Source organism: Lactuca virosa, chromosome 4 (assembly GCF_052849685.1).
Source record: "Lactuca virosa cultivar CGN04683 chromosome 4, Lactuca_virosa_CGN04683_v6, whole genome shotgun sequence".
NCBI classification, from domain to species: domain Eukaryota; kingdom Viridiplantae; phylum Streptophyta; class Magnoliopsida; order Asterales; family Asteraceae; genus Lactuca; species Lactuca virosa.
The window spans coordinates 177,013,214-177,085,302 of NC_136429.1; the positions used below are offsets into that span (position 1 = coordinate 177,013,214).

The following is a 72,089-nucleotide window of genomic DNA, read 5'->3' on the forward strand; positions in this document are numbered from 1 at the left end:
AACATGACCAACCGAGATTCAACAATCATCTAATGTATATCAGTTCAAATGTGGATGCCTATATGTTATCTTATATGCGGTATGCCATTAACAAATCTCAGACACAATTATTAGCCATATGAAAAAACAGAAAGAAAGCAGACTTGAGCTAAGACACATGTACGCTATAACGTGGTTCACATCACACTCTTCATTAATTTGACCATCATGTTCATGGAATAAGCGAAAATTAATGCTTCAAAAGAGACTATCATTGATTGTTTTCCTCTTATATTTACTACAGTATCATTTTTTCAATTCTAGTTTTTTCTAAAACATTGTATTATTTGAAAATGCTTTTAAAAATCTTTTTACTATTGGACGGTTTCCCTATTCAGGGATCCCTTGTCCCTAGTTAATTTGGATTTGGGTACCTGGGTGTCTATCGGATACGGTTATATATTTTTGCCACCATTCGAGATAGAAACAAAGATTAATTTTTGATCTCAGATACTTTGATGTAATAGGTACTAATTTATGTCCTATATACATAAAAAACTATCTACAACTAGGCATCTAGGAGTAGTTAAACCAGTCACCGATAATCATCAGAGACTTATTATTGACCATCTGAAACTCATTATATCGGTCTACCCACAAGCTCTCCCACATCCATAATTTTTAAATCTCCAAAATTTGGATACATGTTACCATTTGCATATAAGGTAAGAGATAGCTGAAATAAAATGCTTCACCACCATTGTCTCCTTAATTTTTTCACCTAGAAGTCAATACCGGTCACAATGGTTTTTAATTAGTATCACGAAAAAAGCATCCACTGATTCACCGTCTTTCATTCGAATCACCTTGAGGTCACTTCTCAATGTTTGTACTATGGGAAAATTAATCAAAAGGGTAATCAACTGTTGATTTTGTTCATATTTGGCCATTTTCATTTTTTTGTATGCAATGTACCATCAAACATGTTGTTTGTCTTCACCATAACCCTTTTAACCGGCTATCACATGTGATAGTCGATCAAAGGGGATATGCCGAATAGAAACAATAAGTTCGATGGTATATTGCGTAAAAAAATGGAAAATGACCAAATCTGAACAAAATCAACAGTTGACTACCCTCCTGAGTGTTCAACACTATTTGTTCTTGGTTTCGATATTGTCACTAGGTTGCTCATAATTGATCATTACTCTTGAGGGATAACTTGTTCACCCTTGGTATTGTTTATAATTGTGGAATCTTTATAATCAGAAATGATGGTCTAGCTTTTTTTTGTTAATAAGCATAATATTACGAATAAGTTATTTTTACAAAGAAGTGATAAGATGCAACTGAAGCCTAAACGTATGTTGATATAATAAGCATAACATTATGAGCAACTTACTTTTAAGCCATTTCTAGAAGAAGTAGAAGAACGTCAAAGTCACCAGGAGCAGTTAAATATAAATATTTGAAGTAAACTATATACATGTTTGATTTGGTATATTACAATTTCATATTTAACACAAGGGTAAATTGGTCATTCATAAACATTTAACAAGTCAAAAATTAGATTTAATGGCGGAAAGACCAACTATGTAACATTTAGAAACCATATAGAGCACCGGTGTAACTTAATGAAAGGTTATCGTGAACTTGATATTTTTTTAAAACCACAGAGACCATTTATGAAATTTTTTCTAACTATTAAAAAAAATATATACATGAGGAAATAATAAAAGGGAAAATGACTTATGAGGGTAACCAACTATTATTTTTGTTCACATTTGGTGCCTTTTTTGTATTCAATATACCATCCAACTTGTTGTTTGTGTTCACCCTAACCCTTTTGACCGACTATCACCTATGATAGCTTATCAAAAAGTTTATGATGAACACAAACAATAAGTTAGATGATATATTATGTACAAAAAAAGGACACAGACCAAATGTAAAAAAAATAATAAACAAAAAAAATAAACAAAACAGTAGTTGGTTACAACCCTGAGTCATTTTCCCTTGTATTATAGCCTCATTTACCTGATCGGCTCTCATGTGCATCATCTTAAGCATTTCTCATACTTATTTATCAATGTCCTTCTTGGCTAACATTATAGCACGTCCTCGAGAATCGCTTGATAAATAGCCGAAAGAGCCATCTAATCCTTCTGTTCTTCCACTTTTGTGCTTTAAATGGCATTCCACACACCTTATGCTTGAAAATCCACTCTCATTTTTATAGTTCACAACGACTCCTAAGCATCGGATAATATAACGTAACACTACCTTTCTACTCGGATATTTGAACACCGTCTCCTTCAATGGCAGCCATTATTTGCATACAAATTACCAATATTTGATATCACTTGTTGGAAATTAATACGATCAAATGTATGCTGATTATTGAAGGTAAATTAAGTGTTTAATTAAGTTATGAGCTTTATTGTTATGGAACACGGAGAAATAAATTAGAAAAGGGAATGCTACAAGTTTTCTAGTCTTCACTAGGAATGAAAAAAAAAAGGTTACAGTTGAGATTACATAAAATTCTTGGAAACTACTTCTATCTATAGCCTAAAAGTTATAATATTAAATTGTTAAGACACGTTACACTACCATTATTTAATTGCAAGATAAATCAAGATATATCTCCTTATATCCTTGAAACATAACTAATATCTAAGAAAATATAAAACAGTTCTTTATTCAAAAAGAAAATTATCCTTCCATAAAGCTATCACTCCAATTAGAAAGAAAGACTACCATTCCTTTCAATTCTTCCTAAAAGAGAAATTATTCCCTTCCATAAAGGTATCCTTTCTTGCCTTTCATAAAACTATCATGACAGATTTATATTTCACATATACCATGTCAACCACTTTATCTAAGAAGATGTGATCGACCTAGTTAATTTGGTTTTCCTCTTCATCAAAATTCAAGTGTACGTTTCATGCTCCAACTTCAATTGTGCAATTTCTCACATCATGGAGAGCTTGATGTTTAGAAGCCACAAACTTAGTGTTATGAGTATTTTGTGGGAACACCGGACGTATGTCAACATTCAACAAAGTTTTCAGCTTTACAACATCAATGATTTTCTGATCTCTAAATTCTGGGAGTTTTTGATCTGCGACTTTGTCTTCACAATTACACATTTTTTCACTGATAATCGGGCTTTTGTTTTTGTATACATAGTATAATATCATTTGAATTATACCAAACGTGAATCCAAGTACATTTGGAATCTGTAAAAGATGGTATTAAGACACTCGTTGGATAAAAGATAGCTAACTTTGTTAAAGATAGGGACATAGAAGAGGCCATGGAATTGTTTGTAGAGTTGTATAGTAATACCGCAATATTAAAGTCACCGAGAAGAAGGCCATAAAAGAACCACATAACAGCGCTAAGGGTGAGGGCTACTGATAATAGAATTGGCATATACTCTATGCTTTTTGTTTTAATCACTTGTCGCTGAAAAATAATATTGATATCATACATATTAAGAAATTTCACCATGTGAAATGTAAAAAGAAAAGATTCATCTATGACAAGGTTAATAAAATTTTATATGTATGTGTATAGACGTACCAGAACTCCCAAAGGTGCTACAAAAACACATAAAGAAAACACAAGGCAAATCCATCCAACTATCACGCCACGAGTAACTCCACTAGCAAGGAACTGGGTGAGAACAACAACCAATCCGAAACCAACAACTATTAGCAATAAGATTAGCTTCAGACTCTCCATCTGCATAACCAAGTTTTAGTTTGTTAATTTAAACTTCCTTGATGATCATAACTGCAATCATTATGTTTCATGGTGAAGTAAAGATTAGCAAATACCCGAGCCTTCTTTGGTGCATAGAAGAGAAAGAAACAAATGTACAAGGTCTCGATGATGCAACCAACCGAGTTAATGGTGATGAGAAGCATGACATTGGACTTGAGTAATGCATAGTATATCCAAAGCATCGCACTGAATAAGCCCACAACATATGGCGCCGACTGAAACCCTTCGGTTGATTTCTTTTTGTAAACTTTATAAAATGTTGGTCTGCATTTTTGTTGAAATTTATTTCATGAACAGTTGGTTGTATAGAAGGAAGGGGAGGAGAGGTGAAAAACATATTAGAGAAAACGTCGGAGACTTACATTGGTGCAAGAAATACCATAAATGAGACGATATTACCTGCAAATATAAGAAAGCAAATTGTTAGCAGCAGAATCGTCAACGAAAATATAGATGCGAAGGGAGGAGAGGGAAACACAGAGTGAAGAGAGCAATTGAAAGGGCTATATACCAAGAAGTCCAAATGCAAGAGTGAGGTGAGCCATGTTCCCTGTCATCTTCCTTAACTAATAACTAGTACAAGTATATGTGGACTAATTAAATGATTTGTCTTGCTGCCCAAAAAAAATACAAGTATCTGTCCTCTTCCTCCTCAAAAACCAGGTGTAGTTTAAGGAAATGCTACCTTTCTCACTATATCTCTCTTGTTAGTGGTGCTTAAGAGATGGTAGACTGATCCCTTTATATAGACAGCAAAGGCTGAGCATGGTGGGACCACGAGTTCTTTAAGATAGCATGCAACATTCCTTATTTCTTTAAATACCAGAGTTTCGAACAAATTAAATTTGAATGCCAAGTAAATTCGAAATTTAAACTTGTTGCTTGTATAATGTAAATCTCGCCACTCTGGCAAATGTCGTTGGCGGTTTGCCCCACTAGTCGGAGCCAAGTTTGTTGTTTTGACTCCCAATATTAAACTTCCACAATTTTGGTTCTGTTCTGTTTTAAATTATTAAATTTTAATTGTAAAATCATGTATTTTTCATAATTTCCCTCAATCATATGATTACTTAGCTTATTAATTTCAATAATTTTTCAATCTATTTAACTGTGGGCGATTTGACAATAGCTGCTAGATATTTGGAGGATTACTTCAATTGGTCAAAGTTCACCTTATTATAATTTATATATATTTGGTGCTTTACTACTCCCGTTGTCGTCAAGCATAGAGTTAAACAAAGCAACATTTGTTCATAATGGCTGCTCATTATGGGGATTGGTTTCCCTTAACTACTGTGGACGTCCAGGTGGCCATTTTTTGATGCATATGTCACCCACCCATCTATTTGCGCTGATTGAACAGAGAAACCATTATCTGCTTTCGTAAGCTTATCTTACTTTAAAGGATGGGTGTACTACGTACAAATTGATTAGATATGATTCTTAATTGCTCAAGCTTTTGTTTGAGTGCTTGCATAATTGAAATTATCATTTTCTGATAGAAAAAGTGCCTGCATTTCTAGTTGCATTTTAAATGGCTAAAAAAATTTACCTGCTTTTTTATTAAAAATATTTTTTAATTTTTATAAGACCACAACTTCACTGTCAAGGGAGAGGATGTCAATAGGCAGTTCGATCCAACCAACAAGAGCTTGTATGCGTACAAGTTGCTTCTTTAGCGCTGTGATGTTATCATGAAAGTTAGCTTTAACCATGTATATCATCATTGTACGGTAAAACCTCTATAAATTAATAATGTTGGGACTGAGATATTTTATTAATTTAGCAAGATATTATTATATCGCTAAATTAAAAAATTATTAATTTAAAGAGTTGGCTTATATTTGTGAGCAACTCTCAAATTAATGCATCGACCTTCAAAATTTCTATGTAAATTCTGGAGAAGACATTTGTGAGCTTGAGAACTTGATGACGGGAATACATTATCGACACAAAATGGATGTGAATGAGTTTATGGATTATCCAGATGAAAATAATGAATGTTAGGAGGTTCAAAGTATTGAAGAAATTATCGCGGATACCGTTCAAAATTCGGTTGATGATGATTTAGTACCTTTGGAACCGGTCACTCGGAAAGAAGCATTGCAAGCAGCAACAACTCTTCACAACTTTTTGTTGCAATACAAGAATATAGTGCCTCAACTCTTAAATGCAATTGGGTTGGTATTATGATTGATTCAATCAGGGTTTTGGCAAAATTTCAAGTTAATTTTGGAACCCTTTCTGAAATTTAATGTTTTATCAATCTTTTATGCATTGGTGGGACCTGTTTAGCTTTATCAAGGTGTTGGATCTTGTTGTGGTTGTTAGTAGAATGTGTACCAGTTGAGGTTCGTTATTCTGTTCGTGTTGTTGGTACGTCACCTTTTGGGTAAGGTTACGATTAAGAAGGAACATTGTCGGCCTGACGAGCATTTGGTTTTCTCCTAGAGAGTGTGAAATATTGTGTTTTTAAGTTGGAACGAGTGTTCAATTGTCTATCTTGTTTCTGGTTGTGTGCGGCCATGGATCTTGTATTTCATTTGTCTACTTCGTTTAATAATGTATCAATTGCAATGGATTGTGGGGAAGTTGTGTGTTACAAAATCGTATGGATCTTGAATTTCAGTGAAGTGTTGACTGGGATGTTGACTGGGTTGCTACCGGTCAGTGGGATGATGGTAGTGTACCTTTAGAGCCATGGATTCTGGTCGGGAGTTCTCATGTATGTGGTTGGGAGATGGAAAGATTGGTGAGGAATCGTGAGCTCCTCATCCTAATAGTTGGTTGACGTCAGGGCGTGTCGTGAGCCATCGTGGATTTCTCCAACGGGAGTGGTTTGGAAGTTGTATAATGGAGACCAATATATTGTTCTATTTGGCGTATGTCATGGATGGATGTTTGAGGAGTATAGTGTTGTCACTAGGGGCCCAGTGACCGGCAAGTTGAATCGGGTAGTGATAAGATGTTAACTTGATGGAAAGGTCAAGGTTGTATATTAGCAGTTATTATTGGGATTATTCTTAGTGGACTCGTGTTCATTTTTTGATGAGGTTTCCTATGATTTCTTTCCCTATATTACCTATGACAGGGTGGTGCGTATACTAGACTAGTTGAGTCTTAGCAGCTGGTGGCTGTTATGAGTATTTTTAGAGTTGTTGGTAACTTCAGGACTGCTGATAGTCCCAAGGTCGATGATGACCCATAATAGTTAAATTGACATAGTGGTAGTAGTGCACTGGTTAGAGTAATAGGAGTTCGATGTTGCGGGTGGTTATAAGACTCTTGGGTGTTCTGACATATGAATGTGTACATATGTTGTTTTAGGAACTTGAGTGTCACACGAGTTTTGGTGTTGCGCATGGTTGCGTTTGTAGGAGCAGTTGGTTAGTTACAACTTGTCAAGAATATAGGTGTGTATTTGAGGATCTCATTCATGATATATAAAACTTTAGGATGGGTTGATCTACACCGCAATTATTTTGGCTTTGATAAAGTACTTTTAGAACCTAGGGGAAGTGTAGGCTATTTAGCCTTTGTTGTTTAATATTCCGCACTGGAATTTGTATGCAAGGTCATCATCATCGACAGTTGATTATGGATTATGTACCCAGTTTTTAGTGAGACAGCGCGAGGCCGGGGAAAACCTTCGGCGGATTGACTTTGCGAACATTGGGTTAGCATAGTCGATGTGTGGAGTGGACTTGATTTCATGGAAATCAGGTATGATCTGGAAGTCTTCAGTTTGTGATTAAAGGTAAGTGCCTCATGAGGTTGATTAGTTGCAGTGTGATTGTGATCGTTTCTTCTTCGAGCCGCACACTTCTTGCTGAGGATTAATTCAATTTCCATTCCAATGAGGATATGTTTGTTTGGGGTATGGTTTCATTGTTTGGGGTATGGTTTCAGTGCTACAATGGTCGGGACATCAACTATTCGGGAGTTGCACTTGGGAATGGCTTATGCACCTGGTTCTGAAATCTATGTAATGATTGTTGTAGGTTTTGGTATGTTGGGTTGTGTCGGCTCGCGCATAAGGGAATGGGCTTGGAAAACCAACAAAGGAATCGAGGATGTTCTTAAGAGAAAATTCGCAAGGGTAGACCTCAAGGACGGAATCTAATTTATGTGGGGGAGAATAGTAACACCTGTTCCCAGAGTGGATCTGGTGAGGGCTTGGTGGGATCAGAGATCATATTTTTGGGAAAATCTATGTATCACTACGTGGTGAATGCAACATCTAGATGTGGCATATATTATACAAGAATTCATGTTTGGATGGTCACCACGAAGTGGCAAGGGGAAGGTCATGAAGTGGCAAGGGGAAGTCACGAAGTGACCACTGAGGCAGCGCAAGCCTATAACTTTTAGTTTTTTCTCCATATTTAAGCACCTAATCTCAAGGGTTAGGGCATCCTTTCCAGCCTCCAACCCTTTCAAACGTTACCCTAGCCTACTTGGAGTGATTCTTGTTGTATTAATAGTAATTCTCGAGGTTTGAAGCTTTGGATTTCATTTTGGTAGAAAGAGAGGTGTGCTTGTTAGTTTGAAGAGTGCATCACTCCAGATCTTGCACCTCATGCATCTTGTGGAGCTTCCGAATGTATAAAGCTTCCACCTTTTTGGTTCTCTCTTCATAGATCTAAGATTTATTGCATTTTTCAGCTCGTATTCAAGTTTGGGTTGGTTTAATGAGATAAAGTTTGCAAATTTATATCTCACCTTGGTCCCTTGGTCACTATATCTTTTGGATCTGAAGTTTGATTCTGTATTGAGTTCTATGCATGAGATTTTGGTCTTATTTCGCCATTTTGACATATTTTGAGTTCTAGACTTGCATTGGGCATGCATGTTCATAAATCTACAACTTTTATGTTGTAATAGAAGTAAGAAAGCCTTCTAGAAGTTATGGATTTGTGGGTTTGGTGATTGAGAGCTTAATGGTTGAGTTCACACCTTAAGTTGTCATTAAGGATGGGTAAAGTTGGAAATTTTATCCATCAAGACCTTGGGAAAGACTAGATCTAAGCTTTTGAGCTCTTGAGGTTGATGGAAAACAACTTAATCCATTAAGCTGTTGAGACCCGGTTCCCACGACATGGCATTTTGGCCGCCACGGCGTGGCGACTGGGGGATACTCGTCTATTTTTTCACCTTTATTCCATGATGTAGCAAATGGGAGGCCATGAGTAGGGATTTCATCTCTTTAACCGGTATTAGGAGGTTCGTGTAGCTGATTCTGTGGAGCTATGAGCAGGGATTTCATCTATTCATTCACGTGAGTCTCCTCACTATACTTGCCTATGTGGTAGTATTTACATGCTGACCAACTAGGTCTCTATATGTTGTTTGTTGCTATATATGTTACGGAGTTGCTAATAACTGTAGGGCGTGCTGTTAGCCCATTAGGACTGCTGATAGTCCACAGGGTTGCTGATAACCCACCGGGCGTGCTGTTAGCCCACTAGGACTGCTGATAGTCCTCATGGTTAGGGGTGGTCAAAAATATCCGCATCCGAACATCCGATCCGAAAAATCCGAAAATCCGATCTGAAAATACCCGAAAAATCGGATATCCGAAAATTCGGATACCCGAAATTCGGATATCCGGTTTTTCGGATTCGGATTCGGATATTAAAATGTGAAAATTTCGGATATTTCGGATATCCGAAATCCGAAATATATAATATAAAAAATTATTAAAAATAATTTTAATGCATTGAGTTTTTTCATTTGAAATTCAAAAAAACAAATTATTAACATTTTTACTTGGTACGCATAGTGAGGATGGTATAAATGTTACCTTTTTTATGTTGATTTTAGTAATTTGAGTTTGATTTCTCAAAATCTTCAGGTATCATGAGGTAACTTGCATTTAACCGGACCAAATGAAGTCTTATTATACCTAACAAATGCACGGAAACGTTCTTTTTCTTGGAGGGTTTATTTTCTTTATTTAAAACTAATGAAATTTGGATATCCGGTTTAATATCCGAATCCGTATCCGAAATTTCGGATACGAATTCGGATATCAAAAATCAACTATCCGAATTTTCGGATATCCGAATTTTCGGATATCCGGTTTTGAACACCCCTACTCATGGTTGCTGATAACCCATAGGGCATGCTGTTAGCCCATTGGAGATGCTATTAATCCAGCCGACGTGTTGTTAGCCCTTTGGGATTGCTGATAGTCCCCATGGTTTTCTAATAACCCATAACTGTCTATTTATATTGTGTTGTATGAGATATTTTGGGGAAGTGACTAAGCTTTGTGCTTACAGTTGTGGATTAAATATTTTCCAGGTACTTATCGGATTGAGAAGGCGGGATTCTATACAAACATCAACAGTTTTAGGATTTGATATTTTGCGTTGTCTTTTATTCACTCTAATTTCTGAATAATGGTTTGTGAACAAATGATTTGATGTGAATGTAATTTTCTTAAAAATGGTTGTTTGTTCTATTTTAAAATTGAAAAGATTATTCTGGAAATTGGGACGTTAGACAATAGGATCCAACTGAAGATCACATAATCAAATCACTCTTCAGCTTCAACAATCTGAAACATCTCTAGTTCTCGCATCATAATATGCATAAAAATCTTCAAAAGAATAACTTGCTCCTAAAATATGAAATTTCCTGAAGTAGAGTATGAATAATAAATAATATGGATCCGGGAAACATCCGGTGACGCCATAAAAATATCAAAGTACATCAAATGGATGTAAAGAGCGCTTTCCTCAATCGTAAACTGAAAGAAGAGGTATACTTATAGCAACCTCCGGGTTTTGAGAATCTTGATCTTCCATATTACTGCTATAAATTGGAGAAAGCTATTTATGACTTGAAGCAAGCACCTAAGGCTTTATATGAAACTCTTTGTACGTTTCTTATTGAGTCTGGATACAGGGGTGAGGTCATCGATCCTACCCTCTTTCGATGTTCAAGTGAAAAGCATCTAATTCTTGTAAAAATCTATGTGGATTACATCATTTTCGGCTTAACTGATTAAGTGACGATAGATGATTTTGCAAAACTCATGACAAGCAAATTCCAAATGAACATGAATAGAGAGATTAATTTCTTTCTTGTTCTTCAAATCAAGCAAGTCTTACAAGGAATCTTCATTCATCAAGAAAAGTATACCACTGAATTGTTAAAGAAATATTCAATGGATAATTGTTCTTCGACAAAGGTCCATGTGCCATTTAGTTACAAAAACACCGTAGATCCCACCGGAGAGTCAGTTGGTCAAAAGGTATACCGAGAAATGATTGGTTCTCTATTGTACTTGACCGCAAGTAGGCCGAATATTGTCTTCGTAACGGGTTTATGTGCCAAATACCAAGTTGATCCCAAAGTATCTCATCTGACCGCAATCAAGCAGATTTTTAGATACCTTAAAGGGAGCAAAGCCTTGAGTCTTTGGTTCCCTTTATGAAACGACTTCAGTCTGCAAGCCTTTATATACTTAGACCATGTGGGATACAGAATGGACCGCAAAAGCACTTCAGGAGGATGCCAATTCCTCAGTGGGAGATTAGTGAGTTGGTCATCAAGAAACAAAATTGTGTATCACTCTCCACTGCTGAGGCATAATACATTGCGACAACCACTTGCTGTTGACATGTCCTACCACTATAAGAAAAAGACCCTTTTACGACGCGCAAACCATGACACTCATTGATTTATGTTACGCAAAAGAAAGTGACATTAAAAAAGTGTCATCTCTTCAAAAAATTTAAGGATTTAGGTCACGTATTATTGCGTGCCCTTAAATTAGTGTCTCATGTAAAAAAATTAAAAACACGGATCGCACTTTATCTAAAATGTGCGTGTGATTTTTACTCAAAACGCCCGTTCTTAAAAGGGGGAAATGAAATCCTCTTAAAATTCTAAAATTTTTAAATACCCCGCTTCAAGATCTCCCTTCATTCTCTTCTTCCCTTCTTTCTGCAAACCCTAATCACGATACCATCTCTGCTATACACCTCGACAACTCATATAATTGTTCTATATATTTTTTTTAAATTCGCGTTCATTCCTGAAGATCACGAAATGGCGACCAGAAACTAGGGCTTTTACTTCCCACTTACATATAATCGTGATTTTCATCAAGAGTTTCAAAAACACTTCCCTCACGTACGCTTTTCTTCTTCAATCTCACATCCATCTAGGGTTTTGGCATACAAGAACTCTATTCGACTCATCATACACCAGCTATTAAGGGAAGACGTCAAAGCATTCATAGGTCGGATGTTAGTGAGTACAACATAATACGGGATGCTATCCCGTACTCTATTTTGGTAAACAACCGTACTGTATTTATGTTTTTCTAGTAGTGAACTCTTTTGTTGATTTTTTCTGTAAAGATTTGGGGCTTTTGTGTTTCCAATTTAGGGTTCTAAATCATAGTTAGACGTCACTCAGTCGTGGCCTCTCATGACTTCTGATAGTCTGGCAGACTCTCAGTCGTTGCTCACCACCACTTCCATATATGTTGTTGCTCACCACCACCTCCTTGAACGGTCATCTCTGAAAAACCCTCAGAATTTCTAGGTAACATTCTTATACTCCATATTTCATCATCTTCTTGCGATTTTCCCAATTGAAACCATGATTGTTCCTTTGTTTTTCTTAATTGTCAAGTCACCAAAATAATCCCCTATCTCCGTCTCTCATCACCTGCTCCTGTTCTCTCGGCTGGAGAGAATCCATTGCTGCTGATTACATTTTGTAGTTTAAAGTTCAAGCTTCATACTTCATTTCTTTTTGTTGGTAGGGTTCATAACTTCTCTATTTTGTTGCTTATTTTGTTAGGGTTCATAATTCCATAGTCCAAGCTTCATTACATTGCATCTGAATACACTTTGTGTTGTTATCATTCAATCTTCATAATTTTATGTTGGAATCGTTGATTGAAATTGAAGAAAATGATTCAATTTTGGGTGAGGTTCAATCTTTATCCTAAAAACTTATGAGACTTTTTTTGCAGACAAAAATGCCCATGTGTGCCCAATATTAGAGCCAAGCTGTTAGTCCTTCAAAAGGGTGTGTTTCATACTGTCATTAGTCATACATTTAAAAGGTTGTTAATTAGGTAAGCATGTTAAGTTTAGTTTTTCCATAATTAATAAGTTATATTGCAAATTGTATTTATAACCCTTAGGGCTAAGTAGCAACTATGTTATTACCATAATTGGGTACACCTCTATGTACAGGTGATTAGTAATGAATAGATGGTATGCTTGATTTGATTAATGATTTTGAATTAAATTAGGCATTGCTGGGAGTGAAGACCGTCTCTCTAAAGCAGATGGATTTTGTATGTTGTTTCTCATTGCCTGTTTGTTGTAAAATATCATTTGGTTCCTATCAAATTCGTATACTGTTGAATTTAATGAAAATAAAGACAAAGTACAAAATAAGCATGCCATCGAGAGGCCACCATCTCTCCAAAATTATTTAGTTAACCTTAATTTGTGAGTCTAGCATGTTGTTGGAAAAATTAACTTTTTTTTAACATTTTCTTTTGTGTTGATGTATAGATGGGTTCTTTTGGAAGTTCTTGATAAACTTGCACCAGGGTCTGTTACATGGAGGCTAGCAAACAAACCTCCAATTAAAATGCTGTTTAGAAAGGTTGAAAATTGCAATCAAGTTGTAAGCATTGGAAAGCAATTAAATTTTTCTCTTGTGAATGTTGCTGGGAATGACATTGTTGCAGGAAACAAAAAGCTTATAATAGGTTTGTGTTTTTTTTATTCTTGCGTTATGTTTAAATACTTGTGTATAATGAAGAAAAGAAGGAAATTAGTGATTAGGTTTGGATATTATTGCATGCACCGAGCTTTCTTATGGCAGTTGATGAGATTTAGCATGCTTCAACTCTTGAAAAACTTAAGAACTTATGGACAAGGAAAGGAAATAATGGATGCTGATATTTTACAATGGGCAAATAAGAAAGTGAAAGATACAGGGAAATCAGGACACATGGATAGCTTCAAGGTAAGCCAAAGATACCCATGAATAGTTACTAGTGTTTTGATATGCATTAATCAAAGAGGGAATGGAATGGAATGAAGCATTATAAATTTCTTTTACTTATATTATCTTTAATAACCTATTTTTTTTAGAAAAAAAAAATCAAAAGTTTTTTAGTTTCTAAAAATAACTGAAGGTAATTTCAACCGTAATGATCCATTTCATCACCATGCACATTCTATTATATTGTTAACTCCATTCTTTTTTTTTTCTAATTCCATTTCATCATATTAATTAACTATAAACTTTGCAATTATTCAGGATAAACGCCTATCAGATGGTATTTTCTTTCTTGAGCTTCTTAGTGCAGTGGAAAAGAGGGTGGTAAACTGGGGTCTTGTTACCAAGGGCGAGACCGGTAATTTTTAAACTTTCACAACTTCATTCCATTGATGCAATAATTTGAGAAAATAAACATTTTTTTTGTTTGGATTTATTACAGAGGAGGATAAGAAGTTAAACGCAACGTATATAATTAGTGTTGCAAGAAAACTGGGGTGTTCTATCTTCTTATTGCCTGAAGATATTCTTGAGGTAACATCATTTTAATACTGCTATTGAGTCCTTTTGTATTACAACTTTACTAGTTGTGTCATCATCATCATCATCATCATCATCAAATACTAATTTAAATTGTTGACAGGTTAACCCAAAGATGATTTTGATCCTAACAGCAAGCATTATATACTGGAGCTTATTACAGAAGGCTAAAGTTAATGAAGAAGATAGACCACCAGATGAACCCACTGTTGCAACAGAAGAAGTAGAGGGAAATCCAGCCATGGATGAAGCTGCTACTGATGATGGTGGTACTGGTACCACAGAGTGTTAACCCAAAGATGATTTCCATAAAACTGAACCATTTAGTGTTTAGTAATTCCAACCTCTTAATGGTTAATAAAAGGTAGGGTTCCCTTCATGATATTCCGACTACCCGTATTTTACAAGCAAAGGGACAATAATTTCTATCCTTGATGGGCTTGGTCTGTTTCTAGTTGGATTCTCCGTGTTCCCTACTCTGATGTTGAAGTCGTTGTATGGTCTATTATTGTGTATTACAGTGTTGGCTTTTCCGCTAGCGTAGGAAGGTATGCCCTATTTATTTCCTCTTATAACTCCTGACATGCTCTTATGACTTAATTACTTGACTTTTTCTCAGGTTTTTCCGTTACGTGTTTGTTCTGTTTTCAGTGCACCAGATGGCTTTAAGTCTCTTTCGTACATTGGCTGCAGTTGCAAGAAATGTGATCATTGCCAATACTTTCGGTTCAGCTGCCCTGCTTGTGGTATTCTTGCTGGGTGGATTTATCATGCCCATAGGTAATTAAATTGCTAAAGTGTTTTTTAGTTTAATTTTCAAAGAAATTCAATTATCTTCTTTTAGATATGATTTCAAAGAAATTCAACTCAGGGACAATGTTTCTTTTGTAGGATTTGCATTTACTCCTGTTGATCTGCTAATATACTGTATACTCATTGAAGAATGCTTGAAAATTTGATTTCAATTTGTTTAAAGAACAATCTTCTTAAATAAAGGGGAATTCATGAATGAACTCGCATCTACAAACTGAATTCAACATCCTCCATAGTTTGAGTGGAAGCTTAATGGATTTCTTTGAAGGACTTACATATGAGCATGTCAATTTTATTTTTTCTGATGTTACATATCCTCAGGTAATCATATAGACATAACCTTTACCTTCTTTATTATGTGTAATTTGTTCATTATGGTTTCTGTGAAAATTTAAGGAACCAAGTAACCTACTTATTCACATGTCAATACAGGATAGCACAAATTCTGTTGGTAATGAGTCAATGTTTCAACCAAATCCAAATTCTGTTTATCAGACAAAACATCTCTCATACTTCATATTCATTGGAAGAGTTGTAAGTGAAAATTCATGAGTTTATATTATTCATTCGGATACAGAGAATGTTAGTGTGATTGTTTTTATTTGTAGGTTGGGAAAGCAGTTTTTGATGGTCAGTTGCTTGATGTTCATTTCAAAAAATCTTTCTATAAGCATATGCTTGGAGTAAAAGTAACCTATCATGACATTGAAGCTATCGATCCAGGTTACTTCAAAAACTTTAAGTGGATGCTTGAGGTGAGTCTCATTGAGTCAACCCATTTTCTCCTACTAATAAAAATCCATTTTTTTTACTTACATATTTGAAAACTCATGTGCAGAATAATATCAATGATATTTTAGATCTTACATTTAGTATCGATGTTGATGAAGAGAAGCTCATCTTATGTGAAAAAACAGAAGTAAGAATTCTTAATTTGATTTCTCACTCACTTTTATCGGAATCAATGTTGTAATTGGGAGGTGTATTTTTGTAATTATTTTATGGTGTTGATTCAAAGTAACGGACATAAGTATGTCATTCCCACAACCTTATACACCGAATAAATAGAGTTATTATATAAGACATGAATAAAGGGAAATCTCCGAATAAGTCCCAAAGTTTTGGCCCAGTTTATGAATTAGTCCCAAATTAATTTTTGTTAACGAAAAAGGACAGAGTACCGGCTAATATAATCAGTTTGACCCTTTTTTACCTATTGAGCCGGTAATTGCTGAGTTGACATCCGACTTGGCAATAAATGCTGATGTGGCAGCTGACTTTGCATTCCACGTCAGCTTCTTATGTTTAACTGAAAAATCCAGGCACATTGGAACAAAAGGCTTCAGCGAGGATCGAACTCGCAACGTTGAATACGAAAAACAAAGCATTAACCACCAAGCCAAGACACACCTATTGACATTAGTTCTTCAAATATATTTATAAATCTTAATACCCCTATGACCCCATTAACGACACATTGAATCTGGTATCCTCCTTTTATCATCTCTAATCTAACCCATTAAAAGCCTAATTCATTTACAACCTTGAGAGAGACAGCCGACATATAACCTCCTCCATTGTTCAAACAATCACATATGCGTCGCAAAGCAACAAATTAAGTGATTCAAACCTAGAATTTCAACACCTGAATCTGTAAATCTTATTTCTAAGGTGAGGGTTAATGAGAGTGAGATTGATTTTCGAGGTAGAGAGGGAAACAGGGTTTGTAATGGTGCTATTGAGTCTGGGTTGTTTATGATGAGTGATTCAGTTCAAGTTATGCTAAAATGACGACATTTGCATTCTTTCTCCGCCTCCATCGACGCCATCTGCATTCTTTTTTTTTATGAGTTTAAGGTTTGATGTTAATGGTTAGTGGTGGTCAGGTAGTCGACCTTTAAAACAAAACAAATTTTCCGATGGTGAAGATGTGGTGGTGGTTGCCGGATTTGTCGTCGGAGTTGAGTACAGAGTTGAGATTAAAGAATAGGATCTTGGAGAAAGACTGAGGGAAGAAGAAAGGTTAGAGGGGAATATTGCAGGCCATTTAAAAATAATTTCTTAAGACTTTATAAATACGCTAAAGAAACAATATCAATAAATGTTTCTAGTTCACATGGTAAGGCGTGGTTTGTGAGTGGGTAGTCAAGGGTTCGATTCCCCTTACCGTCTTTTCCCCAAAAAGTCCAATTTTTTTACTTTGTAAATGAAAGGCCAGCCTCCTCAGATGCCACGTCAGCCCAACAGTGCAATTGGCAAGCCACCTCAGCAAGTAACCTGCTAAAATGGTAAAAAGGGATAAAAGTGAATACAATAGCCAGTTTTCTGTCCTTTTTCATTAACGAAGTTTAATTTAGGACTAAATCATAAACTGATCCAAAATTTTAGGATTTTTCTGGAGATTTCCCCATGAATAAAAAGTAGCAAGCATTTTAGATGACGAGAACATTGTTTCAAGACCTTCAATGAGTTATGATGATGTGTGGGCAAAAACTCTTTTGTAGACTGTAGAAGTTGATGTAAGAGTTGCCTGGTAGGAGCTGGTCCTGAAGGTAAACATACAACTCTTGAAGTCGTAACAATAGTTCTTGATCTGACACCTCTACAACCTGGCTCGGATTACATCAATCGATAGGGTATCTGCATTTGATCTAAAATCAGCTTTGACTCTACAGAGGCTTGTCCAAGCAGCAGTAAGTACCAGATCATATTTCTACCGAGTGAGTTTGATTATGTAAATGTTTCTCGGTGGGTTTGATGAATAAGTTTACTTTCAGGTGTGGTTCCTTGGTGAAAATGCAAATTATGCTATATCCGAGTTTGCTTGGGAATCAAGAACCCCTCCTGGGACTGCACTCATGATGTTGGTGTGAGGTGAGTCTTTATTAATATCCAATTCTCCCACTTAGTTATATTAGCATATTAATTTTGTCTTTTACAACTAACATTCCATGTTTGATTCTTCTAATAATTATATTAGCATATTAATTTTTTGACTTTTATTTGATCAGGTCACAAGAATTATCGGAGTAGGGGTTCATTAGTCTTAAAGAATTATGAAAGGCAAGATGCAACTCTACTTAGTTGGAATTTGATGTTTATCATCTTTGTGTATATCTTTTTAGTTTGTATAGCATTACATTGTAGAAGGTGTCCCTTAATAGCAATGTAGTATTAAGTTATATAGTTAGGCAAAACCTCTTAATAACAATGTACAATTAGATCCCCTTAATATCAATGTATTACAATTTTTTGACATGATGTTATCGGATGAAATTGATTGTTTTGGTATATATTTGTTTACATATTTTTGTATTATGCGTAAATGAGTATCATAAAGACGCGTCGTAAATGCATATCGTAAATGGTTACTGAAGTTTATGACAACCAAATGCGTGTCATCTTCATTTATGGCAGGGCTTTCTTGATACGCATTGTGTGTCATAAACACGGGCGTCGTAAGGTTACGACACGCAAATGCGTGTCGTCTTCCTTTATGACAGAGCCTTCCTTGATACGCATTGCGTGTCATAACTGCGTGTCATAAATGCGCGTCGTAAATAGACGACGCGCAAAAGCGTGTCATCTCTCGTTATGACATTGCCTTCCTTGACACGCATTTGCGCGTCGTCTGAGCGTTTTACGACACGCATTGCACGTCGTAAAAGGCTGTTTTTCTAGTAGTGTACGGCTGAAAGCATAACTCATGGATTAGGGCTGTAGAATGCTTCGCATTGGATACTGTGATTCCGAGAGTGCCATTGCAATTCGCAAAATCCTATTCAGCCATCCAAGACGAATCACATTGACTTGCGGTATCACTTCATTAAGGATTATATTCTTAAAGGTAACATTGAACTTAATTTTGTTCCTACACATGAAGAAATTGCCGATGTTATCACCAAGGCACATGATTCCACAAAACTAAACGGGTTTTTAGAGATGTTAGGAATGATGAATCATGACTGAGTTTTCTTAAAGGGTAAATGGCATAGAATGCAAACTCTTCCTATCCAGAAAATAGATATGTTTCATTCATCTTGTCACCGCAAAATGTTGGTCTACATTTTTGTTGAAAATTAATTCATGAATGGCTTGTAGTATAGAAGGAAGGGGACGAGAGGTTAAAAACATATTAGAAAAAGCATCGGAGACTTATATTGGTGCAAGAAATACCAAAAATGAGACGATATTACCTGCAAATATAAGAAAGCAAATTGTTAGCAACAGAATCATCAAATAAAATATAGATGCGTGGGGAGGTGAAGGAAACAAAGAGTGAAGAGAGCAATTGAAAGGGCTATATACAAAGAAGGCCAAATGCAAGAGTGAGGTGAGCCATGTTCCCGGTCATCTTCCTTAACTAATAACTAATACAAGTTTATGTGGACAAATTAAATGATTCGTCTTGCTGCCCAAAAAAATACAAGTATATGTCCTCTTCCTCCTCAAAAACCAAGTGTAGTTTAAGGAAATGCTACCTTTCTCACTATATCTCTCTTGTTAGTGGTGCTTATATAAGCGATGGTAGACTGATCCCTTTATATAGACAGCAAAGACTGAGCATGGTGGGACCACAAGTTCTTTAAATATGAGAGTTTCGAACAATTTAAATTAGAATGCCCAGTAAATTCCCAATTTAAACTTGTTGCTTGTAAAATGTATTTATTAGATCTAATACCAACTCAAAGGCCTCATATAACCATCTTTGGAGAACTACGACTAGCATTATGGCTGAGCATGTTGCAAACTTGGAGAGACTCTTATGGACAAATAAATAATGATAAACGGGGCAGTTTCAGTCCAGTTTCACATTCGTATCTGACCAGTTTCAGACGTGCATGACTTTTCATCGGTTACAAGTTACACGGCCCAATTTATAAGGATGTAAATATGTCGACTCTGGGAAATGTGGTTGGCGGTTTGCCCCACTAGTCGGAGCCAAGTTTCTTGTTTTGACTCCTAGTATTAAACTTCCACAATTTTGGTTCTGTTCTGGTTTTAAATTATTATACTTTAATTGTAAAATCATGTAATTTTCAGAATTTCCGTCAATCATATGATTACTTAGCTTATTAATTTCAACAATTTTTCAATCTATTTAACTGTGCGTGATTTGACAATAGTTGCCAGATATTTGGAGGATTTCTTCAATTGGTAAAATTTCATCTTATTATAATTTATATATATTTGGTGCTTTACTACTCCCGTTGTCGTCAAGCATAGAGTTAAACAAAGCAACATTTGTTCATAATAGCTGTTCATTATGGGAATTGGTTTCCCTTAACTACTGTGGACGTCCAGGTGGCCATTTTTTGATGCATATGTCACCCACCCATCTATTTGCGCTGATTGAACATAGAAATCATTATCTGCTTTCGTAAGCTTATCTTACTTTAAAGCATGGGTGTACTACGTACAAATTGATTAGATATGATTCTCAATTGCCCAATCTTTTGTTTTAGTGCTTGCATAATTGAAATTACCTTCACCACCATTTTCGGATAGAAAAAGTGCTTGCCTTTCTAGTCGCATTTTAAATGGCTAAGAAAATTTACCTGGTTTTATATTAGAAACATTTTTCAATTATTGTAAGACCACAACTTCACTGTCAAGGGAAAGGATGTCAATAGGCAGTTCGATCCAACCAACAAGAGCTTGTATGCGTACAAGTTGCTTCTTAAGCGCTGTGATGTTATCATGAAAGGTACCTTTAACCACGTATTTGATCACTGTATTGCTTTTTGGTACGTGTTACATTCAATGTCTTTTGCTATTCCTCTGAGGAGCCCAGCAATACTAGCCAAGCAAATTCCAATTCATAATTGAGGTCTTTATCATCTTGAATTCTTTCCATACGTAATGGAGGATAGTTTTAATATCCTTGTTGGTATGCACTTTGTAATAATTGGATGTGATCAAAACTAAAGAGCATTGCCTTTTTACAAGTCTTCCCTAATGCAATGCTTCTTATATCTTGTGCATAAACTATTGAAGGTTTGAATGGAATCTTATTGGGTTAATGTTACTATAGCCCACAAACTTTAGGTTTAGGTCTTATTTGGTCATTAACATATATATTTTTTTGATGATTAATTATCCATTTAAAGAAAAATGTTTTACATAGACGTAGCGGATAAACGAGCAACAACCTGTGTTACAACCTTTTTTTGGATGACAAAACTAATTCTTTTAAAAACAACATCTATAGATCTTGGGGTCATAACATTACTATGCATGACCCGTTGGACTCTATTGAGTAGCTGCACAGCTTCTGGCGCAAGGAAACCGAAAGTATCAAATGCAAAAGATATAAATGTTTGTTGATTTTTCAGGCACGTTTTCTCATGTTTTGCCACTTTACATGATCCAACTTTTAAAGCAGTTTGTCCTATTGTGAAAACCCACTCTCTAAGCCCACAATAGGGAAACCCTGTTAGATCCCCAAGCCCGCAGTCATTAACCTTAATTGTATTCTAAGTCCCCCAAACTTTCAACAAATATGTCAAAAATGTCATTATTAATATTGTAAGGGGAAAGGGGACTGTGGATTACAATGATGATGTGGCATGCCACATGGTTTCCTGTCAGCAAAACTCTGCACCCACATGGCATACATATGCCTTTTTTTTATTATTATATATTTTTTAAAATCCTATTATTATTATTATTATTATTATTATTATTTGATTTTATAAATATATAATTTATAAATATTTGAAGAACATTCAACTGGTTCTTATTTTCTTAGGAACATTCAACAACTATAACAGTACACAACCATCAACCACCACTATGCACCATCGGCGACCAAGACCAGATAACCTATTTGCCACTAACAAACTAAATCAAAAGAAAAAAATACAAAAAGATGCATTTGGAAATCAAGTTGCCCTATATGGACTTAAAAAGAATTTTGAGTGTAATAATCCTAGGTGCTTATAGACATTGAGAAGGAACAAAGAAGAGCATTTACTCAATTTTTTAGATTAAAGTTTATGTAACGGCCAGAAAATTTGAGTATTTTATCATGCTCTATATGGCACGTAAAGATGCATATGAAAATCAAGTTGCCTTATATGGACTTAAAAAGAATTTTGAGTTTAACAATCTTAGGTGCTTATAGACATTGACAAGGAACAGAGAAGAGTGTTTCCTCATTTTTTGAGATTACAGTTTATGTTACGACCATAAAATTTGAGTATTGTAATTGATGTGTGTTTTAATGTATATATTTTACTTGCTCAAGGTTTAAAGTTATAAAAAACTGATTTTTATCCCAACGGAACTAATAAACACACTAGGAAGTGTACCTAATCGTGCAAGAGCATAGTTGTGGTATGACCAGGTGTCGAACACAAGGGAATGGTGGTGAATTAATTTGGAGTTTTTGATTATACGTTACACTAAACACACAAAAGTAGTAAAGAAGGGTTTTATGGAATTAAATCTCAAATAAACAATTAAACAGCAATTATCGATAAACTGACTGAAGACAGATCTATTTAGGTACTTTGGGTTAGACAAATTATATCTCCAAATACTAGCTAACTACTAAGTACAATGGATATTTATTCATTATTCACTAATTCCTAATATGACTAGCATCATGATCTAACTACTAATCCTTTGATTTTAACATAGTTATTAATTCAGTGATCTAGTGAACAAACAATCGTGCAAATAAGTGTTTAGTTTGTATTAAGCAAGATTTGATCTTTATTGATCCTAATAATCATTGGAATTAAATCATGCATAAAATGGTAATCTACTCATAGACACAAATTAAAGTTCATCAATTTATTTCCAAACCCTAGGTTTTGATCTAACTCTAGTCATAATTACCAATGATCATGGACAACTATGATTCAAATTAACACAGTTAGAATGGTTATCTAATGTAACGTCCTAAAAATCATAGGATAAAATTTTCATTTTTAATATAATCAAACACTCAATCATCCTTTATTCAAACATTTAAAAAGTATTTCAAAACAAAACAATTATCAGAGTACATTCCCAAAATCACGAGTTTGCGAAAAACATAGGTGTATACGTTGTGATCAAGCTGAACCCTTCCCTTTCGAACCATGAGTACCTAAAACCATCAACCACAAAATGTAAGCACAAAGCTTAGTGAGTTCCACAAATACCACATACCAAACATAACACACTAGTACAAAAGTGACCTACAGTCACACTTTCCGAAAAACGGCCTGTGACACTTTTTATTAAAAGTGTGGCCAAAGGTCACTAAAAAAATTTAGAGACTGTTTTTGGATACATTTAAATTAGTTTGTGTGGCCATTATATAGATAATCAGAACTTTAACCACACTTAATTATACTAAATGTGACCAATATTAGTCACACTCGAACACTGAGGCCATAGGTCACAATCAGCCACAGATATCGATCAAGATTGTCATACTTTTTTTGACAATAGATAAACGTATTGTCACATGAGTCAGTTGTATGTGTGTCTATAACCTGGTTCCTTTTTAGCCACATAATAGACAAAGTAGCTAAAAGGTGATACATATGGTCACACTAAATATTTGTGTGTCCATAGGGCGGTTCTGTATTAGTTGTACTTAGTAAACGCAAGAAAACAAGTTAGTATTGGTTATTTATGGTCATTTACTTTTTATTAGGTGTGTCAAAATATGATGAATTGGCTTTGAGAAGAAACAAATATTGTAAGTGTAGGTAGCATTTAGTTATGATTACAGTTATTATATGTGTCTATATGTAAATATAGTTATAAAAGAACAATAATTTCTTATCGGTATAATTATGGGTCGTTTATTGAATATGTTACTATATTTATGTAATGTTCATTCTGGTTGAACTATTGTATTTGTAAGTTTAAAGAATAGTCTTCATAAAATGAAAATTTGTTGATGTAAAATTGAAATTGTTTCTTGGTTAAGTTATTATACAAAAAAATGACAATTTTAGACTTTTTGGATGACTCGTAAATTTGACTATTTTTTTCTTTGATATCATTTGGCAAAATTAAAAATGAACAAAAAGGTCAATCACACCATTTTACAAAATTACATTGCTTTATTTGCAATTAAAGGGTTGTATAAATTAATGAAAAAAATTGAATGACAGTTTTGTAAAGTTACGTCAACAGAAACAATTTTTGAAAAAAGCAAAAAAAAAAAATAATAAAAATAATAAAAACAAAAACAAATAACAATATAGTTGTATTGAATAACAGCTATAAGAAAGGACCAAATTGCCATTTTTGTCATCTATTCTTTTAATTGCACCAGATCATACACCATTAAAAAATGAAAATAATACAACTTTCTTTAACAGAAAAGTATGATAAATAAATGAAAAGAATACAACTTTGTCTAACATTGCATAACGAAAGTACATTGCTATAATATGCAGTTTATGTTATAACATGTCATCTACCATTACAGTAAAAAACTGAAAAATTAACTTTGTGTTATAAGAATATTACACCAGAAAAGTTTGATGGTATAATATGGTAAAAAGATATTCGGTAAAATCTTTAGTTTTGGGTTCAACAAAAGTTTTATCCCACTCAATGAGTTTCCAGCAAGGGGTCCGCCCAATTATGCCTTTTGACTTCACCCATCAGATTATCATCCATTATTGGTGAATTCATAGACAGGTTATAGGCCCTACATGTAGTTCTTCCCAACAATGCAGTTTATCAAATTCCAGGTGTTGATTCAGAAGAAAGTGTGAATCAGGGCTCTTTTGTACTTGGCCAATAAAGAAGAAGGCTTTGCCTTCCAAGTGTATCTCTCCCAAACCATATTGCTTTTGACCTCTCCAAGACAATTCCCATATGCTAACTACATGTAAAGAAATTTTACAATCAAACACATCATTCCAGATTCTAATAATAATTTGCAACTATTATTTTTTTATAATAATCTAAGTATCAAGTCTATCCCATAAGACCAAGAATAACTTGTCACAGGTTTCTATCTACGTTTTAGCCCCTTCAAATCGCAGCAATGAGACTAAAAAATAGAGATGAGGTCACATAGAGACAAACAAGACAAAAACAGAGAAAGACCTTAAGAACAAGAAGCATACCTGAAATGGAGAGGCGACAAATGGTAAGTCTGAATGGAAAGAAAGAAAGAAAACACAACTTTCAGCATCCCAATTATGGATATTCTCCAAATACAAGGTGAACTATTGACTAATAGCAAGAAAACACAACTAAAAGTCTGAAAGGAAAGAAAGAATAACTTGTAGCTAATGCAATGGTGGAGGTGGTACCTGGTGCCGGTGCTATGGTGGCTACACCACTGTAATTGGGGGCAGGTGTCACTGTGATGTGGGGCTATGGTGGTGTAGTGATACAGAAGCAGGAAGATAAAATTGATTTGCCAATGGCTGTGTGAAGAGACAGGAACTGAGGATGCAATGAGACAGTGATTTGTGATTCCGTGAATACAGTATCTATAATAATCGAATATATACATATCGATTGCAATCTATTGCTTCAATCTGATTTTGAACGGTTATGGTTATTGAAGGAGATGTATGTGAAAAAGGTAGGAGGCGGGGTAACGGGCCATCTGGTGAAGGTGAGGGCGATGGGCGTCATGTAGGGTGACTACAAGAAACGTCAATCGTTGGTGAGGAAGGTGCAGTCGGCCATCAGTGTCCTCAAAGGGGAACACGGGCATGGGAGGTAGTATATGGCTTCAATATTTAGAGACATTCAGGTTGCAATAAGGCGAGAAGTGGTGGCAGATGATTCACAGAGAGGTGCTAGCAATCAGGAGATCGTATGGTGGAGATGTCGCCGACGAGTGATTTGTATGGAGAGGCCGACGAACTGATTGGAATGTTAGAGCCAATTTTTAGGTGGGAAATATAATTAGGGCTTTTAATTTTTTGTGGGAAGAGTGAAATTATACTGGGAAACTAAAATTTTGAGGAGAAATTTAAAATAGTTTAGAATATATATATATATATATATATATATATATATATATATATATATATATATGTGTGTGTGTGTGTGTGTACGTGTATGTGTGTGTGAGTTTCTTTGAGACCAATGCAATATTATTTTTATGGGAAGAGTGAAATTATACCAGGAAACTAAAATTTTGAGGAGAAATTTAAAATAGTTTAGAATATATATATATATATATATATATATATATATATATGTGTGTGTGTGTGTGTGTGTGTGTGTGTGTGTACGTGTATGTGTGTGTGAGTTTCTTTGAGACCAATGCAATATTATGATACAAAGGATGTGTTTTGTGACTATTCATTCTGGATGCAAAAAAAATGGAAATATTAAATAAATTAAAGCGAAGCCCTAAGTCATAAACCTTACGACATATATAACTCTAAAACCCCAATTCATACATGAGAAGTTATGAGCTTGTGGGAATAAGTGTACAAGCCATTGGACTAAACTCGCAACAAAACGAAACTATTGGACCATCCTTGCAAGCCAAACCTATTTTGGACCAAACTTGTAGCTTTTGGTTAATGGTTTAGGGTTTGGTTAATGCTTATAACATATTGCTTATAGATTAATACTTATGGTTTAAGGCTTAAGGTGTACGACTTAGGGATTATGTTGTAGGACTTAGGGATTTTGGCTTATGGTTTATGGTTTATGGGTTACTAGATATTTCTTATGGCACCTTGCTTAAGGCGTAAGGTGTAGGGATTATGCTTATGGCCTAGGTTTTATGGTTTATGGATTATAGATTATGGCTTATGGCTAAAGGCTTAGTGCTTACAACTTAAATCTTATGATGTATGGAATATCGCTCATGGCTTATAGCATATGGTTAAAGGTGGTATAGATTAGGGCTTAAGGCTTATATTTTATGTGTTAAGGCTTAGGGCTTAGGGATTATGTTTTGTAACTAAACGCTTAGGGCTTACAACTTACGTCTTATGGTTTGTTGCTTATTGCTTGTGGCTTATATCTTATGGTTAAAGGTGGTATGGCTTAGGGCTTAAGGCTTATAGTTTATGTATTAGGGCTAAGGGCTTAGGGGATATGGTTTGTAGCTTTTGATGTATGGCTTAGGGAATAAGGCTTATGGCTTAGGAGATAAGGTTTAGGGCTTATGACTTATGGCTTATGGCTTATAACTTATGACTTATGACTTAGGGCTTAGGGCTTAAGGCTTAAGGATAAGTGCTTATACTTATGGTATTTAAAGACTTATGGCTTACAACTTATGGTTTAATGCTTAAGGCTTATGTTTTATGGCTTATAACTTAATGCTTAAGGCTTATGACTTAGGGTTTAAGGCTTGGGGCTTAGGTGATTAAGGCATATGGCTCATATGTCATGGCTTATGGCTTATGACTTATGGCTTATGGCTCATATGTCATGGCTTATGGTTTAGTGCTTAAGTCAGGGTTTAGGGCATATTGCTTATGGTTTATGGCTTATGGCTCATATTTCATGGCTTATGGATTATGTACCAAGGCTTAGGGTTTAAGTCATATGACTTTTGGTGTATGAATTATTTATTATGAGTTAGGACTTGATGTATAGGACTAAGGGCTTAAGCATTGAACAAATCGGTATGGTACGGAGTGCACATTGTTTAATTTTGTCTTTGTTGAAAGTATACTGCTATTTAGGGGCGAAGCCCCTGAACCAACGGGGGTCCGGGGGCAGCGCCCCTGGGAGCGGGGTCCAAGGGGCAGAGCCCCTGGCTGGGATCGAGTTCTAGACCCGGTTTTGTTCCCGGTTTTTGATAAATGTACCCGGTTTTGTGATCCATATTCTAGACCCGGATTTAAGTTGGTTTATGACTGTTTGTGGACAGTTTTAGGACATAAAACGGTCATGTGGCAGTTTTAAGACATGAAGTTTTTTTGTTATATGATCATATCCGAAATCTGTTGTTGGTACACTTCTTCTTCATAACATCAAAACATTCTCTCTTCTGTTTTTTTTCTCTCAATTCTGAGTCTTATCCGATTAAAGATTGGGAGTACCACCCAAATACTTTAATTTGAAAGTGTTATACACGATTCTCAGAATTCCGAACCTTTCTATACACACACACACACACACACACACACATATATATATATATATATATATATATATATATATATATATATATATATATATATATATTAAACACCATCATTCAAAATTTCAAATGAAAATTTCAATTTCCCACTCGAGATTTTATTTGAACTTCACTTTCACACACATTAAATTTAAACTCCCTCCCAAATATTAATGCATTTTATCTTTATTTTCTCTTAATTTCTTTTTTTTATTCGAATTCTTCCCAAATATACAAGGGCGAGGGCTCCGTTCTCTCATATCTGTTTCTACGCTCAAGAATCGCCGTTCTCTCATATGTGTTTCTACGCTCAAGAATCGCTCAAAATCTGCTTTTGCTCTACGATCTACGCTACTGACTCGGTGATTAGTCTTCGATTGAGTTGATTTCAACCGCTGAACGAGATTGTGTAGGTTTTCCTTCCTAATTTCTTGCTTAATCGGCGCACATGTAGGTGAATTTCAAGGAACCGCGGGTAAAATTAGGTCGTCTGTCACCAGAAATTCCAGAGCAACTTGCTCTATCGATGAGTTCTTGTCCGACCGATAGGAGGTGGTATATAGATTTGTTGTTCTGCCACCTCCGATGAATAGAAGCCACCGTCACCAACCTTCTTTGGCTCTTCGTGGTCGCCTTCCAGTCGATGCTACGCCTTCTACTCCTCCAGATATCCTCCAACATCGTCTGCTCCTCCGGAATCCCTCCAACATCTATCGTTGTCATTTGTGAAGGTAAGTTCTTCTTCCATTTTAAAAGCATTTGATTAATTGATTTTAAATAATATTGATTTTACCTTATCAGGTAATACCTTCTAATGGGTGCCTTTATGGTGTAGAAGTATTCAAACACCATGTTATACTCTGTTCTGACATAATTAATAGGCTTTTAATGACATAGGCATCTGCTGGCTCGTAGTTTGTATGTCATGACTCATGTATAACAATGAAGTGTGAATGCCTAGTTGAAGTTGTTACAGTTCCATGATCGATCATGTTATGTGCTATACTTCCGATGCATATGTATATTGATTATTGAAAGAATTAACATCAATTTTTTGTCACTTTCAGGTGGGCAAGCATAGTAATAACAACTGTTGCTATTAGAACCTTGTTGGCTCCAATCATGATTAATCAGCACAAGGTTGCCTCAAAGTTAACTGTGAGCTCTACTCATTTGCCTAACATATTTATTAGTTCATACATTTGAAGTTGAAAGCCAATATATGTAAAACATCAGTCAACATCTCTCCCCATCTCTCTATGGGTGTGTGTCCTGACTCCTGAGTCCTGAGTATAATAGTATATTGAGTTATATTGTTCAGAGGTAGCATTGATCTGTTGACATTTTGCATACAGATTTTGGGGCCAAAATTGGAGCAGATTCAACAAAAGATGGAAGATAAGGTATGCCCATCATCAAACTTCTTCTGTCATTTGTCATCTTACATGTTACATAGATGAAAAGTTCATGTTTATGCTGGTGCACTATGTATAAAGAGCCACCTTTGTCTAAATTATAATATATTGTTTCAAAACGGAAGTTAAAGCTATTGAATAACATGCTGTGAATCAATATCCTTAATTTGATGCTACCATATAACTTTTGGTCATGAATAATTAATTATTGATGCAAATAGAAGACTGGGGGACTTCTTGCATGTGCAGTGCTCTTAATGTTTGTTTATTGAATTCGACATGCTTATCCTTTTAAGAAGATGAAACTCTTTGGCCCTTGATTATTTTTATTATTAAAAATTATTAGTAACCTTTTCAGAGCATGAGTCCAACGGCTGTAGCTGAAGTTGAGGCACAAAAGAAGAGAGTATATATGGAGTAAGCACTTTCCATTGTTCCTTAGTGTGAGCTTCTGCTTGACATGATCAATGTTAAGCCTTTGTTTTTGCATGATAATAATGTTATAATTGGAACTGAATATTTGTGCAGGTATTCCGCTGCTATGTATACTCAATTGACCAGGCTTTTCATCCAAGTCCCTGTCTTTGTCGGCTTTTTCCTTGCTGTAAGTAAAACATATTATATCCCAAATGGCAGCTTCAATCTTTTAATAATATATAATACTACATTTTTGGAATGTGTTGTAAGTTTTGAGTAAGTAGTAATGTGCAGATTGAGAACATGGTGGAAAAGGTTCCATCTTTTCAAACTGGTGGGGCATCTTGGTTCATCGACCTTACCACTGTTGATGCATTCTATATTCTTCCTTTATTGGCTGCTATTTCATGTTGGATAACTGTCGAGGTAAAAACATTGTTGTTGATTGTTTCAGTTGCCTTTTGGATTCCTTTGTCCTTATTGTATATATGTTGTGTTTCTTAGTTTACCATGCAGGAAGGAAAGCGTGGTGGTGTCTGGAAAAATATTGCAAGGGATGATGTTGCTCTTACGCTTCCCCTTACAGCAAGTTTCCCAAACGTATCTATCACATCACAACTCTTTTTCTTAATTATGAAAATTCCAACCTTCTCACTTGTTGAAACTTTGTAGGAATGAAACAATTGGTTGATAGTTGATACTGGTCTGAATGAAACAGAGGAAGTTTTATCTTGATTGATTTCCAAAAGGCACCCATTAGAAGGTATTCCCTGATAAGGTAAAATCAGTTATCATTTATAACTCTATATGTATTTTTATACAAATAAATTTATGAAGATTCATTTGACTAGTTATCATTTATAACTCTATATGTATTTTTATTATTTGTTATACATACATACTTCTCCTTTAAAGTTCCCCAAGATGTCGTGATTCTCTTTCATTTTAGAGTAGGAGATAGTGATACATAAGACAGTTGAGTAAAGTGAATTATTTCACAAAGGGATCAGCTAATTTGCTTAGTGAGGCTGGTGAACTTTGTTCTTTTACCTTTCTTCATACCACATTATCCTTGATTTTTGCATTGCTTCATTTTGAATCTGTTCTTGGTGTTTATGTTAGACATACACAGGAAGCATCCTAATTGTTGTCAACCCGTTCACAAAGCTTCCTCATCTGATGCCCTTCTCAAGAAGACAAGGAGCAATACAAACAAGATGAATGCCTAGTTATGTTTAGGTTTTCGTTTATGATGTGTTTGATTTTTTAACAATTATTTAAATTCTTGAAATGAGGACAATTTTCTTTTCTTTGATATTTTAATTTGGAATGTAATGTATGGATTTGGATTTCAATTATTAGTAATATCAAATTATGAATTTTGTTTTCGTTTCATATTGTTGGGTTTCGTTAATTTAATTTAAATTATTTTGATGTGTCTACAATGAATAAAAAGTAACAATAAATAGTAAGTTAAAGTGGTTGTAATATAAATTTTGCCATGTTTTATTGGTTTTTAATGTCTCTAAAAATATACAATGGTTACTTTACATCAATTTTTAGCGTGTGGCTAAATGGTTAACAATAGCCATAATATACAAGAATTTTGAGACTACAATTGATTTAAAATGATGTTTATTCTAAAGTTCTTGTGACTAAGTTAAACAATAACAACATGAAAAACAATTTATGCGGCAAATAAATACCATAATTGATTGTTGTTGAGACTAAATACTAGCTAATCGTCACTTACATCATTAATTATGTGTCCATTTACCGAACATGGACATGTTCACTGTAATTATATGTGTCTAAAATATACCCAATAGTCTTAATACGATACCAAATAGTCCTTAATTTTAACAAAATGTGTGTCTTTATAATACTTATGATTGTATTTCACTTAATTGTGTGTCTCTATATGATAAGTTATAGTCACAAAAATTGATTGTTTTTTGTGACTAATAATTACCAATTCGCCACTTATGGAAGTAATTACATATGGCCATTTAGCAAACATGGTCACACTCACCATAATTATATGTTTACAAAAGATACACAATATTCTTAATAAAATTTAAACTGTGTGACAATATAGAAGAAAACAACTACACTAAAACATCATGAATGTCGCAAGTTGGTGATATACAGTCACAATGTTTACTAAATATATGTGACTACTGACGGTTTAACGCTACAATATTGGATATTTAAGGAACAAAATTCCATACACATTTGCCACACTTTTATAATACGGCCACATGTTTTCATATCATACGAACACTACATTTTAAAGTGACCATAAGAGTCATACGATGGCGTCACCTTCCGTCACACTTTCAGTGAAAAAAATAAAATGTCACTATACGCATATGGTCACACTTTTTTGGTGTGACTGTAAGTCATTTTTCTTGTAGTGACATACGAGTCATACATATCAAACATCCAATAGGAGGTCCTATGTGCCAACCATAGTCTTTCCATTATGCCACGAGCCGTATCATGGTCTTTTCATGCCAAGCCGGGGGCCAAAACCCTGGGTCTTACAGACAAGTGCCAGGAGACACCTCATGGTCTTCCATGCAAGCATCATAAAGACAACTAGCATATAGTCTAAATCTACTTAACTGCCAGAGTCTAAACTAGGGATGTCAAAAACTTTCGTGGGACCCTGCTCCCGTGGGACCCCGATTCCATACGGGATTAATTTTTTAAATAATTCGGGGGCAGGGGCGGGGGCGGGAGTGGGATTAAACCCCGTTTTATTTTCAGGACCGGGGGCGAGAGTGGGTATTTCTGTCCCGTACTCCCGCGGGGGCCCTGTTTGTATATTTATATAAAAATATATATATTTAATAAAGAAATATATATATATATATATATATATATATATATATATATATATAGAGAGAGAGAGAGAGAGAATATATGACCTAATTTTAGGTTTTCTTGACTTTCTTCCACTTCATATCGTACAAAGATACGATAGTGAATTGGTCATATATTTTTAGACATGTCATACTTTTTTTTGTATGTTGGATTTGTCGTATTTTATATTTGTAAGTTTGTTCGATTTGTCGTTTCGTAATGTTGAATTTGTAATATTGGATTTTTAATTTTTTAGTTGTTAAAAAAACTAGATTTTAAGATTTTAAAGTTATGAAAAATAGTTTTTTAGCCAAAAATATAACAATTTGTTTTAGCAAAAAAAAATCAATTTTAAGCCTATAAAACGGTGGAATAGGAGCGGGGGCGAGATCGGGGATAGTGAAGGTATTCGGGGCGAGATCGGGGGCTATGTAAACGAGGGATTCGGAGGCGGGGGCGGGGGTGGGGGCAACAACTGATTTCGGGGGCGGGGCAGCTACTTCCGCTCTCGTCTGGTCTCGTTGACATCCATAGTCCAAGCTCTGGACTTGCATACAGATCTGCCAGGAGCCACCTCCTAGTCTTTCATGAAAATGCCAAGGGAGACCCCCTGGTTTTCCTATAATACATATACCAAATGGGTTGGCATTTGTGCCTTTGACCCATAATAAAGTGAGGAGACTCACCTCGATAGCTGAACCCACGAATAAATATTTGACCGCTGATCTGCTAAAATCCCCGTGCTATCAAACAAATAACACCCAATTAACAATTGGGTTCCAAACCAAATGCAACAATCCAATATGGGGTAAAAAGACCATTTTACCCCTCATCTAGTTTGGTCTAAGACTAAGGCCCAAACTCACAATCATAAAGGCACACAAACTAATAATCATCCAAAGCCCATTTATGGCCCAATTTACCAAATTGGGACCAAACCCTTACATGGGCCTTACCCTAAAGCCCATTAACTCTTCCTTAATCCAAAACACATATTCTAAAATGGCCCAACCAAGCCCCAACCAACCAAGACCAAAAGATAGCCCAAACCGAAGCCCAAACGTACAAGGCCCAAACAGACCGAGTACCCGGGGCATACAAGCACGTACGCGCAGCGTACTCGCTTGTATGCTAAGCGTACCTGCTTGTACGCCCATCATACTCACCCTATCCAGCCCAAACTTGATTTTTCTTTTAATCCATTTAGACAAAGCTCCAAAACACAGATATGACCTCCTTGAGCTGGATTATCACGTAAAGTTGTCAACTTTACGTCCATGCATGACTAAATAAAGCTCTTAAGCTTAAAAGGGACTTAATAGATGACTTCACATGAACTAACCCACATCTGGAAGAACAAGCCCTTTATGCTCAATGATACCAAAATAATCCCAGATCTAGAAGAACAAGCCCTTAAACAACCCAAAAAGGAGAGCAAAATCACAATAAACTAACCAAGAAGAGATCTAGACATATACAAGCCAAGATGCAAACTTTATACCTCAAAAAGCTTCCCCACAAGGTGATGATTCTGGATCCAAAGCCTCTCCACCAAGCCAAACAACTTCAAGCTTCTCTTCCTTCCTTCCCAAAGGAAAAATGTGCATCAAAGCCTTCCAATAGCTCAAGAACACCACCAAGAGGCCACAAGGGCAATTTAGGATTTTTAGGGTATGGAGGTTGGCTTAAAATGAACAAAAGAGGCTAACATAATGCTTTTATAGGGTACATTATGAAAATTTAGGGTTTCACACTAACCCTCGTACGCCCAGCGTACGAGGTCTCGCACCCCGATCCCAATATCACAGTACACTAAGTGTACTCCTCATTATGCATGACGTAACTCCCTTTGTGTAAGTACGTGTCGCGTACTCCCTTGGTACGCCCCATGTACTAGGGTCTTCCCTCAACCCTAACTTATTCCAAAGGCCATAACTTCTTTGATATAACTCTGATTTCAACCATCCTTATATCCATGAAAAGGTATCAAGAAGCTCTACACTTTTATGAACTCAAACTTGCCATACAAATCCCCGAACGGAAATCCAATTTCCATAAAAGCCCACTGCCATTTTACCAAAATACCCTTAGGCTCCAAAAACAAATTTGAACGCTCGAAACATCTACATTTCATCACCCACGCCCAAATGGGTAACGATTCAGATAAGGGCATTACATCTAAACTCTATTAATTCATAAATAGGGAATAAAGGAACAATCTTTAACACATATGAATCTTGCAATCAAACTTAACAAAATAAATTAAATAAGAATAAACAATCCAAATAGCAATTAATCCATAATCTCAAAGATTCATCTAGTCATAAACACAAAGCAAAGGGTTTTAACACCCAAATAAGAAAGTAAACACATATGGAATCACATTGGAATGCTAATCATGATCGAATCAACAAAGCAAATGATCTCAGGCATGAATCCACTCTCCAATCCTTCATATCTTCGCTCATGTCTGCTTAACGACCTTCTGGCCTCCTTCTAGACCCTCAAAACGGCAGAAAAAGTGTTTTTTGTCGACCAAGGATGGATAAAAGTCATAATCCCTCTTCTGGTTCACCAAAAGTCGCATTATATAGGTTTTTAAACCGACTTACGTATGTTGGGCGTAAGTCATGAAAGTCACGTCTACACCCGTTTCCACCTAACCCAGTACGCCGGGAATACTCCCTATTATGTTGGGCGTAATAGGCTTCCTCTCATCCATTCCTTTGCTTTTTGCAATTCAGCTCCAATGTCTAGCCTTTTCGCTTCCTTTCTGCTCTAGCAACAATGTATACCTGTAAAATATAAATTAAGGCATTATAAGTATCTTTAGGTTAAAAGAGCATAAAAACATAGTATAAAATAGTAAGAAAACGTCATAAATATATGTGTAAAATAAACGTTTCCAGTCATGCTCTATATGGCTTCTAAAGATAGTCTTGACGTATACGTTGAGATAGGTTGATATACTCAAAAGGGGTTCATACTGTAACATCCGGAATTTCAGGTATATTATCGTATGGTTAAATCTTGAAATTTATGGGATGACTCGACGAGTTGTGAGTCCAACTCGCCGAGTAGGGTCGGGTTGGCCACGTGGAATTAATGAGCAGACTCGACGAGTCAGAGAGCTGACTCGCCGAGTAGGTGTTGGGCAAAGAAACCCTAAATCCCCGGGTTTGGGGCCTATTTAAAGGCACTTATAGCCTCATTTGCGGCTACACTTCCCTGAGAACAAACCCTAGATGACCTTTGAGCTTTGAGAGAGAGTTATTGGCTAATTGTGGGTGTTTGGTGCATCTTGTGAAGAGGAGAGGAGAATTCCAAGCCAAGGGTCAAGAAGATGCTGCTTTACTTGAGATTGTTTCTCTTCAGAGCTTCTGGGAAAGGTATAAAGCTTGCACCTTTCTCATTATTTTGTATAGATCTCATGATTTTATGAATCTAGGGTTTTTCCACCCAAATATGAGGACCTTGAGTGTTTTATGTTCATTGAGAGGGTTGAACTGCAGATCTGGACCATGTGAGGTCCCTAGAGTCCAAAAGTCCCTGCTTTATCCAACCATAGTAGTGATCTTGAGTGAAAAACCCTTTTTGAGGCATGTTTTGGCATTTTAAGCTCAAAATGCCATGCATGAGCGCAAAGCCTGTGACTTTACGTGATTAATGAGCCTTAGGAGTGCAGATCTAGAATTTGGGAAGGTTCTCTGCCTTCAAAAAACGACTGAATGAGATATGAGTCTGAATGGACTCGTCGAGTCAAGGAGCGGACTCGACGAGTCGGTGAGGGTTTGTCCTGATGGGTTTGATTGTGCGATAACTCGGCGAGTTGGGGGTCAACTCGACGATTTGAGCTGGACTTTCTTGAGACTTTTGAGGAAACGAGGGGACTCGACGAGTCGCAAGAGTGCACTCGACGAGTCATGTCAAACATGGACTGTTGACTTGAGTTTGACTTTTGTTGACTTTAGGGTTTGGTCAAATGAGTAATGGAGGTCAGGGAGGGGTAAAATGGTCTTTTACCCATTTATAGGGCTAAGAGTGTAAGAGAGATCACTGAATGGTGTATTTGAGTGTAAGGAGAATATTAATTAGAGATATTATCCTTGTGATAGGCGGAGGCTAGATCGAGGATTTCGCGCATGCGATTTTTACTAACTAGCTTACGAGGTGAGTCTTCTCACTATACTTTACCTAGAGTGGTATTTATGTGTGACCAGAGGTTCGTATGTGTTTATTGAGTACTGTGATATTACTGCATTATGTCTGTGTGATTTATGTTATCTGTTATTCAGTGTTTTACAGAGTTAGGACCGCAGGGTCCACAGAGTTAGGATCGGAGGGTCCATCAGAGTTGTGGGACAGGAGGGTCCCACTGAGACACATTGACCGGAGGGTCTTACAGAGTTATAGCCTCGAGTGGATAATGTGTTGTATGTGGTATTTTGGGGAACTCACTAAGCTTTGTGTTTACCGTGTTATGTGTTATGTGTTTCAGTTTTCCTCGGAATTGCGGGAAGGCACCGGCTTGATTGTACACACCAGTGAAAGAGTTATGTTTTGAAGATCTTGGATTTTAATCAAACAATTATGGAGTTGTGATTTGTAAATTAAATAAATGAGATTTTTGTGAAATGTGGTATGAGAATTATGCGATTTTAAATGAAAAAATTTATTTGAAAATTTACGGTACTACAAGTTGGTATCAGAGCCTTGGTTTGAGGGATTCGGATACACCTTCGGGTATGTCTGGCTCAAACTGGGGATCCGAGAAAAAATTTCAAAAGAAATGATTTTTCTAAAACGAGCAAGAGTTTCTAAGAGAAAACGAGAAGGAGCAGTGTGTACAATCAGCCAGAGCCCGAACGGTGATTTCCCAAAGTACCCTTACTTATTTGTGTTATGAGTTATTATTGAGATATTAGTGATGCATGATAGGAGATAGGATAGGTATTTCATACTTTAGGGCTAGAGTTGCCTGATTTGTGATGCCTTAGCCTAGGAAATTTGCTATCTGTGATGTGTTTTGAGTATGTGCGGAGTAAGAGTATCCAGCAGGAATATTTCAGAGATAAAGCTTTGAGTAGAGGAGTAATATAGGAGTGATGACTAGATGAGTATTGTAGGAGCCTACTGAGAGAGTAGTTAGATACCCGCGTGGGGTAGAGTTGCTTGAGTTCGGTGAAACCTATTGATGGTGAGTAGAGCGAATAGAGTTGTAACCTAGAGTGGTTTTACGTGTTGGAGGAGATTAGTCGATGCCCGAATGCTGCTTGCTTCGTGCATTTTGGAACTCTAGATGATGGGAGTCAGCTACTAAGCGAATATGACGATATTTAGGAGGTAGATGGCTGGCATCATAAGGAGTTCTTCAGCAGCTGATGGCAGAGAAGTGTGAGGACCTAGGGAGAGCCTAGGAAGTGACCTTAGTCAGATGAGTTCGCTGTTAGAGGAGGGTATCCACTGGGGAGCGACCATATTTATCAGGGTTGGTGATCAAGAAGGTTGAGTAGCCACTTAGGAAATCTGGAACTAACCGTGTGGAAAGTATGGGTAGATGTGGAAGGTAGTATGGGCCCGTACTACTGAAAGCAGAGGACCCGTACTCGAAACAAGTAGAATTCCAGAGGTTCTAAGTAGCTGATTGAGAGGAGATAACATGGTTCGGGTACCATGATTCATAGCAGATCGAGAGGTGGTCACATGGTTCGAGTACCATGACTCGTGGTAGTTAGTGCTTCTGGTTTTACTAATTATCCTGTTGTATTTGATTAGACTGAGATCAGATGTGATAGAGTGTGGGGCCAGAGGGCCATGTTGAATGAGTTTCAATGGAGCATACCTTGAGAGGGAAATCGAGTTAGTTTCCGAGAGATTTTTTGTGAGATGCCAGTTGGACTCACAAGACTCAGAGATAAGTAGAGATGGTGCTTTATGGAGGATTATGGTCTGAGTTGAGCAATCGGCTGATAGTGGAGATGTCACTTTCTATGACCAGAGTTGTGTTATTTCTGTTTCCTGTGAGAAGCAGAAGAGATATTGAGCTTCCGGGTTCTGAGCTTGGAGGTAAACCCTGTGGGGTAGCATTGGTTGCGATCTTTCACTAGAGTATCTGGGCAGTATGTCTGCCACAGGGTAATATTATAGCATGAGAGAGGCACCGGTGGGGACTGAGAGCGTCACGGATATACCCTATCTGAGTATAGTAGGGCATATGCTAGCAACAGTGTCAGATGATCAAGAAGGAGTATATCAGGGCGGTGGCCCTCATCGTCTATGATGGATATCGAGTGTGAGAGTGAGGCCTCTGCTATCATGAAAATTCTCATGATGGGATGTTGGTTGGGGAAATCGAAGATGAGGAGTGTGATAGTTCATTAATTTTCAGACTGAGAGTCGTGACTACTACATGACAGTTGAGATGTCTGGTAGTGTGTCAGTATGATATTGGAATGACGTTGGAAGATTGGTCGAGGAATCAGAAACGAGGTGCGTGATAGTGCATTATTTCCAGATTGAGAGTCAGGAATGTTCAGGACAGTCGGAGTATCCAGCGGTGTGTCGGTCTGAGGCATTCAAGATGACTAGAGGCAGTCACGTTGGGAAGTTATCGAGGATTTTCAATTGAGATTCGGGATGTTTGGAGTTGCTTGGTCTCTATCGGGAAGATCATCGAGTGTTATGTGGTACTTTCCAAGAGTAAGTGTGATGTACCTGGTGAAACAGTCTGTGGAATAGATTGTTGGTGTGCCAATTGTGATGGTTCGAACCCTAAGTGGGGGAGAACCGGGTATTTATTGGGAGTATCAGAGATTTGTTCAAGAGCAGTTAGAGGACTGGAGATAGTGACCTACGGTACGAATGCATGAGAACATGGTTATTGGTGGTCAATGCGAGGTGCAGAGCGAGATAATGCATGTTGTACATGTTCAGGAAAGGATGAGTGTCTCCACGGCAAGTGGCCGTTGGTCGGAGACCTTGTGGTGGTTAGGAATTCTTCGAGGTTGTAATGGTAAATTCGAGGTGGTTGGCTTGTAAGGATAGTTTCGGCGGTTGCGAATTTCTGGTTCAATGTATGGGTTGTTATATGCACTTTGGGAAGGGTAGAAGTTGATTGGGCAACCAACTTTCGGGTCGGTATGTGTATTCCTGCATGGGTTTTGAGCAATAGAGGAGGGAGTTTCATATGGTCGTCAACATGTTTTGAGTCATTGGCGATTCCTCCGTGTTTCAATGGAGAGTTGGAATATTCCAGAGTTATGAGTTGTGCGAGAGGAAGATCAGTTGTGAGACTCTGAAAGGATGCAATGTTGTATCTAAGTATGATGTCGTAAGTAGGAGATCAGTGGTTAAGGCAAGACATCGTGAGGTTTTGTGATGGTGTACCGAGGTATCCGGGTATAATGCCCTGGATTTCGGGTTATTCTGAGACTTGAGTTATGAGATGGCAAGTGGAGTAACAAGTGACTATGGTTCCAGCGGGATCCCTTTAGCTAATTGTCGTCAAACGGGAGTACCCAAGAATGTAAATTGCAGCGAGAAAAAGTGTTGGCCACGACGGTTATCGTCAGGAGTGGTGCTTAACCTGGGTGCGTGTGTGTACATATCTATGTTGAGCCGTGGAGTATGCGATGGTGAACTCAGTGGGGTGTTGACTCGGGAAGGAGATTATGGGGTGATAAGAGGGTGAGTTGATCCGAGTGGGAGTAATCACTTCAGATTATCAGGGGAAAACCATGGAGTAAGCCCATGGTGAGTCAGTGAGAGAGAATATTGTGATACTGCAGGGAGCCGTAGTGTTCACCAGTCAGCGAGAGAGTATTGTGATACTGCGGAGAGCCGAAGTATTCATGAGTCAGTGAGAGAGTGTCGTAGGCCTGCAGGGGGCCGTAGCCTTCACGGTTAGTGAGAGGGAGTGTTGTGATACTACGGGGAGCCGTATTATTCTCTAGACAGATCATGATGCATAAGAGTTTTTAGGCTTGGGTAGCCTTATTCTTTGAGTTTCGAGAACCTGGTGGTCGAATCAGGGGCGAGACTGGGGTCTCCATATTTGTCGGGAATCGTGATATTCTGAGTTGAGTTGTGGTTATCGCAATCGAAGGGAATTGGAGAAGTGATGTACGCATGGGTTGTGGGTCATGGGTCATGAGTTGAGTGCTTCATTGGGACGCGTGGTTCCAATTCTGTGTCGGACCAGACTCTGGAGTTTGAGTTTGGCTTTGGTGGTGTATTGAGTAGGCGAATGAGATTCCGGATTCAGAGATGGGTTTCATTTTGAGGGGTATTGGGTGTCATCTGATATCTTAGACCTGTGTGGGTCAGTTCGTTGTATGGGAAGGACCACGAGACGCATGGAACTAACGAGTAGTAGACGACAAAGGTCGATGATGAGACGATTTCAGATGGGATTATAGAATCCGCTCGAGGTAAATCGAACTTTGTGACTTGTGTGTCACAATGGGCCGAGATAGTTGTCGTGAGGAGGAAGCCAGTGAGACGTTTTGAGGCATGCAATAAGTAACCTTTGGAGGTTCAGCTGTGGGGTCGAGAGTCGACCTGGTGCTCAGGGTTGAAAGGGATATCTGAGAGGGAGCTGAGGCCTATGATTGTTAGATGTCAGAGGATGCTTCTGAGCAAGCATGATCATTTTCTTGTGTTTGAGGGCAGGGTGTTAAGAGTTCTTTGTTCATATGGGATTACGATTGCAGTTCAGTGGATGGGTCTCTGGGGTAATGTGACCCCTTCGCTCCTCCGAGTATGATATGGAGCGCTTAGTATGTCTGGTGTGAGTGATCGGTGGCAAATTTTTGGGCTTGACTTGTCTTTATCAGTCGCTACGATAAAATCAGATGGGCAATGATTTTTTAGGGTCCGTTATTCGAGGAGCGAATAACATGGTGATAGCTTGAGAGGGCAGCTTGGCAGTTAGACGGGCCACTAGAGTTTTTAGATTCTGGTGAGTCAGAAGGGGTATCGTAGCGGCAGAAGGGTATGTCCTCTTCCGGGTTTGGTAGTTCCTGTTGGACTCAGGTGTCCATGGAGAAAGATATCGGTGTCGTATGAGATCCTTTTAGTAGTGCTTTTTGGGTTATTGGGTTAGATCTGTGTGTGGTTGAAGAGAAATTTCGAGGGCGAAATCTAATTCAAGTGGGGGAGAATTGTAACATCCGGAATTTCAGGTATATTATCGTATGGTTAAATGTTGAAATTTATGGGATGACTTGACGAGTTGTGAGTCCAACTCGCCGAGTAGGGTCGGGCTGGCCACGTGGAATTAATGAGCGGACTCGACGAGTCAGAGAGCTGACTCGCCGAGTAGGTTCTGGGCAAAGAAACCCTAAATCCCCGGGTTTGGGGCCTATTTAAAGGCACTTATAGCCTCATTTGCGGCTACACTTCCCTGAGAACAAACCCTAGACGACCTTTGAGCTTTGAGAGAGAGTTCTTGGCTAATTGTGGGTGTTTGGTGCATCTTGTGAAGAGGATAGGAGAATTCCAAGCCAAGGGTCAAGAAGATGTTGCTAGATTTGAGAGATTTTCTCTTCAGAGCTTCTGGGAAAGGTATAAAGCTTGCACCTTTCTCATTATTTTGTATAGATCTCATGATATTATGAATTTAGGGTTTTTCCACCCAAATATGAGGACCTTGAGTATTTTATGTTCATTGAGAGGGTTGAACTGCAGATCTGGACCATGTGAGGTCCCTAGAGTCCAAAAGTCCCTGCTTTATCCAACCATAATAGTGATCTTGAGTGAAAAACCCTTTTTGAGGCGTGTTTTGGCATTTTAAGCTCAAAATGCCATGCATGAGCGTAAAGCCTGTGACTTTACGTGATTAATGAGCCTTAGGAGTGCAGATCTAGAATTTGGGAAGGTTCTCTGCCTTGAAAACGGCTGAATGAGATATGAGTCTGAATGGACTCACCGAGTCAAGGAGCCGACTCGACGATTCGGTGAGGGTTTGTCCCGATGGGTTTGATTGTGCAATAACTCGGCGAGTTGGGGGTCAATTCGACGAGTTGAGTTGGACTTTCTTGAGACTTCTGAGGAAACGAGGGGACTCGACGAGCCGCAAGAGTGCACTCGACGAGTCGTGTCAAACATGGACTGTTGACTCGAGTTTGACTTCTGTTGACTTTAGAGTTTGGTCAAATGAGTAATGGAGGTCAGGGAGGGGTAAAATGGTCTTTTACCCATTTCTAGGGCTAAGAGTGTAAGAGAGATCATTGAATGGTGTATTTGAGTGTAAGTAGAATATTAATTAGAAATATTATCCTTGTGATAGGCGGAGGCTAGATCGAGGATTTCGAGCTACGAGGTGAGTCTTCTCACTATACTTTACCTAGAGTGGTATGTATGTGTGACCAGAGGGTCTTATGTGTTTATTGAGTACTGTGATATTACTGCATTATGTATGTGTGGTTTATGCTATGTGTTATTCAGAGTTTACAGAGTTAGGACCGGAGGGTCCACAGAGTTAGGACCGGAGGGTCCATCAGAGTTGTGGGACTGGAGGGTCCCACTGAGACACACATTAACCGGAGGGTCTTACAGAGTTATAGCCTCGAGTGGCTAATGTGTTGTATGTGGTATTTTGGGGAACTCACTAAGCTTCGTGCTTACCGTGTTATGTGTTATGTGTTTCTGGTTTCCTCAGGATCGCGGGAAGGCACCGGCTTGATTGTAAACACCAGTGAAAGAGTTATGTTTTGAAGATCTTGGATTTTAATCAAACAATTATGGAGTTGTGATTTGTAAATTAAATAAATGAGAATTTTGTGAAATGTGTTGTGAGAATTATGCGATTTTAAATGAAAATTGTTATTCTAAAATTTACGGTGTTACACCTACTTTGGTCAAACTGTTGGGTTATGAGCATTCTAACACTCCTAAGTGTACATGCAACCCTAAATACCTTGGATCTATGTTTTCTCTATTATACATACAATTATGAGCATCCAATGTATTATCCTAATCTAGCATACAAAATAATAAATATAACAAGATAGAATACATACCTCTTTGATGTAGAATGTCTTCATAAAGCTTGAGTGCCTAGTGCCCCAAGTGTGACACCTCAAATGGTTCGCACAACACCAAATATACTTGGAATAACTTGAGAGAAACTTGAACACTCCTTGAAATCGTCTAGCCCTCACACTCACACATTAGTGCACGATTTCTTGAGCCATGGGATTCTTTTATATGGTGGCTATTAGGGTTACACCATGGTGGCTAACTTGGAATTAAAGTATTCATAAGTGAAAACTTTTCAAATTCCAAAACTTGAGGGCAAGTTTTGAAACTATTCAAAACTAATTAATTCCATAACTTATGAGTTTAAAGTAGTTTTAATTAAACAAAAAAAAACTCTTCAAGTTCCATAACTTTAGGACAAGTTATGGAAGACTTTAAACTAATTAATAAAAAAAATAACTTTTTTTATTGTAACTTATGGAACTAATTAAGGTTACACTTTTTTTTTAATTTAATGAAGAGACTCTTGAACCTCCATAACTTGAGGACAAGTTATGGAGTCATAAAACCATTTAATCAGAACTAGACTCTTCATTTTGTAACCTTTGCCAACTTTTATGAGTTTTATGATTCTTAAATGTGACTTTTCATATAACTTGAGGACAAGTTACAAAAACACACTTTGGAATCAACTCTTAGATTAAAATGGATTGAAAACAACTATTTCACACAACTTTTCTATTAATCTAAGAACCTCATAAGAACAAGATAATTCAAATCATCAATCTTCAAGAAATTAGCATGAACATACAAACTAATACAAATCTTGAAATTATGACAATTATCTTAGAAATTGGATTAGCATGAACATTACCACATCAAAAACAAGTTTATAAGTCCAAAAACATCTTAGGGTAATGTTCCTAGTCCAATTACAGCCAAAACAATCGAATATATGCATCCAACTCGATTTTTCAGCTACTTTTGCAAGTATAACAAGAAAACAAGCCTAGGCTCTGATACCACTGTTGGGTTATGAGCATTCTAACACTCCTAAGTGTACATGCAACCCTAAATACCTTGGATCTATGTTTTCTCTATTATACATACAATTATGAACATCCAAGGTATTATCCTAATCTAGCATACAAAATAATAAATATAACAAGATAGAATACATACCTCTTTGATGTAGAATGTCTTCATGAAGCTTGAGTGCCTAGTGCCCCAAGTGTGACACCTCAAATGGTTCACACAACACCAAATACACTTGGAATAACTTGAGAGAAACTTGAACACTCCTTGAAATCGTCTAGCCCTCACACTCACACATTAGTGCACGATTTCTTGAGCCATGGGATTCTTTTATATGGTGGCTATTAGGGTTACACCATGTAACTCATAACTTTACCCATTCCTTATGCTCCATGGATTTTAACCTCCATGGAGTATCCATGGGTCACCCCATGGACTTAGTCCAACATAAGGAATCTTGGATCACAAGCTCACATATATAAGAATGAATGATTTACACAATCAACCCATATATTTAATTAGTCTCCTTTTGATCACTTAATTAATTCCAAATTAATTCTTGATCAATACTAATTAAATAACATTATTAATATATTAGAACTTATAATATATTAACCAACCTTAAGTGTTATTTCTCTCATTATAGTCTATCCAAATGCATGATGCTATGCAACCCAAATGGACCATGCCGAGTCGGGTCAAGTCTTACCAATTATAGTTATGGACTTAGACATTAATCCAACAGTCTCCCACTTGGATAAGTCTAAAACTATTATTGCGTATGACTTCAGGAACCGATCAGCAATCGTAGCTCTCAAAAGCTTATGTCGAACTCTGACCTTGTCGATGAACTCTGACCTTTGTCAATGACTTGTCCATTAGATAAGGGATCATATATTCCTCCATTCTAGATATCATATGGACTGAGACATGGATTATCAATCATTCTCTCTGTCCATTTGTTGTTTCCCGATTTCCGATTCATGATGACTGACTGATTGAACAAATCAAATCAGTCCTGGCTTGGCCAAGCACTCACATGTATCATCTTTAAATCATCGAGGGGCCCACAGATATCGCTTTTATCCCGAAGGTAAAAGGAATGGATAAACTTCGACTCATATGGCTTGTTCTACTACTTGTTAAATCATACACAAAGGCACGTTTTATAACATCGAGTTACCAATGCGTTTTCGTGCAATCAATGTATAACCAACTCATAGTAACAACTCATATCTCTAGGTTTGAAGAATATAAGATATTATCGTCTCATGATCACTCGTGATAAAATCAATGAAGTGATTCAAATGAGCGCGGGTTAAATCCAATACTCAGAACTTATGAGCACTCATGAGTGTTGTAGCACCACTTTGTCCACCAACTTGGACCTCTACAAACCAACCCATGACAGTCTTGATTCATATCTACTTCCAACATATGACCGACTGTGGATGGTTTGAATAACTTAATCATTCAGGAAGAGCGACTTAGTTATTCTGGAAGTCAAAACATGCAAAGTGAAACACAAGAATAAATGAATCAAATATGGTATCAAACCCTATGAATATAAATAAACACTTTTATTTATCACCATACTGATTACTGATTATTCATTGTTTCGGTTTTATCAACTTTATACTTGAATTTAAAACAATAGTTGTCCCATGCTCCAAGCATGTACACTATGTTTTCTAAACACTAGTCATGCCATACACCAAGTATGCATACTATGTTTGTCTATGATCTTTACTTTGTAAAATAGATCATTTGAACATCACTCCAATGATCCTCTTTTCACAGTCCCAAATCCTTACTGCAAATGAAAGAATTCCAAATTCATGCCATTTACTGAAATCTGTTAGATTCTAAGCTTATATGCATTGATCCTCTTAATGATTATGCACGAAGTCAGAAAGACTTGACAACAATCATTACAGAGCATTCCAAAGGAGATCAGCTCCTTGGAAACATCCTTCTTTCATTAAGTTTCCTAATCTTACACATATTGAATAATTTCTAACTTTGAAACATTTCCATATTCCATTTTGACTATCACTTCTGAACAAGAGTTGCCTCCTTACAGATTATGTCAATATGGTCTTTCCAGAATTAACATTATACTTCCAACTGTCCTTGAGCAACCAATCTTTGGTAAACCTTAGATTGTCCTCGACAATTGCTTAATCATTTTAGTCATATCCAATTCTAGACCTTTTCCCTTCATATTGCCCCAGCCATTTGGAAAATTTTAGAAAGGATGAATATAGCACATGTAATCGATCCTATATCCGAAGCATATGTGACACGATTCATGATGTCTCACATAAAGACTAAACCAGTCTTTTGCTATAATATTTCCATTTCAATTTGCCAAGTTCTCAAAATTCAGATTATGAAAAGGGATGCCGTAATCATAATCGAATTTTAGAACGCAAATAATGGACCCATATATAGAATTTCCTTATGTTAAGCCATTCCAACATGAAATTCATATATATATATATATATATATATATATATATATATATATATATATATATATATATATATATATATATCCTTGATTAAATACGATTAAAATCTCAATCTAAGCTTTTAGAATTGAAATGAAGTATAATTTCCTCTCCCTTAATTATAGCAAAACAACTTTTTCAACCCCTGCAACCTCACGAATTGAAACTTTTGTTTTCTATAATTAACATTGCTAACTTGCAACCTTTGTCATAATTATCATGCTCCCACTAACATGATGATTATTAGCATAACACTTATGCTCCCACTAGCTTTGACATGTACTCAGAAATCAGCTGACTTTCTTACCAAAGTTCAGATTTCTGATACTAGATTGTTTTGATAAAACTTTATCAAAATCATACACCTCTCTTAGATAGCTCACATGTGTGTCTAAGCAATTTTAGAACTATGAAAAGGGATGTCGTAATCATAGTCTCAATTGTTTAGACCTTTGCCACTTCTCACAAGTCCATGTTAGTGTGTCGTTAAACCACACACGCTCCACTATCGACTTTGAGAATGCAAATATCACAATTGCTATCTAGCTAAAATCTACTTAGTGAAAGTGTTTCCTCACCATCATTTTCATGAATCGGAGAGAAACCTTATGACACTTAGATTTAATAGTGTATGTGTTCTTATCCATGTGAATTTGTCAAAACCATAATCACAAGACAAGGTTAGTGACAAATCCAAACTCATATTGATTAAACTTGTGCAATCTTAAATTCTTGCCATTTGGCAGCTCAGGTGCCTGCCATTGCTTCCAAGTAGTTGTGCAACCAATTGAGAACTCTCAGAACTCCTATGCAAAGCCAACTTGAATAGGCACAAAAATTTCAACACGATAGGTTATAAACCTCAAGTCGTGTGTTAGTGAAGGACTTTAGGTTTTATTCTTGATTAAGTCTTGAAACTTTCAAGAGCTTTAAGACTCCCACTGTCCTCTTGACATATAAGACTCCCTTGTCAAATATTCAAGAGATATTGCGGATTCTTTATCAAGACTAACACCTTACACAATTGGCCTAAGTTGGTCTCTGTTTTATCCAAAACATCACAACTTACCAATTTCAGATGTACAAGAGTAGATAACCTTTTACTCTTACATTTGACTAGTGTTAACAAACCCTCTTTAAGATATGTCACTCAAGTTACAATCTTGGAGTATGACTCTAAGAATTGTTTTGGAACGAAGTATGACTCATCTTTTTGATTTAACCATTTCAACAATTCATGACTCCTCTTCTTAGTCATAAGAATGCACTAAGATGAATTTAGAGGACCAATTGTGATATGGTATCTTAATCATTAAGATGATCATAAACATGATACTAAAGTACTCTCCCATCTTTTCAGATTTGAGAAACTTTTATCTTTCTGCCATACTTTGATTCTTCTTATTCGTTCTGTCTCACATTGAAACTTCTCCAATGCTACAGACTTATACTTAAACTTATAAGTATAACCATATTTACTGAACTTAAGTAAATCATGACGAATAGTCTTCTTGATCTTTTGTGGTGGACTTGACCAGTGCACAAGAATGTGTACTCGATCCCTTAGTCCTTTCCTTATTCACATAAGGAATTAGTCTTAATTTTCCAAGCTGAAAGTTCTCATTCATCATACTATACAACTTGCATGATTCCAAGTTTCGGTCCAATTGAACCTTGGGTGATGAGAATCTTTCCTTATTTGGTAATATTAGACACTACCACAACCGAAAGAATCAAATCCATTTTTCCAATATTGCTATCAATGGAATCTTATAAGCAACAACTTTTCACAAATGTCATTGTAAGGATACTTAAAATAAATAAAATCAAAACCTTTTTCTTTTTTTTAAAACTTTGCGGAAAAACTTATCCTTACAATCCATATGAAAACCTTGTTGTTATCTATTCCTAAGAAATATAAATATCATAACTCTTAAGTAATAGCCCAAAATTCTGATCACCGAACCATGCGATTGAAATCCATCTTCGCGATCAGAATCAGCATGTACTTAATAGAGTTAGACAATGGACTTTACCTGAAGTAGAGCCAAACTTATTGACTTTAACATCCTTAGGTAAATTTGGCAGCTTCGTAACCAATGCCCCTTCCTTTGGCAATAGTTACCTATGGACCCTTGATAATGGGACTATCTCAGACTTCGCCTCTCTCTTTACCATTGGGTCAACCGAGTTGACTATGGCCGATCCCTTTCCATTGGGAAGAGAGAGCTTTACTGGATATCCAATGTCAACATTGTCAATGTCCATAGCGTTTTAGGAAGTTGATCTTAGCAAATAGATAAGATCATTAAGGGTCTTGTCTTAGTCTGTTTCATAGGATTCCCAAAAGAACTCACTATGTGACTTAGAAAGTAGTTGAGCCACCAACTTTCTCAAGACTTTGACACCCAACTCTCCCGGCTTGTCAATATGTGACTACATCTCCAAGATGTGATCACACCTAGACCTTGCCTTGCCAATAGGGCTTGAGTGACCTTAAACTTTTTAGGAACTTGTGGGTTAGGGAAAATAATTGGAGGAGGTGAAAGAAGTATGATATCCATGGGACATCATCTTCATTTAGGAAATCTTGTTTCAAGAGATTTGGGAAGATCATAAATGTCTAGACCAGACATCTTTTTGGGAGATATTCAAGATAGTTGATTTAAAGTCCTTAATATGACACCCAATATGAAATATTAAGGCTAGGACCAAACAAACTATTTTATAACTTAGAAGAGGGATGCCGTAATCCAAGCTATAAAATATTTGAAGGTAGGTGAATGACGATTCACCAATTTCCACCATGAAAAACGAAATAATTTATTAGGTTTTAATTGGATTTGAAAGTCCTAGATCTTTGAGATTCATTGAACTGTTCAAAGGCATGTTTCAATCTCGAGTGTGCCCTTCAGGTTTTGTGATTGGGATGCCGAGGATCACAAAACAAGGTGTGAATAACCATGCAAATATACTTGGTACCCTTAATATTTACCCCTTTATCAGTGTGTCGGTTAACCACACACGCTCCACCGATACTATGAAAAATATTAAGTTACCCTTTGCCTACCTTGTTAAGTCCAGGTTAGTGTGCCGGTTAACCACACACGCTCCACTAACGACTTAAGCAAAGTGCAAAGTGTAATTTCATGGGTTAGCACCAAATTCACATCCCTTGTCCTACCCGTTCGGCTAACGACCCTCCACCAGTCAAGGAAGCGGTGGGTGAGAGTGGACACCCATTAAACTGCCATTTTATAGGCAGTAACCTTATACCCCCCTTATAGACCGGCTTCGTGAATGAGGTCTACTAACGGTAAGACTGACTTTACTCTTATACATATATATAAATATTATTAACTTATAATATTATAAAGTATAAGGGTTGAATTTTAACTTTTAAAATTCTAAGGGCTAACTTGGAATTAAAGTATTCATAAGTGAAAACTTTTCAAATTCCAAAACTTGAGGGAAAGTTTTGAAACTATTCAAAACTAATTAATTCCATAACTTATGAGTTTAAAGTAGTTTTAATTAAAAAAAAAAAAAAAAAAAAAAAAAAAAGACTCTTCAAGTTCCATAACTTTAGGACAAGTTATGGAAGACTTTAAACTAATTAATAAAAAAAATAACTTTTTTTATTGTAACTTATGGAACTAATTAAGGTTACACTTTTTTTTAATTTAATGAAGAGACTCTTGAACCTCCATAACTTGAGGACAAGTTATGGAGTCATAAAACCATTTAATCAGAACTAGACTCTTCATTTTGTAACCTTTGCCAACTTTTATGAGTTTTATGATTCTTAAATGTGACTTTTCATATAACTTGAGGACAAGTTACAAAAACACACTTTGGAATCAACTCTTAGATTAAAATGGATTGAAAACAACTATTTCACACAACTTTTCTATTAATCTAAGAACCTCATAAGAACAAGATAATTCAAATCATCAATCTTCAAGAAATTAGCATGAACATACAAACTAATACAAATCTTGAAATTATGACAATTATCTTAGAAATTGGATTAGCATGAACATTACCACATCAAAAACAAGTTTATAAGTCCAAAAACATCTTAGGGTAATGTTCCTAGTCCAATTACAGCCAAAACAATCGAATATATGCATCCAACTCGATTTTTCAGCTACTTTTGCAAGTATAACAAGAAAACAAGCCTAGGCTCTGATACCACTGTTGGGTTATGAGCATTCTAACACTCCTAAGTGTACATGCAACCCTAAATACCTTGGATCTATGTTTTCTCTATTATACATACAATTATGAACATCCAAGGTATTATCCTAATCTAGCATACAAAATAATAAATATAACAAGATAGAATACATACCTCTTTGATGTAGAATGTCTTCATGAAGCTTGAGTGCCTAGTGCCCCAAGTGTGACACCTCAAATGGTTCACACAACACCAAATACACTTGGAATAACTTGAGAGAAACTTGAACACTCCTTGAAATCGTCTAGCCCTCACACTCACAAATTAGTGCACGATTTCTTGAGCCATGGGATTCTTTTATATGGTGGCTATTAGGGTTACACCATGTAACTCATAACTTTACCCATTCCTTATGCTCCATGGATTTTAACCTCCATGGAGTATCCATGGGTCACCCCATGGACTTAGTCCAACATAAGGAATCTTGGATCACAAGCCCACATATATAAGAATGAATGATTTACACAATCAACCCATATATTTAATTAGTCTCCTTTTGATCACTTAATTAATTCCAAATTAATTCTTGATCAATACTAATTAATTAACCTTATTAATATATTAGAACTTATAATATATTAACCAACCTTAAGTGTTATTTCTCTCATTATAGTCTATCCAAATGCATGATGCCATGCAACCCAAATGGACCATGCCGGGTCGGGTCAAGTCTTACCAATTATAGTTATGGACTTAGACATTAATCCAACACAAACATGGGATGCCAAGCGAACACACACAATGTGTTCCAATGTTTTTTACCTTAAAGTAAAATTTGAAGCATGATGCGACAGTGGTAAGAGCATGGAACATCTATGAGAGCGCAACACGTTTTTATAAGTTGTGTGACACGTCGACATGGCTAGGCGATAGACACACGTCGAAAGGAAAAGATACAATGCAAAGCTTTGTGTTGTACTTTTGGACTTAAAGCACCTTTGGGATGTGACGTGTGTTTGGCAGCCTCATCCAAATACAAAGCATAAAAATGGTTCACTTGGTTAGTTTTCTTCCAAAAATGAAGCCAAGAGTATGACGACAAATTTTATATGAAGGAGCTGGAATAATGAGGCAAGTATATAGGGATACAAGAGTTAAGTTATTAAACAAACGAAGGTATCCAACTAGCAAGTGCACTAATAAATTGATACATAATGAGAGCCAAATGTTGAAACATCGGCTTCAAAACTCCACATACGTTTGTAACACCCGTTTCCCAGAATGGATCAACTGAGGGCTTGGTTGGATCAGAGATCATATTTTTGAGAAAATCTACATGCCATGATGTCGTGAATGAAGCACCACGACGTGGCATATATTATACAAGAATGTGTGTTTGGATGGTCGCCACGACGTGACTACTAAGGCAGCCCAAGCCCATAATGTTTTAGGTTTTCTACATATTGGAGCACCTAATCTCAAGGATTAGGGCATCCTTTCCAGCCTCTAACCCTTTCAAAAGAAACCCTAGCCTCCTTGAAGTGATTCTTGTTGTATTACTGGTGATTCTTGAGGTTTGAAGCTTTGTCTTTCATTTTGGTAAAAATAGAGGTGTGCTTGCTAGTTGAAAGAGTGCATCACTCTAGATATTGCACCTCATCTTGTGGAGCTTAGGAAGGTATAAAGCTTCCACCTTTTTGGTTCTCTTTTCATAGATCTAATATTTATTTCATTTCTGGGCTCATATTCGAGTTTGGGTTGGTTTGTTGCGATAAAGTTTGCAACTTTATAGCTCACCGTGGTCCCTTGGTCACTATACCTTTTGAATCTGAAGTTTGATTGTGTATTAAGTTCGATGCATGAGATTTTGATCTCATTTCACCATTTTAACCTAGTTTGAGTTCTAGACTGGCATGGACATGTATGTCCGTAAAGCTATGATTTTTATGTTGGAATAGAAGTACGAAAGCCTTTTGGAAGTTATAGGTTTTATGGTTTTTGTGATTGAGAGCTTAATGGTTGAGTTCATGCTTTAAGCTATCATTAAGGATCTAGGTTTAGAGATGTAGACTTTATGGGATTTATTAATGGCTAAAGTTGGAAACTTTATCCATCAAGACCTTAGGAAGGACTAGATCTGAACTGTGGAGCTCTTGAGGTTGAAGGAAAACAGATTAATCCATTAAGCTGTTGAAACCCAGTTCCCATAATATAGCATTTCAGCAGCCATGATGTGGTGACTGGGGGATGCCCAACTATTTTTTCGCTTTTCTTCTACGATGTAGCAAATGGGAGGCTAAGAAGTGGTGACCTGCTGAGGTGCAATTTGACCGTTTACCATTGACTTTTTGACCGGTTTGACTTTGGTTTAAATTCGAAGAGGTGTTGAGCTATATTCTAAGATTTAACTTGTTATTCATTTAGGAGGTTCATGTAGTTGATTTCGTGGGGCTATAAGTAGGGGATTTCAGCTCTTCATTCAAGTGAGTCTCCTCACTATACTTTCCTGTGTGGTAGTATATATATGTTGACCAGCTGGGTCTTTATATAATGTTTGCTATAATATATGTTACGTAGTTGTTGATAACTCCAGGGCATGTTGTTAGCCCATTGAGCCCGCTGATAGTCCCCAAGGTAGCTAATAACCCATCGGGCGTACTGTTAGCCCACTGGGACTATTGATAGTCCCCAGGGTTGCTGATAACCCATAGTGCATGCTGTTAGCCTTTTGGATGTGTTGTTAGTCCATCGGGTGTGTTGTTTGCCCAGTGGGATTGATGATAGTCCATTGGGTTGCTGATAAACCATAATTGTTTATTTATATTATGTTGTATGAGATATTTTGGGGAAGTCACTAAGCTTTGTGGTTACAGTTGTGTATTAAATATTTTTCAGGTACTTATGGGATTGAGACGGCACGACTGTACACACACATCAACAGTCATATGTGTAACAACCATTTTTTCTGGAAGAGTCAAATCAAGGTTTCAAGGGGTTAAAGGCATTGTTTTTGGGTAAAACCAAGGCTCACGACGTAAACCATAGAAGGGTCACGACGTGAGGAGCGATTACATGAAGAAGTTGCATATATGATGAGCTCACAACATGAGCAATAAGAGCTCACGTCGTAAGGAGCGCGGCAGACCAATCCCACAAACCTTTATAGTTTGACATGTATTTAAGCCCCCTTAACTCAGTTTTAGAGTTCATTTCTCAGCCTCTACCTCCCTCAAACTCAGAAAACCCTAACCCTAATCCTTGTTGGTGGTTTTGGATCCATTTTGGTGTTTTAGTGGCTAGAAGAAGAAGAATAAGATGTTCTAAAGTGTTGGTCCAACAAGGAGGCTTCATCATCATCATCTTGTGCACATTATGGACCTTTGTAAGTGTACCATATTCAACCTTTATGAGTTTAAGTTACTACATCTAGGTTCTTTTCCTTTTTCCTTCATGATTTTGGAAGTTTATATGGAGGAGATCCATCAAGTTGGCAACTTTATGGCCTCTAAGGGTCCCTTGAGCATCATATCTTATGGATCTGAAGCTTAGTTGTGATTTATGAATCTTGCATGAGTTTGGGGCCATTTCTTGTCATTTTAACTTAAGTTGGGTTTCGGACATGAAAGGGGCATACATGTCCATCAAGTAATCACTTTTATTGATCTTTGGAGTCCCTATTGGCCTCTAAAAGAGTTGGGGTTGAAGTTTTAACGAATTAAGGATTTAAAACATTAGGATATGGCATTAGATTATGCTCACAATGTGACACGCGGAGTGTCACAATGTGATAATGGTTCCCCCTCCTTCCCCGACAAAAACTAGACCATATCAAGATCACGACGTAAGCAACGAAGGATCACGTCATGAGGACTGCTTTTGAGTCGTTTCGCCCAAGTTGTTGAGTTGGTGTGGGTTCAAGCTAGCATTTGTATGAGTGTATTCTCACGAAGTGACCAAGGATTGGTCACAATGTGAGGGTCAACTGTTGGTATGTTGACCGTTTACTTTGACAGTTTACCATAGAAGGTGGACTTAGGGTTTACCTTGTGTGGATTGATAGGAGATGTTGAGCACCCGACTTTTGGCAAGATAGCAGTTAGCTGGGGTCAACTTTGTGATCCATGTGACTATCCTTACTATGCTTGGCGGGTTAAAGGCACCAATGCCGGCCTATGGTTTATTATGATTAGGATGCTAGTTGTCTGTGTGACTCTTGCATGTATGATATTTGATATGTATATCGGGCGGGTCCTAATGACAGGCGAAGCCTGATGAGTATATTGTATGATATTTATCTTTGTCATTCTTGCATGTGTTTATGTGTTTATATGTATACCAGGCAGGGCCTGACGAATGTGTTGAGGCGGGGCCAATCTCATATTTCTGACAGATCTGTTCCGAGTGGGGCCCGATGTCAGGCGGGGCCCATTATATGTTTGATATGTATGGTATGGGGTATTTTGGGGAACTCACTAGGCTTTGTGCTTACAGTTTATATTTGTGGTTATAGGTACTTCCAGTTCGAAAGGGAAGGGTTCGGCGTGATCGCAGCGCATCCACCCCTGTTTCCGCAACTTTATGATTTTGGGATTGTACTCTGATAAATATTTTTATTTTGATATATTATGGAATAATTAAAAAAGGATAAATAGTGTTTATGGTTGAATTAAAAATGAAATTTTTACCTTATAATTTTTCGGACGTTACAAGTTGGTATCAGAGCTAGATCACAGGTCGATCTGTTCGACAGGGACGTCGAACACTATAATGGGGAGTGAAGGTGGGTTGCACCTGATCCCACATCGGCTTGGAAGGAGAACGAAACATTTTCTTATAAGGGGTGTGGATACCTTCCATGTCACAACGCATTTTAAAGGTATTAGGGTAGCAGATCGCCAAAGAAATCTATAGTTAAGCATGCTTGGCCGAGAGTAGTACTAGGATGGGTGACCCCCTGGGAAGTCCTCGTGCTGAGTGGCCCAGAGGGGACAATATTGTGATACGTGTCAGAGGGGGATGTTACAGTTGGTATCAGAGCCTTGGTTTGACAGATTCATGCATACTCTTGGGTGTGTCTGAACTCAAACTGAGGGTTTGGTAGATTTTTCATAAAATAAATGTTGTATTAAAGGATTTTCTAATAAAAGAAAGGGGTGGTGCATGCAATCATTCGAGCTCAAGTAAGTGATTCCCAGAATACCCATACATGTTTGTTATGTTATATGATATGAGAATTGCATGCTACATTAGGGATAGGGATCTGCTTAGGATTTAATGCTATGAGAGATGCCTTTATATGCCTGATTGGTTGAGCTTTTTAGTTGCATGCTTGTATGGATTTAAAATGATAATATGGATTGGCCTGATATGTGATGCCTTGTCGCCGAATAGGAATTTAATGATGTTTTAGATTCGAAATCTTGATTGGTAGTAAGTGAGCCTGAGATGGCCTCTAGTTGGCTTGTGGTTTGAAGTGTTATTGATCGAATGATGCTTGCTTTGTGCTTCGTGGAACTCTTAGTGATGTGAATTAACTATTAAATGAATATGTTAAGTCACATGTTACAAAGGTTAAATAATATCAGAGTGATTGATTTGACCCTACTGTGCAGCTCTTGTTTGAGTCCAACCGTTGTAGAGATGAGTCTGTTACTCGAAGGATTATCTAAGCTCTGTGGCATGTGATTATATTCATGTGAGGTAGTTAGCTGACATTAGTAGGAGTTCTTCAATAGCTGATGGGAGGGTAAGGTTGGGAACCTAGGAAAGCCTAGGAAGTGCTTTAGTGGGTTGGTTGTGCTGCTTAACGGGTATCTGGAGTATCAGTTTCAGAAGGTGACTTGGAGGATTCAGGATGATTCTTGAGGAAAGTTTGGATAGGTGTGGAAGGTAGTATTGGGTCCATACTACTAAAAGCACAAGATTCATACTCGACTCGTGGAGAGTCACGGAGAATATTGGAAGTTGGTGGGATGAGGATAATTTGGGTATGTTTTGATCATGTGTACAGTTGCTTTTCAGAATGGTTGATGAGCACACGTGGAGAGGTTCAGGTTCTGGTTCGGGCTCATGTGTTAGTACTGAGCCGATTGATGAGCGGATTTGGGAGTTCATCTCGTCGGAGATCACCCGCGGTATTTTGGAGTAGACTCATATGATCATCGGAAAGGTCAAGGAGGAGATTATGGAGATTTTAGATGAGCCTCTGGGCGCGTTCCACACTGAGATTATGTCTATTGTGGGATCTCGCACTCTTTCCTTCCACGATTTTTGTGCCTGTAGGACTCCCGAGTTCTTTGGGGAGAAGGACCTAATTGCTAGAAGGAGATGGGTAGCAGATATGGTGAATGCTTTCCGGACAAGTTTCTGCCCCAAGGGGTTGAATGTTAGATTTTCTTCCTATATTCGGAAAGACAAATCTCGAGATTGGTGGGAGGAGGTAGACTTCGCTTTGAGAGGCGAAGCCCTGAAGATTATGACTTGGGATGAGTTGTGACCCAGTTTAGGACAGAGTTTGCACCAACTATTGAGGTGCAACTATTGGCGAGGGAGTTTCAGAACCTTCGCCAGTCGACTGAGAATGTGGCAGAGATCGTTGCCAAGTTCTAGGAGAGGGCCTTTTTGGTTCCGCAGTACGCAACGGACGAGGAGATGCAAAATGTAAGGTATCATGCTATGCTGGGGAATGATGTTAGGAATTGTGAGTTTTCAAGGTGCGAGATCTTGGATGATATGATTGCTAGAGTCCGGGAGCGGGAGATTAATTTGGAGCACCTCGGGAAGAGGAAGCCAGAATAGATTCAGGTCGTTGTGGCCCACACGAAGAAGCCCAGAACTCAGGATTCGTGTTTGGGAGTCCAACAGGGTCGGGACTGTGACAACCGTCAATTTATGGTCAAGTCAAAGTCAAATAAAGTCAACAAGTCAAACCGGTCAACTCAACTAACCCTTGTATAATAGGGTTTACACTATGTTACTATTGTACAACTCGCTATTTTTAATAAAAAGTTATCACTGGGAAAGTTCGTATGCTCAGAATTCTTAAACCCTAATCAGGGTAAGTGATGAAACTACTTGGTAAAACATTATTTCGTACCCCTCGGGGGCGTATAACATTCATAACGAGGCTTAACGGGGTTTACAAAACTTGCATTTCGAAGCTAAGCACTCGCATAGGTCACAAACAAAGTCTCTCTCAATCTCTCTCGCTCTATCTCTCTCTATCTCAAATCTCTCTTAAATCTCTCCCAAATCTCTCTCATAACCTCCCTCAACTTTTTATAATCACTCGGGGCATCCCGACCCTTAACTTAGTCAAAAACCGCTCGAAACGGGAAGATTTCTCGAAAAACAACCATGTAGGGCCGAAACCACTCTTAGAACTGAAGCCTCTCTATAAGGACCGAAACCTACTTTAAAGACCAAAATCAGCTAATTAGGACCGAAGCCGAGGGTCCCCATAGAAACCGAACCCTAAGAAGCGAAATGAGTAAGAGCCGAAGCCGAAGTCTCTAAGGAACCGAAACAGCACTAAGAACCGAACCTCCTGCAGAACCGAACTCACCCTTCGGTTCGGATCAAGCCTTCGGACCGAAGCTCCGCCTACCTTCGTCTGCTACCTTCGCCTTTGCTTCCTCTCCGTGTTCGCCTGATGCTGCTCAGACTGAACCCTCCTCTCGGTTCTCATCAAACACCTGAACCTACCTTCGGTTCTAAGCACCAAGGACCGAACCCTCACCTCAGATTTCGGATGTTCGCAGCTTTTTCCCGGTTTCGACCCCGACTTCGTTTTAAGCTCGTTTTTCGTGATTTTAACGCGGGATTTTCACCCAAACTCGTATTTTGGCATATGAGACCCTATATATTCATATTCTAATCACTTTTGGGGGAAAATCTTAGTCTAAGAATAATATCTATTGGGTAAGATTTTGAGGTGGAGTGTTGACTTTGCCATAAAGTTGTGACACAAGCAACCTCCCATACCCACTCCATGACATTTTTATGTCACTATTCACATCTGAAAAGTCAATCCCTTGTACTCTCACCCTTCCCCCACAATTTTCCTTAAACCCATACACACAAAGAAACTTTACTACTCATTCTCCCTAGATCACCAACACTTCATCAAAAGCAAATACACTTGTTCTCTCTCACTTCCTCTCCAAGATTTCGAGATTCTCCAAGAGTTTTGAGCTCTTCGTCCTCTTTTGGGTAAGTAACTTCATCTTTCACTTGATTATCTTACACCCTTTCACTCAAATCATGGATTCCTTACACAAATATCATCATATTTGTTCATAGAATCTTCGAATCTTCAAGCATCTCCCAAGTGTTCTTGACTTGGAAACTCCTTTTTCTTCATCATCCATCTACTGAAATCAGTCAAGGTAAGTTCATACCCCCACATTTTCATGTTTTCTTCAAATTCTAGGGGGAGAATACAAGTTAAAATACCAAAAACATAACTAAACTCAAACATCAGCTTTCAACAGGAAAGTTTAGTTCCATTCACGGACTGTTTTTACCATCTTAAACTTAATATCTTTAAAAACGGTTTAATATACAAATAGTACAGGTTCCTACCTTTAAAATGACTACTTGCACATCTCCATACGATTTTTCTACCATTTATGGCGATTTTTACAAAACAGTCTATAATTTCAGAAACCACTTCGGACCAGTCTGTGAAGTTGGACATTTTTACACAAGTTAAAGGTCACCAAAAATCATGATAACAATTATGAATAAAATAGACACATTTTCTAGACCCTCAGAGTTTACGGATCTAAATTTCGACCTCTGATGATTTTTCTATAAATTTTTCCAATAGTAGGAACAGAAAAGTTAAAAACTATAAATAGTTAACAATCTTATTTACACCTTGTAACTTGCTGAGCAAGGTGTGTAGTATTATTTGAATAGATGTTGCTGATAGTACATATTATTTACCTTAGTTTAAAGGTATGAATCATATACAAAGGAAATTCTACCACTACAAATAATTATAATAAATTATAATAAGTAAAGTTAAGTCTATTATACACCACGAACAAACATGGTAAACTATAATAGGTATAGTTAGGTTGCATATACAATACAAACATTATGGTAAACTATAATAGGTATAGTTTATGTTTCATTTACATTTCGAACTCATTACAAAATGTTTTCATACAAAATGGGTACATTACAAAGTACCGGGTTTTCATACAAAAGGGGTACATTACAAAGTACCGGGTTTTCATGCAAAAGGGGTACATTACAAAGTACCAGGCTCTCATATAAACGGGGTACAAATACAAAGTACCGGGTTTATACAAAAGGGGTACACTACAAAGTACCGGGTTTATACAAAAGGGGTACATTACAAAGTACCGGGTTTATACAAAAGGGGTACATTACAAAGTATCGGGTTTATACAAAAGGGGTACATTACAAAGTACCAGGTTTACACAAAATGGCTCTTATGATATTAAAACTACGTTTCATCTAGAATTGTTAGTCTTCAGCTATAATTGCTAAGTGTACATGTTAGAGTTATATATGAATTTAGTCGTAATCGACTTAGAATTGGTGGGCCTGCCTTACTTCTTGTTCCTTGTTTGGTTGTGGACCTAGGGCAGACCCATTATATTCGACGGTTTATTTAGCTTAAATTTTATATAACTTATATACACTGAGTGATTATAGAAGGAATCTACAGGTATTTCTAGGGTACATTATTGCATAACATAGGATCTTTCATTTCACACTTAATAAAGAAAATATTGAATTTTCTGGAATCATACTCTATCGCTTTTACAAAGAAAACGGCTTCTTTCTCAAATAAAACTCTTATGAACTCACCAACTTAATTGTTGACACTTTTTCGAAATTACTTGTATTCTCAGGAAATCAGTGAAACAGGAAATCAACAACTTTTGAGGATGGGATGTTAAATCGTCAAACAGTTCATTTTGTCATCATAGTGTAATTGATTTTGAAACATGTAAACTCATACGATGGTGTAACTTTTTCAAATATATTTATGATGGTTGTATTTACTTTGAGTACTATTATACTCGTTGTTGTGATACTATACATGAAATCCTCCACCCCCGTACGTTTCCGCCATCCTTGGTTTGGGGGTGTGACAGGGACCATATGCTAACTGTGGGAGGACCCATGTGGGAGGCTTTCAGGAGACAAGGAGGTGATGTTTTAGTTGCGGACAGATGGATCATTTCAGTAGGGATTCCCTCAAGAGTCGGTTTCGATATGTTTTCACTGCAATCAAGTGGGACACAAGAAGGCTGACTGTCTGGGATTGATGACGAGAGTAATAAGGGAACCTACTCCAGCTCTGGGGAGTGCTGATCGTCGCGAGGTTAGGTTTGAGGTTCGTGTTGTGAGGAGTCGAGCATTACAGTCCCTGGCCGAGGGAATCCAAGTTCCATCAGTTGACATCGCATGTATGTGTTGTAATCTCTTCCCTTATGCTCTTATAAAATGTGTTTATGATAATATATTTATGTATGAGACGCTATGTGTGGTCTATCTAAGTATACACCTAGAAATTAAGATTTCTTGATGATGATCTCGAGAATCTTCATATGTCATTTTGCATACCGTGGGCAGTGTTTAGGAGAGGCTTGAATATTCCGCTTAGGAGATCAGCCGTCCATCATATCTTTAGTGATATCAATGACAGTTCAAGGAATCCGCAAGGTAGGCATGTCGGGTTTGAATGGAGGATGAGTAGGGGTGTTCATGGTTTTGAGGTAGTAAGGAATTAGTTATGTCATGAGTATAAGATCAGTAGTTTCAAGTTCACACCTTCGAAGCAAGGTCAGTTGCAGGTTGCATGGGAATTGCTCTAAGTGCAAGTAAGTGGTTGAGCGGGTTCGGTACTTGTTCAATATTGAGGTGTTGTTCCTCATCAACTGATCAGTCGCCCAAGACTTCTAGTGGATTCACCGGAAAATGCTTTAAGATCTAATGATTCATTGAAGTATTGGGAAAGTGTGGTTCAAATGGGTTATTTCAGCCATTGAGATAGTCAACAGAAACCAAATGGTAGCTATTGGCGAACTTTGAGTACATCAATACTTTGACAGGTGAGTTGTTGAATTGATGATCAATCCCTTCCGCTCAAGGGTTGTAGTTCTATGCCACGAGCTGAAGTGGCTTAAGGATTTGGAGTTGTATCATGGAAAGTACTTGGGATTATTGAGCTCATTGATATTTTGGAAAATATTCATCAGGTTATGGAGTGTGTGTGTGATCACTAAGGATGGCTAGTAATGGTATGCTAGTTCTTGCAAGCTCAGGTTGTTGACAAGTTTCAATTGTAAGGTTGAGAGATGGATTGGGAATCCATAAATTTTTGGTGGATTGGAAGAGCGTAGTCGAACCCAAGTGGGGGAGAATAGTTGGTCTAAAGGTTGCACAAGGGTGGATATTCAGGTTTTATTACGCATTAGTAAGACCATGGGTGGGTCCATGACAATATGGAATTGTTGTAAGACTACGGGGTATTCGTAGCATGCACCAGTATAAGGCAGGCCATGGTTTGAATGGTCAGTTGGACAAAGGAAAGATCAGTGCATGCCTGAGTCGAGGTGGATAGTATTGATGGATGACTACTCCTTAAGTAATATGAGGATTGATGGATTTCAGGCAATGATGGTCCCGTTCGATTGTGTAGTATGGCTGAGATCCGGTACGATCGTCTTGAGCAAGGAATCTGGTTGCGTTTAGAGTGAGATGACTCTGGGGTCATAGGTTGGCATCCATGTGGTGGTTAGGCTTGAGTATCCATCCTTATATGGACTCTTAGTCTGCGTCTTGTGGAGGGACCAGGTGTGATTCTGTCATCCTCTGTGGTGGGTGGAGGATTTATATTTCCATTCAGTGAAAGGTCTCCCTAGAATCGGAGGCTTTGGATAGATAAAATTCACAAAATTTTGTTGGTTATCTGGATGAGCTTTTAGATTGGTCTAGAACTTAGGGGGTTGAGACTTATGTTGGGAGTCATCCTTGATCTAAATTGAAGAATTCAATAGTGGTGAATGGATGGTTATGATATCTTGGGTTGCACCAGGAGAGATGTTGGAGCCATTATAGAAGGCGATGTAGGAAAGCTCTTGCCAGATAGACACTTATTTAGGAGTCGCATGGTGCGACTTTGTGAGGCTATCAGCCTCAGCAAATAGTTGAAATTATGGTATATCGGTTAATTGGTAAGGAGTAACCTAGTTATTAGGTGAAGGGTTTTCATGGCAATGAAATTATGGGTCAGCAATATAATCCAGGGTTAGAAGAGTTTATGCTTAGTTTGGAATACTAAGTGTTTTAGTTTGGGTTGTCTGTCTGGGAGTCAGACAAGGTTTCAGAATTTCGGTTTTCGGGCAGCATAGTTATGGTTATCCTCAGTAGTTAAATATTAGTATGGAAAGGATCCATTCGTCGTCAGGATTTGAGAGCCCTGTTAAGGCTGTGTTCAGTTATTGTTTTGGAAGGTTGTTGTATGTTCTAGTCGGCTTCTCAGTCTGTATCGAGGTTGTGGAAGGATCGCCCAGGCTTTCTGGCATTTCTTGAAAGTAGTGAGGAGTGATTTCAAAGACGAAATCTAATTTTAGTGGGGGAGTGTTGTAACACTCGTTTTCCTGGAAGAGTCAAATCAGGGATTCAAGGAGTCCAATACATTGTTTTTGGATAAAACCAAGGCTCACGACATGTACCATAGAATGGTCACAGTGTGAGTAGCGATTAGATGAAGAATTTGTACGCACCACGAGAGTTTGAAGTACCTCATGGATTAGCCTAATCTGAACATGAGGCAACGTCGGTGGCTAGACGTGGTGAAGGATTACGATTGCGAGATCCTCTACCATCCGGGGAAGGCCAACGTTGTGGTCGATGCTCTTAGCCGCAAGGCAGCCGCGATCAGAGACATTTGCTTGTGGATGACAGTAGTGACTCCACTGTTGGAGCAGATCCGAGAGGCCCAGCAGGAGGTTATGAAGGAGGAACATCGGAAGAGCGAGCGTATTGTGGGTCAGGTTCCCTCCTTCGACTATGATAGTCAAGGGTTGTTGACACTACACAGTAGGGTGTGGGTTCCATACCATGGAGGTGTGCGCCAGGTTCTGATGGAGTAGGCGCACAAATCCCGATTTTCCATTCATCCTGGGGCGACGAAGATTTACAGAGATCTTCGTCCTAATTACTAGTGGCCCTGCATGAAGCGGGATGTAGCATGGTATGTAGAGCGGTGCTTGACCTGCAGGAAGGCCAAGGCCGAGCACCAGAGGCCCCACGGCAAGATGCAACCGCTAGATATTCTCATGTGAAAATGGGAAGATATTACCATGGATTTCATCACAAAGCTTCCCAGGACCGCACGGGGGGTGGATTCGATTTGAGTCATCGTGGATCGGTTGACCAAGAGTGCTCACTTGATACCGATCCAGGAGAGCATCTCGGCCAAGAAGCTGGTCGATATCTACATCCGGGAGGTTGTAGCTCGACACGGAGTGCCAGTCTCCGCGATTTCAGACAGAGATGTACGGTTCACTTCCAGATTCTGGAAGAAATTCCACGACGAGTTGGGCACCACTTTTCACCCGCAGATGGATGGTCAGAGCAAGCGGACCATCCAGACCTTGGAGAATATGCTTCGGGCGTGTGTCTTGGATTTCGGTGGTAGCTGGGATACCTACCTTCCATTGGCTGAGTTCTCCTACAACAACAGCTACCACGTGAGTATCGACAGTCCTCCCTTCAATATGTTATACGGGAGGAAGTGTAGGAGCCTGATATGTTGGGGTGAGGTTGGGCAGAGGGTCATGGGGAGTACCGAGGGGGTACTCAAGACGACAGAGAGGATCCAGCAGGTCAGGAGTAGGCTCCAGACTGCTCAGAGTCGGTAGAAAAGTTATGCCGACAAGCGTCGTTCGGACCTGGAGTTCCAGGTTGGGGATATAGTTCTTAGAGATGCACACAAAAACCGGTTTCACTATTCAAAACCGGATCCAATCCGAAACCGGATTGGGTTAAAACCGGTTTTGACCAAACCGGATCGGATCGGATTTTAAACCGGATTTTCAATCGGATCGTAATCCTATATTCCAAATCGGATTTGATACCGGATTCGCTAAAAACCGGATCCAAATCCGCCCCAAAATCCGATTAAAACCTACTAAAGTCGGTTTAAACCGGTTTCAAATCGGATTAGAATCGGATTCAGATTTTGACCGAATTCAGATCCGATTTTGACCGGATCCGGATCAGATTTTGAACAGATCGGATTTTTGATGAGGTAAGCGAAACCGGATCGGATTCGGATCCAGATCGGATTCGGGTTTTGTGCATCTCTAATGGTTCTCATGAAGGTGTCACCTTGGAAATGTGTCATCCGGTTCAGGAAGCGGGGAAAATTGGGCCCCAGGTATATCGGTCCTTTCAGGGTTGCAGCCCGAGTGGGCAAGGTGGCATATAGGCTGGATCTGCCAGCCGAGATTAGCCAGATTCACAGTACTTTCCACGTCTCCTAGCTGTGGAAGTGTCTTGTAGACGACTCTATGGTGGTGCCTATTGAGGATATTCAGGTGGATGACAGTCTGAACTACATCGAGCGATCGATAGCCATTTTGGATAGGAAGACGAATGAGCTGAGGAACAAGGAGGTAGAGCTGGTGAAGGTGCAGTGGCAGCACCGCAAGGGTTCAGAATGGATGTGGGAGTCGGAGGATGAGATGAGGGAGCACTACCCCGAGCTATTTTCAGCAGCAACAACGGACTTCGAGAACGAAGTCTAATTCAATTGGGGGAGATTTGTAACATACGGGATTTGCAGGTATTAATATTATTGATTTTATTGAGTATTGGGCTGTTTTTGGTTTGGGACAGGATAGATGGGCCTTAAATTTTGGGCTGAGAAAGGCTGTACGCGGGGCGTACCATGCCAGGTACGCGCAGCGTACTCAAGGGGTTGGCGCGGGAAGGCCATGCACGTACACCCAACGTACGTGCAACGTACGCGCGCAGGTTCTAAAACCCTAACTTTTAGGGTTTTATCCCTATATAAAGGATATTATGCCTTTGGTCCAGCCTCCCTCTCACCTATTTGCAGCCACCACGAAAACCCTAACCCATATTTGTGTGTCCTTGTGATTTGGAAGCCATTTGAGAGCATCTTAGTGTAGTTTTGGTGCTTTGGAAGAAAAAGGAGCTTGAAGAAGGAGCAAGGATTCAAAAAGAGCTTGTAGATCCAGGGGATTGGCATAATTTCTGAGTCTTTTGAGGTATCAAGTTCCAAACTTGACCATTGTATGCTTAGATTTGTGTATAGGAGTGCTTAAGGTCACTTTTGGACCCCATTATTGAGGCTTCTTGCATCTTAGCGATTTCATACCATAGGAGCTATCCTTTTGGGCTCTTAGAGGCACTAAGAGTCACAAAAATCGGACCTTGATGGTTAAGCCACAACCATGCAAGAGTTTGATGGTCTTAAAGCTTGTTAAAAGGACCAAAATCATGTTTTGACCCCAACCATGCATGTAAGCACATAAAGTTTGTGACTTTATGGTTTAGGAGGTCTTAAAGGACCTGGATCTACATTTTGGACGTAAAGACTTAATGGATTAAGTCACAAATAAGGTCCCAAGGAAGCTGGCCAGTACACTATGCATACACCCTGGTACACTGCGCGTACTGGGTCAACTCCCCGTTTTGGTCAAGGCCAGAGTACGCAGGGCGTACGTGCCAAGTACGCCACGGGTACGCATGCAGAGTGGCTATATTGGGCTTTTTGGGCCTTGGGGAAACGGGTCTGGACTATTGGGCCCCGTGGCCCACTGTGGAGTATAGTTCTGGGCCTGGGAATTTAGAATTAGAAGTCTTGGGCCTTGGTCCACTCGATATTATTTTATTTTGGGCTAAGGACTTATTAGTATTGTGAAAAGGCCCATTTTAAGGGTTGGGCCCAATTTAGAAAATTGGGCTAGTGGGCCCTTAGGGAGCCTTTGGAGGGCCATGGGTACATTGGATTTAATAAGTTAGAATTGGGCCTTATGGATAGTTTAAGTTACGCCAGAGGGGTAAAATGATCATTTTACCCTAAGTGGTGTTATAGATCCTGATTAAGTGTTATTATGATTATGGTAGCCGGGAGTCATCGGAGCAGCTGTTAGAGACTACTTCTCGTGAGATTCGACACTCAGCTTTACGAGGAAAGTTACCTTCTAGTAGAAGTGGGTCTAAGGTCACAATGTCGGCCCACTAGTAGGAGTTGCTTGTTAGGTGATTGTCTGCGTGATAATTATCTGGTTCTGTTATGTCCTACGTATCAGTATGTTATGATTCTATGTGTTAGTGATAGGGGTGAAATAGTCCATGATATCCGGTTGAAACAGACCGAAGGGGAGGCCATCACCCAGATATGCTAGGCAGTTATCCGGTTGAAATAGACCGAAGGGGAGGCCAGCACCCAGATATGCTAGGCGATTATCCGGTTGAAATAGACCGAAGGGGAGGCCGGCACCCAGATATGCCTGGCTAGATATGTTATTATTGGGTATGTGGTATGATGGGGGAACTCACTAAGCTTTGTGCTTACAGTTTTAAGTTTTGTTTCAGGTATCTCTTCAGCGAAGGGAAAGGAGTCGGCACAGTAGCAGCGCATCGCACACACACGATTTTCCGCACTATGATGTTCTTGAGATTGTACTCCGACACTATTATTATTCCATGGCATGTTTATGACTTTTGATTTCTGGAATGTTATGATATTGATGATGTTTTTCACTAAACAATTTTATAAACTACTTAATTAAAAATGAAATTTTTGGTCTAGAAAATTTGGATGTTACATGCTCGTTTCCCTCCAACATGTCACCGCTACTTGCTGGTGTCACCGCTAAAGATTACCCCCCCCCCTTTTGCTCGTCTTCATTCCAAATTAGCTACTCCCGGCAACCATTTTCTCTCTCGATTTCTCGAACGACGAGACGGTATTTCCGATGTATTACAACGTTTTTCACCCACTAACTCCTCCGACTTGCCTCCACCATCAATTCTCCATACTAGTTCCATTTATTCATCGGAATAGTTCCAGCAGCCAACGACAGGCAATTCTCCAGCATTGATCTCTGGTGACGGTATGTCCTCTTTCTCGTTCTCTTTCTATTTTGACCTTAATTCCTCTACTAATTTTAAAATTTCTCCTGATTAAGCACAACGACAGCCACCACCGCCACAGGAAAGTTGTTCCCCAACAACCACCACCGCTACAACACCATATATTGATTTTTCTGGCCACATTTGCGTTTTTCCAGCCATAATTTTTTTGTTATGAATGTATTATGTGTAAAACTATTATATGAAATTTTTTATATGAAGTTTGTATTAAAAAGTGTTATATGAAGTTTGTATATGCATGTTGTTACATGAAATTTGTATTTGCATATTGTTTGTATCTAATCGGTATATATGCATGTAATTGGTATCTATGAATGAAATTTGTATTTGCATATATATATATATATATATATATATATATATATATATATATATATATATATATATATATATATATATATATATATATATATATATATATATATATATAGGATTTGTCTTTCACACATTTTTAGGTTTTTGTGGTCAAGTATGGTAATTTCATAAAATGACTCAATAATTTTGACAACGGTGAATGGATATGTATTTATATATATTTGCATTTATTAGGTGTGTATATATGTACTTGTATGCATGCAAATAGAAATTATGTGTATATGTATAATTGGTATATGTATATGTGTATTGGGTATGCATATATGTGTATTTGGTATATATTTTTATATGTGTCTTTGGTATATGTGTATATGAGTATTTGTATGTGAAATGTTTTGACTTAATTAGGGTAGTCCTCAAAACTCCATAGTATGTAAAGTACAATACTATAATTAAAAAAAAGGATGCTATAATTCACAATGTCATTTAAAGTATAATACTATAATAGAAAACAACATAAAAAAAATGCTATAAACAAAAATATATGAAAAAGTACAATGCTATAATTGAAAAAACAAAAAAAAATGCAGGATGCTATAATTCACAATGTCATTTAAAGTAGGTTGTGAATGTTAACGCTTTTCTCTAAAACTCAGCGTTTGTGACGGCACATGGAGATATTTTTCACTCGTTTAATAACCAAGTCAACAATGCGAGCAACGACGATACGGAAAATGACGTTGTGGAAGACGACTAATATTTCTTGTTTTACGTTATGGATGATGTTATTATGGATTTATTAGATTATGTATGGATTGGATTAGATTGTTTATTAGATCGTTTATGGATTGGATAAGATCGTTTATATGTAATATAGTATATTTTGTTTTATGTTATTTAATGGTTTATGTAATTTAGATTTCTAGATTATAATTTCTGCATTTTTATAATTCAAAATCTTACAAAATATTAATTTTATTAAAAAAAAATAATAGTATTAGCGGCGATAGTTTTGCGACGACTTGCATTAGTTGCAACGACATGTATCTCCGGTAACCTTGGCCAAAAAAACTCCTACCGGTTACCGGAATCAGGGGCGTAGCTACACTATGTGAAGATGGGTCCTAGGACCTACCTTTTTTCTTTTTTAATACAACAATTATATATAAAAATACATAAGGAACTACCTTATTTTTGCCAAAAGACCTACATTTTCATATTTTTTCCATTTCATTTATATAAGGAACCACGTTGATTTTGGTTTTGGATTCGCCACTGACCGGAATGTTAGTAGCGACATCGTTTGCAACGAATTTAGCTAGCTTTTTAACAACGACAACTATTAGAGACGACCCTAATAGCGGCGTTTTATGAGTATTAGTTATGAAGTAATAGCGGTGACCCTCTTGCGACGATTTGTCGCTGGTAATATCTTTAGTGACGATTATGAGTATCTTACGACAATTTTTTGTTGTTGCTAATATTGAGTTTTTTTTGTTGTGGTGCTGGTGGTGGGAGGGGAACGCAGAAGTAGCTCTGAGGATCATCGCCAAGGCTTATCTAGTTGTCAGTGGGTTTTTTGGAAAGTGAGAAGCCAAGTTATTTCTTATAGCAAAAACTAGAATATAAATGTCAATGCAATGGAGATACAGTCAAATGCTTATCGGTAGTTGAAATAGTGAGTTAAGAAGTTTGTTTCTTTGAATTGGGATAGTTCGATTTTTTTCTCCCATGTACTGATTGTGGTTGCTCCTAGCCACTCGCAAGGTTTTCTTTGAATATATATCTCTTGTTGTTCAAAAAAAATAGTAAGAAAAGTATGTAAAAAAGCGGAGATTTAAAACTATCAGGCATATGCCGAAATGGTTAGCGTATTCTGTGTTGGCGTGGAACACCCAGTTTCAAATGGTGTCTATTGCGACGAATGTAGAACTAAAGACCAGGTTCCTTCACTCAATTAGGGTTTATTTTTTGTAACCTTTCAATCGGTATTATGTCGGAAATTTTGGTTGGATTTTCGCCCTTTTTCTAGTAGAGTTATGGATCATGTGCACATCTAACATCAGCTCTTCTATTATTAACTGCTTTTCTATGATGATTGCGCAATCTACATACCTTTGTCGCGTTGTAAAAGAAAGAAGAGCTTGTTGTGTTTTATAATTGAGAAATACAAGTTTTTACTTATATTACTATACTATGCACGCAAGGTTTTTTGCATGGTTCGCACTTCACATGATGTACTTTGATTTTTGTAAACTAGAGGAAATTAGGAAATTAGGAATAATTTAATACAATGTTTACATGAGCTGTACAAAATCTCAAGATCAAAGGGTGCTTATTCCTAGAGAAGGCAAGTATTAGATTAAGAACACCAAACCATGCATATTAAACACTTTTTCCCGGAAGATCAGGCCCAACAAATTTAGTTTTACTCTGAATGCATATCCATTTGTAAGCTTCATGCGCCAACTTCAATGGTGCAATTTGGCACATTAGGGAAAGTTTGTGGTTCAAAAACTGCATGATTAGCTTTATGTGCATTTTGTGGGAACACCGGATGAATGTCAGCGTGCAACAAGGTTTTCAGATTTACAACGTCAATTATTTTCTGATCTCTAAAGTCTGGGAGTTTTTGCTCCGCCAATTCCGCAACCTTGTCTTCACATCTAGATACTTTTTCATCATCAATGACTGGCTTTTTGTTTTTGTACACAAAGTATAGTATCATTTGAATGATTCCAAAAGTGAATCCAAGTACATTTGGGATCTGTAAAAGATGGTATAAATACACTCATTAGTTAAAGATAACTAACTTTGTTCAAAGGGACATACAAGAGGCCATTGTATTGTTTGTATTATGTCATACCGCAATATTAAAGTCACCAAGAAGAAGGCCATAAAAGAACCACATAACAGCGCTGAGGGTGAGCGCCACTGATAGT

The 72,089-nt window shown here is 37.6% G+C and overlaps 4 protein-coding genes across 5 annotated transcripts in view; 2 read left to right on the plus strand and 2 right to left on the minus strand.

The window, feature by feature from the left end:
• Positions 1 to 2,656: 2,656 nt before the first annotated feature.
• On the minus strand, positions 2,657 to 4,500 carry LOC145107744 (bidirectional sugar transporter SWEET14-like). Of its 2 annotated transcripts, XM_079044695.1 has the most exons (6): positions 4,283 to 4,500; positions 4,134 to 4,170; positions 3,825 to 4,035; positions 3,568 to 3,729; positions 3,331 to 3,450; positions 2,657 to 3,221 (listed from the first exon to the last, which is right to left on the minus strand). In XM_079044695.1, the coding sequence occupies exons 1-6, from the start codon at positions 4,326 to 4,328 to the stop codon at positions 2,925 to 2,927; spliced, it is 873 nt and encodes a 290-aa protein (XP_078900821.1). In that variant the 5' UTR covers positions 4,329 to 4,500; the 3' UTR covers positions 2,657 to 2,924. The 2 variants fall into 2 exon arrangements, with proteins under 2 accessions (XP_078900821.1, XP_078900822.1); XM_079044696.1 differs by lacking the exon at positions 3,331 to 3,450.
• Positions 4,501 to 7,687: 3,187 nt separating this feature from the next.
• Positions 7,688 to 14,697, plus strand: LOC145105388 (fimbrin-5-like). The gene is made up of 7 exons (XM_079042504.1): positions 7,688 to 7,778; positions 13,055 to 13,127; positions 13,323 to 13,522; positions 13,625 to 13,782; positions 14,080 to 14,176; positions 14,261 to 14,352; positions 14,462 to 14,697. Exons 1-7 carry the CDS (start codon positions 7,688 to 7,690, stop codon positions 14,648 to 14,650), a joined length of 900 nt encoding a protein of 299 aa, XP_078898630.1. The 3' UTR covers positions 14,651 to 14,697.
• Positions 14,698 to 29,185: 14,488 nt separating this feature from the next.
• LOC145105389 (mitochondrial inner membrane protein OXA1-like) lies at positions 29,186 to 30,814 on the plus strand. The gene is made up of 8 exons (XM_079042505.1): positions 29,186 to 29,190; positions 29,311 to 29,401; positions 29,599 to 29,646; positions 30,017 to 30,075; positions 30,187 to 30,262; positions 30,370 to 30,501; positions 30,592 to 30,675; positions 30,794 to 30,814. Exons 1-8 carry the CDS (start codon positions 29,186 to 29,188, stop codon positions 30,812 to 30,814), a joined length of 516 nt encoding a protein of 171 aa, XP_078898631.1.
• A 40,599-nt stretch (positions 30,815 to 71,413) lies between these two features.
• Positions 71,414 to 72,089, minus strand: part of LOC145107746 (bidirectional sugar transporter NEC1-like) — a 1,720-nt gene continuing 1,044 nt past the window's right edge. Inside the window, exons 5-6 of the mRNA XM_079044697.1 lie at positions 72,014 to 72,089; positions 71,414 to 71,914 (exon numbers count right to left, since the gene is read on the minus strand). The exon at positions 72,014 to 72,089 is cut by the window's right edge and continues 44 nt beyond it. Coding sequence (XP_078900823.1) covers positions 71,606 to 71,914; positions 72,014 to 72,089 — 385 coding nt within the window. The 3' untranslated portion in view covers positions 71,414 to 71,605. The remainder of the gene's footprint in view (positions 71,915 to 72,013) is intronic.

Coding starts and splice junctions, on each gene's coding strand:
- LOC145107744 (XM_079044695.1), bottom strand. CDS start 4,328: ATGACAGGGAACATGGCTCACCTCACTCTTGCATTTGGACTTCTTG. Junction 4,036..4,133: donor ATGGTATTTCTTGCACCAAT/GTAAGTCTCCGA, acceptor ACAAAAATGCAG/ACCAACATTTTATAAAGTTT. Junction 3,451..3,567: donor TAGCACCTTTGGGAGTTCTG/GTACGTCTATAC, acceptor ATTATTTTTCAG/CGACAAGTGATTAAAACAAA.
- LOC145105388 (XM_079042504.1), top strand. CDS start 7,688: ATGGTCGGGACATCAACTATTCGGGAGTTGCACTTGGGAATGGCTTAT. Junction 13,523..13,624: donor AAACAAAAAGCTTATAATAG/GTTTGTGTTTTT, acceptor GCATGCACCGAG/CTTTCTTATGGCAGTTGATG. Junction 14,177..14,260: donor TGTTACCAAGGGCGAGACCG/GTAATTTTTAAA, acceptor GATTTATTACAG/AGGAGGATAAGAAGTTAAAC.
- LOC145105389 (XM_079042505.1), top strand. Junction 29,647..30,016: donor AACAAAAGATGGAAGATAAG/GTATGCCCATCA, acceptor TAACCTTTTCAG/AGCATGAGTCCAACGGCTGT. Junction 30,076..30,186: donor AAGAAGAGAGTATATATGGA/GTAAGCACTTTC, acceptor ATATTTGTGCAG/GTATTCCGCTGCTATGTATA.